Source organism: Anomaloglossus baeobatrachus, chromosome 4 (assembly GCF_048569485.1).
Source record: "Anomaloglossus baeobatrachus isolate aAnoBae1 chromosome 4, aAnoBae1.hap1, whole genome shotgun sequence".
NCBI lineage: Eukaryota > Metazoa > Chordata > Amphibia > Anura > Aromobatidae > Anomaloglossus > Anomaloglossus baeobatrachus.
In genome coordinates, this window is record NC_134356.1 from 218952420 (window position 1) to 219024508 (window position 72089).

Sequence of the window (72089 nt, forward strand, 5' to 3'; positions counted from 1 at the left end):
CTGCTGCCGCTCTCTCCCACCCAAGTAACCTGGCCCTGATGCTGCCCCTAAGAAACAGGCAGCACCCCTTGACCCCAGTCCTGAACCAATTACCCGAGTGGGATCTGTCCTTCCCCTCCAGAAGGTAGCCACCGGTTCCTGTGGTGGCTGGGCCCCAGCCTGCTCCACTGCGGGCCCTCCCTCCAATCTGCCTCTCCGGAGGCGGTACGGTGGCAGCGGTAACAAACATTTTATTTACAAGCCACTAACGTTTGTGGTTGCCCTGCAAGTTCACGGGCTTGTCCATAAGGAGTCCCTTACGCAACTTTGAGCGGTCCCCACGGGGACAACGGTGCCGGCAACGGCCGGTTGCAAATCACGGATGCAGACAATCCGGTTACTGTTCGGTAATCATTTTCATTTTCTCATAAACTTTTAAACTTTTAAACAAACACAGTGCTGGTCCCAACGGGGACTGTGACAACGGTGCTCCGCTGCCCTACTCAGAGTCCTCGGCATTACTTTGGGGAAGGGGTGCAGCGCTCACACAGGCCTCCTGGCTGCCCCTCAGCTTTGCATCCAGCGCAAACCACCCCCTCTCCCCACAGTGCCGGGTGTACTGCACCAAGTCGCCCGGCATCAGGTTACGACCTGGGTGCTCCTCCGGGAGATGGGCATTCACATCCCGCCGGGCTATGAACACTTCGGCTTCCAGGCCCGGTTCGTAAATGAATCCATAGCCCCGGCGGACATCAAACCGCCTCACCTGCCCTTCATACAACGGGCCCCGGACACGGAAAGTTGCTTGACGGAGATTCTCTTTTTCACGGATTGCACGGGCCACCAACTCCGCCTTCTTCCTCTCCCTGTCCTCAATTTCCAGGCCCAACGGTACCGGCTCCCTGTCCAAGTACGGCGCTGCTGCGAGCTCCGGCGCACGGGTCGGGCCCCACGGGACATTTTGGACGCTGCCCACTGTCAGGGATCTGGGCGGCAGGTCCCGCGGCGTCTTGGCCTTGGACGCCGCCTTGCAGCAGCAACCCGGCGCAACCTCAGCCGAGGTGTGGGGGATGGGCACAGGGGCTTTCCTTTGCTGGGCCTTCGGCACGGAGCGGGCTATCGGCTCCGGCTCGGGGGACTTCTCGGGGGGCGCCTCCAGTTCGGGCTTCGGGGCTTTCCACGGCAGCACCTCCGGGCGGCTACTGGCTCCGGCTGCAGGTCGGCCCGCCGGGGCGGGCATGCTGGGTATTGCTACCGGTTGCGGTGGCAGCGGGCCTAGTGGCGGGGTCACAGCTTCCGGGACGGGTGGCGAGGGAGGCAGCAGGGTGAGAGGGTTTAGACCGGGTCCCGCAGCCGCGATGACCAGCCCTTCAAGGGCATCGGGGCGTGGGTCACTCACCCTCCCTTCTGCAGCTTCCTCCTCACGTCTCCGCACGGTCGCTATGACGTCCGCCATGTCGGTCTCCCACTCCTCCATGAGGAGTTGCATCTTGACCTGCAGCCTCTGGTAGAGCTGCGCGGTCCGGATTTCCACCCACGCCGCGGTTCCCGGCGCGGGGGCTACGGTGCTTCGGGACGGCATCCACATGCTGCTGGCGGCTTCTCCCAGGAACAAGATGGCTGCAGAGTCCTGGCGTCCCTGCTTTTATAGCCGCGGCTACATGCGTCCAGCCGCCATTTCGTCCCCCTTAGCCTTTTTCCGGCTCCTCCTCTATCGGGGCAGGGTTTTGGCCTTCGCGCCTCCACTACTCGAGGAGACACTCGAGCGGGAACTTTTCGCGCCAAAGATGGCGGCTTCTGAAATTTTCTGGCCGGACACCTCCGGCGGTAACAAGACGCACCTCTACCAGACGGCAGAGCGGTAAGATCCTGTTCGTGACGCCAAGTTGTCGCGGGCGGAGGAGGGGACGCCGCGCTCTCCCACTGCTCGGGGTCCGGCTTCCGCTGCTGCCGCGGCCGCTGCTGCTCTGTGGCTCGAGCGATGGGCCGGATCCCAGGGACTCGAGCGGCGCTCCTCGCCCATGAGTGAAAAGGGGATGTTTGGTTTTGGGGATTTATTGTCCGTGACGCCACCCACGGTTGTGGTGATTGTGTGGACACCACCGCTGCTCTGTATGGGGATCCCGGGAGTGGTGGTATGGAGCAGCTAGATGTTGGCCCTCCCCTCCGTGGGTAGGGGGGTTGGTGGTCCCGGGGCCCGATGATGGGGAGTTAGGATGGTTGACAGGCGGGTTATGGGGCAGGGACGCAGGGGCAGCGCTGTGCCGCATGGCACGGAGGTACTCACTCAGCCCAAGGATGAAGACACAGTTCACGGTAAACAAACGGCTGGTTGGACGGGTCCCTCGGACGGCTGCGGTGTAATGTTCCCTGCAAGTTAGCGGTGACTGTCTCTTCCCTGCACCTAGATACAGTTGTTGGTAGCGATGGATTCCCACCGGTAACCCGCTCCCCAGCTTGGATATGAGCCGGAGGAGCCCCTCCTTTGCCCGCAGGCGCTTGCCCTGAGAAACTGGTGCCTTGGCGGTGGCGGTGTCTCTCCAATATGGTTGGACGGTTGCCTTCAATCGGGACTTTGGCTGTTGGGAGACCCGGAGGACCCCTTCACTGACGGATTTGGCAAATTGTACAGCGACTCCAAGCCTTGCCGGGATCCGAAAGGCCCCTGCCAATGGTGCTGGCTTCTTTGTGTACCGGTCCGGTACCGCCGGGCCACCACCCGTCCACGGTCCTTACGGTAGACTCCAATAGGCCACTGCTGCAGACGGTCATCACAGTCTGCCAACCTTGCTGTCTCAGTCCGGGGCACACACCCGGACCAACTTCAGGCTCTGTTGCTGTCACTTTCTCCTTCACTTTACTCCTTTCACTTGCTCCTCTACCACTTCCTTCAACTCTCAAACTAAACTGCCTGGTTTTCCCGCCTCCAGGGCTGTGAACTCCTCGGTGGGCGGAGCCAACCACCTGGCCCACCCCCTGGTGTGGACATCAGCCCCTGGAGGAAGGCAACAAGGATTTGTGTTCTGACCTTGGTGTGCCTGCAGGGAATGTGGGGTGTGTGGTGGTGTCTTGACCTGTGACCCCTGGCTTGCCCAGGGCATCACATACGCTTCCCGGCTTTATTAGGCGCACTGTGCATAACTGGAAGTTTAGAAGAAATTTACCTGCGCAGTCTTCTGAACCTCCCTTCATGTGCAGTGCGCCTAATGAAACCAGGGAGCATACACTCAGCTTCAAAGGTGCACTAATGCGGCCAAAATGAGCTGCGCGCATGCGCAAGATTTCCCGGAACTGGCAGTGACTGGCCCAATACATTGGAAAAAGGGACAACTAATCTGGGGGACTAACGCCCCTGCGACAAGTCAAAGCCCTGATTTAGCATAGTAGTTTTTGTTTTTTGGGGTTTTTTTTGTTTGTTTTTTGTTTTATTAGAAAAATGAAACCTATAATTAAACATATATAATTAAACATTTATATTAGTGAATATCATTATACAGGACTGGTTAGGGAGCAAATTTGGGCATAAAGTGTTGTAGGGGACGTGACAGGTTCCCTTTAACTTGGGAAGCTGCATTTTGCCCTTTTATTAAATTAATCATGTAAAAACAACATGTTATCAGGATGTAAAAAAACTGAAATAGGAATGGTAACTGACAAAATGGATGAAATTTTTTTTTTTTTTTTCCTGCATGAAAACAGACTTGCAGACATCCGACTGAATCAGGCCTTAATCTGAGGTACAATGGTAAGAAAAGGTATATTCTGAATGAGATGTAAAAAGAGAACTGTGATGTTGAATAAAAAGCATGTCAGGGCCGTAACAATCGCGATCGGGGATGTAGGGGGCTGGCCGACCCCAGTACCTATTTCAGCTGGATGTGCGTCCGAGGGCACGCATCCAGCTGAAATATATTGTAGCACAGAGACCTGTCGGGTCCCAACACTAAGATGTGCCAGCCGCCATTTAAGGCTATGAATATTTTCTGCTCCCCATGCCCATAAACCTGGGCATGGGGAGCAGTGACTATTCTGACACAGCTGACAGCGCTGTAAGTGGGCGTGCATGACAATGATGTCATGCACTGCGCTGCTTAAATACTGGTTATTTGCCAGCATGCTAGTGCCAGAGGATGACACCGGGTTAATGGCAGGAAGGTGAGTATAATCATTTCGTTTTTTTCTTTGTGTGCGGTGCGCTGGAAGATCATAGTTGCCAGGAAGTAGACATTTACCAGGATGGGGGCATGATTGGGATATACAGTATATAGGATGGGCCATGATGGGGACATATATACCAGCATATAGTCAAGATGGGGGACATATTTACCAGGAAGTGACCCAGGATAGGGGCAGATTGCTAAACAATTATGGGGATGGGGGGGGCAGAATGCTGGAACGGCCCTAGGAGGGGCCCCTGGATCAAACTTTGCACTGACGCCCATCAGACTCTAGTTATGCCACTGATGATAGTCCTTGTAAAAATGGACGACCTCAAGACTTACTATCTAGATAATACAATGGAGCTCATTAGAGTAATCTATGTCATTATTTTTTGGTAAAGACTTCTGCTGAACTTATTGGTGGTCCTTACAAAGTAGATCAGTATATGTGTGGAAAGTGAGCCCTGGCAGGTCGCAGTCATGTAGATGATGATAGATTTTTTTCATTATTGAAAAAAAAATTGAAAAATAGATCAAAATATAATTTCTTTTTCGGCGCTGACAAGTTTAGCGGGCAAGAATGGACAAGGATCAAAATGCATGTGACGTGTTCTCCTGATTCACTGAACTTTTGTCCTCATGACTTGTAGAATTTACTCATTTGTAGTGTTCTCATTAAAACAACAAGATGTCTAGTTTCATTTCATTTCGCCATGTGAATTACAGAGCTTGCTAGAGCAAGTACCCACTTGTCACCAGCAGCTGCACACGGATGAAGATCTGAGACAGTAGATCACAGTGGGTGTCTACAAAACTTGGCAGGATGAGCAGAAACCAGGCTTAGCTATATCTGTATCCTACTGAAAAAAAACACCGGAACTATTTCATCACATGCCCAAAAATATTATCGATTGTCAGATCTTAACTACAGTTTTCCGTTTTTAGGTTAGATGTCAGATGTTTAATCTCGTAGAGTCCTACATGATATTTAAACCCATGATACAAGATCAGAGGCTGCAAGTGACTTTGATCTGTACATAGACGTCTACAATTAAAGCATGCCTTAATGCAATGCTTTCTCTTTATTCTAGACACGTCTTGTTAAAGTGAGTCTATTTTATTACATTAAAAAGGGAAGATTTTATGTAGACCCAAAGTTATTCACATAAATCAGTTCTGACAGGTTATTGAGCAGGCTTGAGCTTAGTACATGACCAACTGCTAGGTAGAAGATGCATTGAGGATTAGTGATGGACAAGCACTAAAAGGCTCGGTCTTCGAGTCGAGTACGTCAGACTCTGTGAAAGTGCTCACCTCGAGTAAGGAGTATAATGGAAGTCAATTATTGGGCAATTCATCTCTTTGCCCACATACAGTCAGCCATAAACAGCATTTCCGGGAGAAGGGAGGACTAGTTTGTTTTTTTGTGGCAGTTTTTTTAGACACCCTACATCTGAAAATGTTGCTTTAACCCCAGTGAGAGTCATTCAGAGACTGTGAATGGCTCTCCTTGGGGTGCCTGCACTCATCATTCAGTGAAGCACGCCTGTACAATGTGGTTGTTGTTTCATGGATGAAACATCCGAGCACCCGTGATACTCGGCTCCACAAGTACAAGAGTACCCTGATGCTCAATCAAGTAACGAGCAGTGCCAAGCATGTTCACTCTTCACTACTGAGGATTAAAGGGGTTTGTCAAGGCTTGGGATAAAAATCTGCAGTTGCACTATATGACTGAAAATTGCTGAATCATGATAATGTCCGGTCAAGTTACCATGAGTATGCGACATGTACACATGCGGTCATGTTCCAACTAGTCTGGTTTGACTTTTCTCAATAGACATTAATTGAAAATAATCACGGGAGTCTAGTTGTCATGTAACCACAAGTATGTATATGACATACAGGCGGTAACGTAACCGCAGACCAGCACGAGCATTGCAAGAGAATATAGACTGACTGTAGACTTTTTTTTCAGAGACTTTTGAACCAAGTTCAGTCAACAACATCAACTTGGTTTAGAGAAACATTTTTGTTTTCTTCTTACTAAGATTAAAAATACATTTAAAACTTTTTTACTAATACAACATATTTGTGATGTGTAAAGTTTAATTGGCAGTAATAAGAATTTGCTGTTAGAGTCATGCTACCCTAACCATGGGCAACAAGAAAGTTAGATTCCCTTGATAAATAGAAATAAAAGGCTGTAGTTTTTTTTAGAAATAAAAAAAACTACAGCGAAGGCCAATTTTCCGACAAAATTGAAAGGAAACAACCACCTTGGGAAGATAGGAGAGGACCACACGCAAGACAAGTTGTCCAGATGAAGGACAAGATATGGAGGGTACCAGCCAAGAGCTGTCAGCTCTAAGTCTTGAATGATGGAAGATATCAAGAAAGCAGGAGTGGAGAAATGTTCCTGAGCTGTTCGAAAAGAGTGGATTGAAGGTCAATTAAAACCTAGTTGAGGTACTGTGGATCCCGAGGAATGATACAATGGCATCACGTTTGCCACACTCTGGAGGGCGTCTTGACTTGAAACTTGGAAACCAGTTTCCTCTGGAAAAGGATGATCAAGGCAGAGACCTGGCTTAAAAGGGACCTAACAGCCAAACCTGGCTCAAGACCAGACTGCAAAGAGAGACGAAAACCAGAAAGGAGAGAAACCTTGCAGTGACCTTGTCGGATTCTTAACCACAAAAAAAGCCTTCCAAGTGCAATGGAAGTTTCACAAAATTGAACGCTTTTGTGCCCTAAACGTAGAATAACATGAAAAGGGCTGAAGCCTTAGGAAATGTGACCTCCACAGCCCTAGCATTAAATTGAGTGACTGTGAATTCAGATGGAAGGGGGGCCCTGTAATTAAAGCGTATACGTGCGCTATTGGAGGGGGAAACAGAGTCCATCTACAACTAAGAACGCTAGTCTTGGGCTCAAACTATAGAATCCTGTGATTAGCAGACATTCTAAGTACTTTAGCCAAAATGGGGCAAAAGAGAGTGACATCCCACTAGTGCTAATATTCTCTGACTTAGACATACAGGATTTTAGGGAGACATGAGATAGCATGAAGGTTTGAACAAATTTAATGGAGTCAGCCATTACAAGGGGAGACCTCATCAGGAAATCAAGATTTTTATTAGTTGCGTCTTAAGAAGGAACATTGCATCCGCAAGGGAAGAAAGTCTGGAGATCCACTGAAACCAGCCCACCAGATGTTGGGAAAAAAATGTGTAGATCAAAAAAACTCAAACATCTATATATTAGTGCCACTATAGATTACCATGAAAAAAATCCCAGTATCTCTAAGGACTATAAGGTGAACCATGCCAAGTAGATAGTGACAACAGGCCATATTAATAATTAACAATCTTTATTGCAAATTTAAAAATAAAATATTAACAATAAAAAGGTGCCTCCAAGTGTGAGGGACAGATCTCCCTACCTAGCCTGTCCTAATTCTCCACCATGTTGCTTCTCAAGCTGCCACTGCACATCCACACATCTCATGGCTGCCACTGTGATACACTTACTGTTAATGCGAAATGCACTCTTGAGTGTACAGAAACATCAAACTGTTCACAAAATAGGGCTAATTTATTGAAAGGCTTGTTGACAACAAGCCAATGCTTCACTTTGAAAACAGCTAGCCTATTTCTGCACCCTAAAAAAGGGATAATTTTTGACCAGCTTGATAAAAAGCCTTTGTAAATGCTTAATCATTTTGCGAATAGCAAACTTATTGCAGATCCCTAAATAGAGAAATAATTTTTGGATGGCTTGTGAAAAAACTATCACTGCTTCATTTAACAAGAGCAAAGTTCTTGATACTCCCAAGGCAGGATTCATTTTTACAGTCCCTGTATGAAACTAAGGCTAAGTTCACACTTCCGTTGTTTTGCATCAGTCACATGCGTTGCTTGACGCATGTGACTGATGCGTTGTACAACGGATGACAACGGATGACAAAGAAAGAATTTCATTGTCGGACTCCGTTGTGTGCTGGGGGCGGAGTTCGGGGGGCGGAGCTGAGGATGTCAGTGCCGCGGTCTGCATGGCTAGGGACAGGAGAGTGAGTGTCTGTGTGTGTGTGTCTACATGCATGTGTACATGCGGAGTGCGCGAGGGGGTGGAGCGCGAGGGGGCGGAGCCAAGCGGGGCCGTGGAGCTGAGGACTTCAGTGCCGCGGGGACTGCAGGGCTGGGGACAAGTGAGTGTGTGAGTGAGTGTGTGAGTGTGTGTGAGTGTCTGTACACATGCGGAGTGCGGGAGGGGGCAGATCCGAGTGGTGAAGTGTCGGCCTCCTTGCACACTGTATCCAGGGTAAATATCGGGTATAAGCAAAGCACTTTTTGCTTGGTTACCCGATATTTATCTTGGATACCAGCTTAACGCGGGCTCCCTGCACCCGTAACCACTGTAAATATCGGGTAACTAACCAAAGCGCATTGCTTGGTTACCCGATGTTTATCCTGGTTACGGGGGCAGGGAGCCAGAGCGAGCATGCGCAGAAAAATCCTACGGATCGCGCTGCTCAAAAAACGTTACAGGCTGCGTTGCTCCCGCCCGGCGGTCAGTTAAAAAACGACTGACCGCGACGCAGCGGATGCAACGCAGCATCATCAGTCGCAATCCGTCACTAATAGAAGTCTATGGGGAAAAACAGGATTCCTGCAAAATATTTTGCAGGATACCGTAATTCCTCAAGGCTACGGATTGTGACTGATGCAAAACAACGGAAGTGTGAACTTAGCCTTAGGCTTGTTCCTTATGTGTATGAACACCAGCGAGGCAGGCATCTGGCCCAATGGGATAATTTTTGTATCATTTATATAATTTAAGTAGCTTAAATGTCTGAAACTGCAAGTATGTGCTTAATAGGCTGCTGGTTACCACCGCTCTCCTTCCATTCACACCTTGCCAGATAGATTGAGGTCACTTGGACATTAAAAAAGTGGTGTTTACATAACAGAGCTCAAAAGGGGTTCTATGCATCCCTCATAATGTTATACATATATTGTTCTGGCAATTAAAGGCTTTGCAGTATAGTGATTTGCCGCAAATCGAAGCCTTTTAGAAAATTCGGCAAAGCCTATGAATTCAATTTTCAACCAATACACGTAGAACACTCTTCAAAAAATTATAAGGTCCATGTGGCTGCTCTAAATCATTTCTCTAAATCCTGTTAAAAAGGTTGGCCAAGACTAGGCTATGTGCCCACAGCACTTTTTTTCCAGCACAAAAAAAGCTGTTTTTGTGCCTCTTTTCTTGCTTTTTTCATGCTTTATTTCGTGCTTCTTTTCATGCTTTTGTAGCGCCCCAAGGGGAAGGTGGTTAACCTACTCGTTGCCGGGCCATTTCATGTCGGGTCAGGCGATGTCACAGGTGGTCCTGCCCGGTTCCGTTGCCCCGAGGTGTACAGTAAATAGTGGGGGAAGCAGGGTATTTGGGAAAGCGTGTTGTGACGCCATCTGTGGTATGAGGCCAGGAGTAGCCGCCACTGCAGGATTCCTCTCCAGGGCGGGTGTTAAGGCAGACGGAATGGTATCGCTCCCCACAGGTGGAGCAGGCCCCGGGTGGATGAAGAGGGAAGGAAATAGCGGTTGGCGCCTAAGCAATGGACGGCGGCGCCGGTAAGGACGAGCTAACACAGTCTCCACGGGTTCAGGGTGTAGTTTACTCACAACTTCACTTGCCAGCCCGGTCACACTGGTCACTGCCGTGATGGGCTCTGGTCAATCCCAGATCCGGTAAGAAGTGGTCTTTCTCAAAATGCTGGTTGTGTTTTGAGAAAGAAGGAGAGATGTCTTGCCAGAACTATGGTCCTGGCGGGTCTGTTTTTGATGTGTGTGTTGCGCCTATTTCTACCCCCAGGTGGAACCTGCCCCCCAGGTGGCTGGCTTCAGTGACCAGGAAAGTCCCATGATCGTGATGGCCACCCCCCTGCCTACCCTGAGCCATCCCACCCTGTGTGAAGGCTCCTAAGCTGTATGTAGTGTGTGAATGTGGAACACCGGTGATTAACCCACCCTTACCTGAGATAGATACCGCACCTTAATTGAGGTTCAGTACCCTGTGGGGACCAGAGCCTCAGGGGCGCCACACTTTCATGGTTTTTTTCATGCTTTTTTTCACGCTTCTTTTTATGCTTCTTCTTATGTATTGAGATAGGGAAAAAAGCAGAAACAATTGACATGTCGCTTCTTTTTTCAGCAACAAAAAAAGCAAGGAGAAAAGAAGCACTGTGGGCACAACACGTCACGATGCTCATAGACTTTGCTGGGATGCATTTTCCTTGCTTTTTATCGGCTAAAAAAAGCAAGGAAAAAAACATGAAAAAAGTCCCGTGGGTAGAAGGCCTTATATTATATTTTGCTCTGAATGATGTGCTAGGGCTTATTTTTAGGGGATGTCTTATATTTTTCCCATGGAACTACAATCCACATTTATTCTTAAACAAAAAAAAATCAACATTTATTAAAATACTAGAAGGTGGCCCGATTCTACGCATCGGGTATTCTAGAATTTACGTATTGTGTAGTTTATGTATGATTTTTGTTATATATATATAGATGTTGTTGTGTGTAGTTACCAAGTGTTTGTGTAGGGCGCTGTACATGTTCTGGGTGTTGTCTGGGTGTGGCGGGGGGTGAGAGCGGTGTTGTATGTGTGTTGCGCGTGTTGCGTTGTTTGTGGTGCGCTGTGTGTCTCTAGCGTTGTGTCTGTGTGTGTTGCGCGGTTTGTGTGGGTGTGGTATGTTTTGGGGGGAGGTATGTTTTGTGCAATGTGTTTCGTGCGGTATGTGCGTATATTTATGTATGCCGCGGTGTTTGTGTGTTGGGTGTTGTGTGTGTGCGGCGTTGTCTGTGTGTGTGGGTGTCTGTGTATGGCGGTGTTTGTGGTTCCCAGTGTGTGTGTGGTGTGTTGTGTGTGTGTGTGTTGGGGGGAGGTGTGCACCTCCCATCGTGCTCCATCCCCCATGCTGCGCACCCCCCATCGTGCCCCATCCCCCATGCTGCCCACCCCCCATCGTGCTCCATCCCCTATGCTGCGCATTCCCCATCGTGCTCCATCCCCTATGCTGCCCACCCCCCATCGTGCTCTATCCCCCATGCTGCGCACCCCCCATCGTGCTCCATCCCACATGCTGCACACTCCCCATCGTGCTCCATCCCCCATGCTGCGCACTCCCCATCGTGCTCCATCCTCCATGCTGCGCACTCCCCATCGTGCTCCATCCCCCATGCTACGCACTCCCCATCGTGCTACATCCCCCATGCTGCGCACTCTCCATCGTGCTATATCCCCCATGCTGCGTACCCCCCATCGTGCTCCATCCGCCATGCTGCGCACTCCCCATCGTGCTACATCCCCCATGCTGCGCACTCCCCATCGTGCTACATCCCCCATGCTGTGCACTCCCCATCGTGCTACATCCCCCATGCTGCGCACCCCCCATCGTGCTACATCCCCCATCGTGCTACATCCCCCATGCTATAATAGTTCTCCTATTATACTCAGAGAGGAGTATAATAGGAGGACTATAATAGGAGGAGTAGTCCTGGGGGGAGAGGAGTATAATGCCGGCTCCCTGCACATGTGTACCTGGAGCCGGTGTATGCTGGTAACTATGATACACATCGGGTAACTAAGGGACCTTAGTTACCCGATGTGTATAATGGTTATCAGCGTTCACGGGCTCCGTCACGATCCCAGCATCGCAAGGTTATGTCTGGCGCTGCTGGGATCCTGACGGAGCCGGTGTACACTGGTAACTATGATACACATCGGGTAACTAAGGGACCTTAGTTACCCGATGTGTATAATGGTTACCAGCGTTCACCGGCTCCGTCAAGATCCCAGCATCGCAAGGTTATGTCTGGCGCTGCTGGGATCGTGACAGAGCCGGTGTACACTGGTAACTATGATACACATCAGGTAACTAAGGGACCTTAGTTACCCGATGTGTATAATGGTTACCAGCGTTCACCGGCTCCGTCACGATCCCAGCATCGCAAGGTTATGTCTGGCGATGCGTGCGGAGGGCCGAGGCGAACGGGCAATCCATGCGGAGGGCGGGGCCAGGCCGAGGCGAGCGACCAATCCGTGGGGGGGCGGAGCCAAGGCGAGGCGAGCGGCCAATCCGTGCGGGGGGCGGGGCCATGGCGAGCCCAGCGGCCAATCAGCTTTGTGTCACCGTAAGGACACAATTTTGGAGCAAGACAGACAGACAGACAGAGTAAGGCAATTATATATATAGATAATAGTCATCATATTCTGATGCATCAACATTTTGTGTTAACCCTATTACTGGTTCAGATGCACATTTTCTTATCTGACCTGCTATTCTCATGGTGCAGAACCAACCCTATAGTGGTGGGTATGGTGGGTACATACCATATTTACAAAGGTTTAAATTACCTGCTTATATTTATTATTCTCTATGTATGGCTAAGTGTACCCCCAAAAGAAAGCAGACACCCCCTAAAAGATTCGCAGTTACCACATCCCAAGAAATTAAGAGTTGGCAAGTGAATGGGCTCTCACATACAAATCTGCATCCCTGTCAGGTCCTACAGTGGTTTAGCTCCACCTGGTGACTTAAAGCACTCGTGCGGAGTGATACTGGTACCCGATCTGTTTGTAAAAGCTGCAATTCAATGCACCTAGACCGGCAAGGGACCTTACAGCGATACAGATCTCTGTGTGAGAGCCATTCCACCATCAGCACTTGCAAACTGTAATTACTTGGGGTCTGGTGAGTGCAATATTTTTTTTGAGGGGGGGGTCTGCTTTCTTTGATGAAGAGTCCTGCTGTGTTTTTTTTTTCTAAACTTTGGACACTTGCTGAATGAACCGTAACTAGGGATTATTTTTGGAGTAAGGCTTGTATTTTAAGCATACTCAAAAAAGCCCAAAAAAATCCTACTAGGGCTTATTTTTGGGGTAGGTCTTAGTTTTTGGGAAGCGGTATTAATGCGAGCAACCATATTGATCAGCTGTTACAGCTCCGTGCATTGAGCAGTGGCATTTTGCTTGAATACACTGGGCACCCATATTGATCAGCTGTTACAGCACTATACACTGTGCAATTGTGTAGACTGCAGTTTGAATTCACCATATGATGTGAGTAAACTTTGTATTTAGTAACCTGAGATTGATCTCTTCTGCTTTACATTAGTAAAGTGACTTATAGCATCCTCCTTTAATGACTTTTATCTTGGCTTGCAGCTGACAACATATATTTAGTAGGCAGCTGTTCAAGGATTAATGCACAGTACAACCACCACCTGGTGAAGAAATGCACCAAATGATTAACAACGTGACTATAAATGGCTGTGCCTTGGCAAAGGGTTAAATAATTAATGAAAGGTCACAGCTTTAACGAACATGTTGCAGATATTAAATCCGCAGCATCAATTTACACTGTAGATTTTATCATCCATGAATTTATAACATTGTTTAAAATTTAGTGTAAAACATCAGTATTTGCAAACTAAAACCAGGAATGGAACACACAGAAAAAACTAGAGCGGGAAGACTTGCAGGGACACGCTCCTGGTTTAAAATGACTAATTTGGTAGCTTTCCTGCTTTTTCTGAAATCACTACTAGTGATGAGTGAGCACTACCATGTTCAGTACTCGAAATGAGCAGGGGGCGCTGGGACAGGCTCGGCTCAGGTATCAAGTACAGGGTGGGCCATAAGTATGGATACAACCTGATAATGGAAGTGATTGCTGATATCACTTTACAGTTTGTGGCATGTTAGTACATGGGAGGGGCAAAACATTTGAGGCCAGGTGACGTCCATGGCAGCCATCTGCAAAGCTGTCATTTTGAATTCAACTTTATTCTTTTTTTTATCAGGGTGTATCCATACTTATGGTCCACCCAGGGTGTATCCATACTTATGACCCGCCCTGTATAATGGAAGTCAATAGCAAACTCGAGCATTTCTCTGGAAAAATCGGGATCAACATGAGTAACGTGTATAATGGAAGTCAATGGGAAACTCAAGCATTGTCCATAACATCTTTCAGAAAAATGCTCGCATTTCCCATTGACTTTCATTATACTCGGAGCATACAATCTAGTTTGTACAACTACCAAGCATGGTAGTGCTCACTCATCACTAGAAGGTACGAGTACTGAGTACCCGAGCATGGTAGTGCTCGCTCATCACTAGAAATTATGAGTAATGAGCACCCGAACATGGTAGTGCTCACTCATCACTAGAAGTTCCGAGTACTGAGCACCCGAGCATGGTAGTGCTCGCTCATCACTAGTTACGAGAACTGAGCACCCGCGCATGGTAGTGCTCGCTCATCACTAGAAGTTCCGAGTACTGAGCACCATAGCATGGTAGTGCTCGCTCATTAGTGATGAGCGAGTACTAAAATGCTCGGGAGCTCGAGGCTCGGGCCGAGCATCTCAAAATACTCGTGTACTCGGCCCGAGCACCGAGCCCAATGTTATCCTATGGGAGACCCGAGTATTTTTCTGAAATGACCCCCGGCAGCATGTAGAAACCATAAAACTGTAAATTAAAAAAAAAAACGTGCGTGTGTGTGTAAGCGTGCATATATATATACACGCGGTGTGGAGTGCGGGAGGGGCCGTAGCCGAGCGGGGAAGTGTCGGGCTAAAGGCACGGTCACGCTGTGCGGGCTGGCCAATCACTGCAATTCCACAACAGGGCTGTGGCATTGCAGTGGTCTGCCAGCCAATCCCTGCATAAGGGATGGCTGTAAAAAGAGCGCCAACATGAAGACTACGAGTACAGCACGAGTATCGCGAGATTACTCGGTCCCCGCCGAGTAGTCCGAGTACATTGATACTCGTGCGAGTACCGAGTAGTAACAAGCATACTTGCTCATCACTATCGCTCATCACTAGTTACAAGTACTGAGCACCAGAGCATTGTAGTGCTCGCTCATCACTAGAAGTCACGAGTACTGAGCACCCGAGCATAGTAGTGCTTGCTCATCACTAGAAGTTATGAGTACCGAGCACCAGAGCATGGTAGTGCTCACTGATCACTAGTCGTTAAGAGTACCTGCGATGTCCCAGGGATGCTGATCCTCTTCAGGAACGCCACAGTGCTTATTCAATATGGCAAACAGGTAATGTCAGTTTTGTATGTGTCGTGACGCCACTCACGGCTTGCGGTCAGGGATGTGAATGACCGCCACTGCAGATTTTACGAGCGTCTGGGACTGATGGGGTCTGCAGCCAGATGATGTAGCCTCCTGTGAGTGAGGCAGGCCCCAGGGGCTCGGGTGAGCAGGGTAGCAGGTACCGGAACAACACAGGCTGAGTCCAAAAGTCTTTTAACTGGTTTTTACTCACTTCAGATGTTGCGGTGAGCTGACCCGGGCGTTGCTGTGATGAACCAGGTAGGACCAGGGGCTCCTTCGGGTCAGTCTGAGGGTAACCTGTTAGCTCGTCTTCCTAGCACTCTATGGTCGGATAACCCCCTGACGTGGAGTACCATGGGGGTCTATCCAGGGAGTCGCTACTGCCTTTTCTCCCCTGTGTTTGGCCCGTTTGCCGTCAGCGTAGACCAAGTGAGATGGCTCCAGGCTCTGTCCCCTTATGGGTCCCTGCGTTGCTGCTGAGGCTCGGACTCTGTGAGGTTGGTGAGGTACATGTAGTTCCCCTCACCGGCAGGTTTAGCAGATAGTTAAACTGGAGTCTGCTCTGGGGACCTGTACCCCGTGCGGGCCTAGTCACCAGGCACACCTCTCTCTGTCTTGACCAGGTGACCCTTCTCCCCCGCAGACGGCTACTACCCCGTGCAGGGACTGACTAGTGTGAGCGCGCGTATCCACCTTGCGACCGCCGCTCACCACCACCACACTGGCTCTCCTCCTTTCCTGACAACCTCTGCACTTTAGCTCCCAGCCCCTCCGCTCCACCTCTTGACAAGATTTGAAGGCTAGCCCGCTCCGGAGACTACCCAAGGGTTCCATCTACTGGTGTGGGAGAACTGGTTGCTATGTGTCTGTGCGTACACACCTCATTCTGGCCCTTAGGATTACCTGGAAGTACTGTCCCAGCATGGGTGCAGTACTCAGTGGCGCCTAACCGGTCTGGTCCGCCGCAGACCATTCTGGTCGACAGTCCTCTTTGTCCTGGTGGCGTAGGGTAGGCCCCGTAAACATTCCTACCTGCTTCGTTTCTTTGTGCTGGAGAGCAGGCCTCATAAACAGGCCTGTCCCCTTGGTAGTGCAGAGCCATGCCCCATCAACAGGCACACTCTGAGGTTGGTACCACTGGGGTAGCTATGTACACTGCGAGAGTTTGTGGTTATAGCCAGTTCATAACCTGTGGTCCATGTAAAGTGCACATAACCTGGTGCTAAAAATATTTGAAGAGTTCACGCAAAAGTGATCCAACAACAGGAAGATGAAAAATCGACCGCAAACAGCTGCTATGCCAAACAATTTCTTTTTTATTCAAGCGTTCTTTTCATCGGTGCAGATAAAAATGCGGGAGGTGACTAGGATGCGAGTCCCTCCAAAGGACGACGGCCGTTTCGTCTGTAAGCCAGACTTCTACGGGTCCACTGGTGGACAACTTCCTGTTGTTGGATCTCCTAGCTGCTCAATACCGACCAGCACGCTGCGCCTGCAAACCAGCGCTACATGGCAGTCATCAGCACGTGAGCCACTGAACTTGGAGGTAATCTGAGGGCAGGCGGTGCAGGACTTGTTCACTTGTTGCTACAGTTCACGCAAAAGTCCTTGCGGGCACATTTTACTTAAACGTTACTTTACCTTTCATAAAACATTTTAAACTATACTTTTTTTATACCGTAGTGGGAGCTGACCAAGGTTGCTGCGGTTTGACCTACGCGGTACTATGCTGTCACCTATCTGAGGTCGTGCCCTCCCGCCCGGTGTATGTGTCTCAATGTGAATGATGGGTGTACTGGGTGCTGATACCTGTGTATGGTCTTCTGGTTCGGCTACACCCGGCTCTTTTAGGCTCTGAACAGGTTCTTCTGGTCCTCTAACTTCTTCTCTGGGTTGAGGGAAGGTGATCACTGGGATTACAATGGCTCCATTGTATTGAGGCCAACTTGCAGGGAAATCACCAAGTACAGTGTGGATCATCTTCTCCCTTTGTTCTTCGACTGGCGAAGAGTTGGGGACTTCCTCAGGGATTCTTAGCTGTTCAGGGCACCTCTTAAGGTGGTCTCTGGAAACCACAGCTGTCGTCTTTCCTCCATCTTTGCTTATGAGGCATGTCTTCTCATGGCTAAGTGTTGACGGTAACACGGTGTAACACGGTGTAGGGTTCTGCTTCCCAGTGGTTATCGAGTTTGTGATTTCTCCTCTTTCTCTTGAGTACCACTTCTCCAGGTGTCAAAGGAGCAGCAGGTGCATTTTGATTGTAGGGTTTTTCTTGTCTCTCTTGCTGCTGGGTCAAGCTTCGCTCCTCACACTCTTGTACTCTCTTGTACTGGGCCTAGCGGGTGGAATCCCAGTCGGCACCTTGTAGAGGGTCTTCGAGGGTCTCAATTCCCATTTCCAGATCCACTGGCAGTGATTACAGGTCTGGCCCTCATCAGATATGCCGGTGTGCAGTTCGTGGAACTCACAGGGATATATGTTATACATGTCCACCAGGTCAGGCAGCTTCTCTGGCCACTGACACCTTTATTCTAGTGGTAGAGTCTTCAGGAGGTCGAGAACAATGTGATTCATCTTCTCGCACATGCCATTGGTCTGAGGATGGTAGGGTGTGGTATGGATCTTCTTGCAGCCATAAAAGTTACAAAACTCCTGGAACACCTCAGCTTCAAAGGCCGAGCCCTGGTCAGTGAGCACTTGGTCTAGGTAGCCATGTGGTCTGCAGAAATGGGCTTGGAAAGCTCTGGCTGCAGTCTGGCCTGTCAAGTCCTTGACTGGTACTACCACCAGGAACCTGGAGTAATGATCAACCATGGTGAGGGCATAGGTGTAGCCCTGTCTGCTGGGCGCCAACTTTACATGGTCCAGGGCCACTAATTCCATGGGTTGTTAGGTTTGGATTGGCTGGAGCGGTGCTCTCTGACTGTGATTGTCTTTTCTTCTGAGGTTGCAGGGGCCGCAGTCTCTACACCACTTCTCCAGGGCAGCTCTCATGCCCACCCAGTAGAATCTCTCCTTGAGGAGTGCCTCCAACTTCTTCCAACCAAAGTGGCCTGCGCCATTGTAATAGGCTTCTAGCACCATCCGAGCATACTTCTGTGGCACAACCACCTGCCACACCTTCTCATGCGTTTTCGGGTTGGTGATGCTCCTGTAGAGTTTGTCTTGGTGGATAAACAATCGACCCCTCTCTCTCCACAGGTGATGTGCCTCAGGCGAGGCTTCTGAATCAAGGCTGGCGCCAGGTTGAGTGATCAGCATCTTCACCAAACCAACCGCTGGATCATTCTCTTGAGTCTCTCCCCAGTTGTAGTGAGGTAGCGGATTCAGGATCGCTTCTTGGTGGCTGGTGTGTGACTGCTGGCATTGGTTGGCTCCACGGCGATGGAACGCTGGCAGTTCGATCCCTTCAAGGTCATCCACATCTTCACCCTCGTCTGCTAGGTGAGGCATCCTTGACAGAGCATCTGCGTTGCCATTCTTGCGGCCGGCCCGGTACTTGACAGTGAAATCATAGTTTGCTAGCCGGACTACCCAACGTTGCTCCATGGCACCCAATTTAGCAGTGTCCAAGTGGGTTAGGGGGTTGTTGTCTGTGAAGACGGTGAATTTGATGGCTGCCAGGTAGTGCTTGAATCGCTCTGTGATAGCCCAGACCATGGCCAGGAACTCTAACTTAAATGAGCTATAGTTTTCTGGGTTTCTTTCAGTAGGCCGGAGCTTCCTGCTGGCATAAGCGATCACACGTTCCTTGCCTTTCTGCACCTGTAAAAGCACTGCTGCTAGCCCTACATTACTGGCATCGGTGTACAGCACAAATGGTAGATTGTAGTCAGGGTAGGCTAGAATCTCTTCACCCGTCAAGGCCCCTTTCATTTGTCTGAAGGAGTGTTCTTCTGCTTCTCCCCAGTTGAACGGTGGGCCGGAGGTTTTCCTCTTCTTTGCTTGGCCTACCAGGAGCTCTCGCAAACGCGCCGCCATCTTCGTATAACCCTTGATGAACCTCCTGTAGTAGCCTACCAGGCCAAGGAACTGACGCATCTCCCGGACGGTGGTGGGTCTGGGCCAGTTCTGGATGACTGTGACCTTCTCTGGGTCCGGTGGTACTCCTTCCGCACTGACCATATGACCTAGGTATTGGACCTTCGGCTTTAGTAAATGGCACTTGGATGGCTTCAGCTGCATCCCATATCGGGAGAGTGCTTCAAAGACTTCAGCTAGGTGTTTCAAGTTGTCCTCATAGGTCTTGGAGTACACGATGACATCATCCAGATAGAGCAGGACAGTCTCAAAGTTGAGGTGTCCCAGGCAGCACTCTATCATCCTCTGGAAGGTCCCGGGAGCGTTACAAAGTCCAAATGGCATGCTGTTGAACTCACAGAGGCCCATGGGGGTGGTGAAGGCCGTCTTCTCCCGATCTTCTTCTGCTACAGAAACTTGCCAGTAGCCACTAGTGAGATCTAGGGTAGAAAAGTAGTTAGAGGCCTTTAGAGCAGCGAGGGATTCTTCTATCCGTGGCAAGGGGTAGGCATCCTTGTGTGTTATCTGGGTTATCAGTCTATAGTCCACACACATCCTCATTGTGCCATCCTTCTTTTTCACCAGGACTAGGGGAGCTGCCCAAGGACTGCAATTGTCCCTAATGACTCTTGCCTCTTTCATGTCCTTCAGCATGTCTTTGGCGCGCTGGTAATGGGCTGGTGGTACAGGCCTATGGCTTTCCTTAATGGGAGGATGGCTGCCTGTGGGTATGTGATGTTGCACCCCATTGATTCTCCCAAAGTCTAGTGGGTTTTTACTGAAAACCTGGTCGTACTCCTGTATGACCCGGTGAACCCCTTGTTTTTGGTAGATGGGGGTAGAGTCAGTCCCCACATGATGTTTTTGACACCAGTCCTCTAATTGTTCTTGGGAAGTCTCGTCCCCTTTTGAGTCAGCTTGCGTCAGGGGGCCCACAGGCTGTATAGCGTTGTTTGGGCAGGTAAACAGTTTGGCAATGGTAGCGTATATTGGTAGTCTAGCTTCCTCCTCCCCACAGTTCAGCACTCATACGGGTACCCTTCCCTTGTGTACGTCAACTACCCCTCTGGCTGTCAGGATCGTGGGCCAGTGTTCTGAATGAGAGGGTTCTACTACAGCCTGGTAATCCCGTCCCCCGAGACCTACCGCTGTCCTGCACCACATCATCATTTGGCTCCGTGGGGGTATCACAATGGGGTTGGCATCTATCACCCATACACTACCGATTTCTCCGCCAGTCTGGTGTACTTGTTGCTTCCGCAAGATGACTTGGATCTCTCTTTGCAAGGCTCTCCATTGTCCGCCCTCAAAAACCTCAGCAATCTGTTGAAGCAACAACAACACTTCTCCTAGGCAATTCTCAATGACATTAGTGCCTAAAATGATTTGTGGGTTCCTTTCCTTAGCATCATTATCTACAACAATTAGTCCTTGTCCCTTCAATTCCTGCCTCCCCACCTTTATGGTCACTTCCTATAGGTTGTCCATTAGCTGCATAGATGGTAAGGTCAGGGTCCGGTCGTCGGAGATCGTTGTCCGACCAAAACCTGCGATAAAGGACATACGGGATTGTCGTTACCTGAGAGCCGGTGTCCAATAATGCTGGGGTTGGGATCCGGTCCAGGGTGATGAACAGGACTGGTCGTCCACCCACATACTGGTCACGGCAGACAGCTGTGCCAGGTTTTCTTAATCCTGAGGATTGGCCCTTGGCCCCAGGTTTAGCCCATTTAAAGGACAGACTCTCGCATAGTGGCCTGCTTCCTTGCAACAGCGGCAGATGGGTTGTCCGGATGAGTCATAGCGATCGTTGCTCCTCCCTCGGGATGAGGGACCTTTTCTCCCTCGCATCCAAGGGACGTCTTCTGGACTGTCAGCTAGCAGGATTCTGTGAGGGGTTTTGGATTCTGGTGGGAGTTGCATTGCTTTCAGGATCCGGGCAACGTCCTTGCTGAGCTGTTGCACCTGGGAGGACAGGGTATCTGAGGTTTCAGCTGAGGTTACGAGTCCTTTTGCTGCTACCAGAGCCTGCGAGGAGGATTCTGCTCCCGCAGTTGGGGTGCTGGCGGACTATGCTGGTTGGATGGGGTCCGTGTCAATGGGGGGCTGGAGTGCTTTCACGGCCCTGTCTTTCAGAATGGCAAAGTCCACATCACTGTGTTCCAGGGACCACAGCCTCATCTGCTTTCTATCCTCAGAGGAGTGCAGGCCCTGCAAGAACTGTTCTGTCATCATCCTGTTCCTCTCCCGATCACTGACAGGGTCCATGAGCTTGAGGGCCCGCAGTGTGGCTTGCAACCTGAGGGCATAGTCTATAATACTATCTTGGGGCCTCTGGCAGCAGTTATAGAAGCCCATTCCCAGCTCTGCCTCAGTGCGATTTTCAAAGGCAGCTTTCATCTTGGTAAAAATGGTGTCTACAGAGCCCCTATCATGACTGGTCCAGGCCTCAGCCTCTAGTCCTGCTGCTCCAGTCAGTTGCTCCAGCACCACTGCGGCCCTCTGCTTGCCGATCATTGCGTACATGTCCAGCAGGGTGCCAATCTTCTTATTGAATCCAGTCAGGGTGGGTATCCGCCTTGCCAGCGTATTGGGGCAGCCAGGTCGCCCCTGGGACGTACGTTAAGTAGACCGGCATGATTGGGGAGATTTCGGCTGGCGCGGCTGCCGCACTGGAGCTAGGCGCCGCTGCGCTCACCGCGCTGGGACCAGGCGTCGCTTGGGCTGCGGCACCCTGGCTGGGGGCAGTAGTACTCACGGTGTCCATCTTCCCTCAGAGTTCCGCTTCCTTCCTCCAATCGGGGCACTTCCTGTCTTCCTTTGCAGGTCACCTCCTCCTCTCGCGGGGTCAGAGCGCTCTGGGGATTCTGGGATGGTCACTCCTCTCTGTGGGCAGTTACTTCGTCTTCGCGGGGTGCAGCCTTTTCGATGGCGCACTTTCAACGGTGGCAAAGAAAAATGGCAGCGGTTCAAATTTTTTGATTGGACCGCAGAGGCACACTGTCACCCGTCTGAACGGGTCTAGTCCAGGATCCTCTTCGTGACGCCAAATAAGAGATGTGACACCCCAGGAATGCTGATCCTCTTCAGGGACGCCACAGGGCTTCTTCAATATGGCACACAGGTAATGTCAGTTTTGTATGAGTCGTGACGCCACTCACGGCTTGCGGTCAGGGATGTGAATGACCGCCACTGCAGATTTTACGAGCGTCTGGGGCTGATGGGGTCTGCAGCCAGATAATGTAGCCTCCCGTGAGTGAGGCAGACCCCAGGGGCTCGGGTGAGCAGGGTAGCAGGTCCCGGAATAACACAGGCCGAGTCCAAAAGTCTTAACTGGTTTTTACTCCCTTCAGATGTTTCGGTGAGCTGACCCGGGCGTTGCTGTGATGAACCAGGCAGGACCAGGAGCTCCTTCGGGTTAGTCTGAGGTTAACCTGTTAGCTCGCCTTCCTAGCACTCTGTATTCGGATAACCCCCTGACGTGGAGTACCATGGGGGTCTATCCAAGGAGTCGCTACTGCCTTTTCTCCCCTGTGTTTGGCCCGTTTGCCGGCTGCATAGATCAAGTGAGATGGCTCCAGGCTCTGTCCCCTTATGGGTCCCTGCGTTGCTGCTGAGGCTCGGACTCTGTGAGGTACATGTAGTTCCCCTCACGAGCAGGTTTAGCAGATAGTTAAACTGTAGTCTGTTCTAGGGACCTGTACCCCGTACGTGCCTAGTCACCAGGCACACCTCTGTCTTGACCAGGTGACAGTTCTCTCCCGCTAACGGCTACTACCCCGTGCAGGGTCTGACTAGTGTGAGCGCACGTATCCACCTCGCGACCGCTGATCACCACCACCAGACTGGCTCTCCTCCTTTCCTGACAACCTCTGCACTTTAGCTCCCAGCCCCTCCGCTCCACCCCTTGACAAGATTTGAAGGCTAGCCTCCTCCGGAGACTACCCAAGGGTCCCATCTACTGGTGTGGGAGAACTGGTTGCTATGTGTCTGTGCGTACACACCTCAATCTGGCCCTTAGGATTACCTGGAAGTACTGTCCCAGCATGGGTCCAGTACTCAGTGGTGCCTGACCGGGTCAGGGGCGCCACATACCAATAGGCTTATATGTTAAATGTGGACCACAGACAGTGTGCACTTGGCTTTAGAGTCATCTTGACACAAACTATTAACCTTCCTGCCCCTTCTAATGACTTGTTGGTGCAGCAGCCATGTTCTAATATAATTATAGATGACTGCAATGAAAGTCATAGCAATAACACCAAGTAATCATATCTCACAGAATCAGTCTGGAGGTTTTGCTAGGACTGTTTAAGGTGTAGTTGTAGGATGCTCCTGCAGAGGGAGCACAGAATCCTTGCTTCTCCATATTCCTTTATATGCACTTTTTTTTTATTATTATTATTCAGCCTACACACTTGCACAAAACCTAGATATTAATGATTTTTGTACAGGCTTTATTAGTCTCAGTTTAATACGACACATTTGTACATATGTTTTTCAAGGTCTATAAAGAAGCCAATGGAAATGTCAGGAAAAAAAAACAAAACACCGTAGCTAGAGAATGATGTGCTCGGAGACTGGAAAAAAAAAATTTGACTACAGAAAAAAAGCAAATGACAAAAAGAAAAACGGCCATTACAAACACAAGGTCAATGCAGCAGGCCCCCATGGCAAAGGTGCAAACTGCTGATGAAACGACCACTGTCAACCCACCAATTCATGGAGGGGATGGTTGCCCAGTATTAGACATACCCAGACATGAGGCTTGCATAGGGCGCCGGTCACACAGGTACGTGTGATGCACAGTGTCTGGCTTTCCGCCTATTGACGAGGGCCATACTTTTAGATCAGGTGGGCTGCGCAGCACTATATAAGTGTAACACACAGGACAGACACCCCAGTTCTCCCAACCAACACTGAAGGGCCTGGCTGCATCCTGCATAAAAACTAAGAACACACATTTAGGTAAAAAAAATACCATCTGGTTGTAGCATTTTAGGAAAGGGAACCCCCCCCCAAACCACAAAAAAAATAATGTTTTTCAACTATAGACTGTGTGGTACCAGCCTTATGCTAGTATTCTATCCAGGGGCATACATCAAGGTCATGGGCCCCCAAAACAGAAGAGCTAATTGCACCTCCCCATATAAAATATTCAGCGGGGGTCACAAAAGAGCATGTCTCACAACGTTGCAGCTCTTACAAAGTTAGGCTATGTGCTGGTCCTGCGGAAATTTCTGACATGTCACTTCTTAGAACGTGCACTTTGGGCAGCAGCCGAAGCGCTGCGCTCTAATACGCGACGTGCGCACGGCTCCTGCACAATCTCCATAGATTGTGCTGGGGACGCAGGGCGCATGCAGTTACACTGCAGATCGCAGTGTAACTGCATGCAATTACGCAACATGCGCACATAGCCTTAGTTTGCTCCTACTGATGCCCCTTAGGGTTCCTATGTACTAAGATATCCCTTTCATAGCCCCCAAATACAGTATGATAGCCCTGCAATGAATCCCTTCACAAGCACTGTATGATGATCCCACAGAACATCAGAGGTCAGACTCACAGGGAAAATGAAGGAAGAGGCAGCTCCCTGGTCCATCATTGACTTCAACTGTATCTTCATCCAGGATGCAGATAGAGTAGAAAGTGTGATGCCAGGCTGGGAAGTGTCCAGTGGCAATACTGAGTATCCATGAGTCACACGGGCCCCATGGCTACCACTATTGGTGGTACACTACTGAGTCTACTCATTAGGACGCAGTCACATGGCCATAAAACTTGTATAAGGATAGCATCTCAATGCTCTGACTTGCCAGTGGCTCTCCTGACCTGGGCATGACTGCTGAATAGAAATACATGCTATCATGCTTGTGTCAGGAGAGCCGCCGGCAAGTCAGAGCATTGCTATGCGATCCTCGAACGAGTTATACGACCGTGTGACTGCTCCCTCAGACAAAGGGTGGTATAGTATAGCTCCTTATACTTAAAAGTTGAACAGCTTGTATCGTTGATGCTATGCAAATAACGTAGCATCTTACAGTACCAGCAAAGTGGAGGGGGATTTATAAAAATCTCAACCGGTTTTTTTTTTTTTTTCACTGTGTAAACTGACCTGCTGTGAGTTTTTATAAAGTCTACAACATGGCAATGTCTCTTGTGGGTTCAGAGTTTAACATGATGTTTTTTTCCCCCTATAAATGTATTCGATGCAGAAAATCCGCTAGTTTGATCAGCATGTCAGTTTTTATCAAATGTGGAGGAAAAATACCCACTTATGGAGGTTTTGTAAGTATCAATTAGTGAAAAACTGACAGCACACAGATGTCAGAGTCCTGTCCAAATTTTTTTTCCAGAGCCAGACTTTCATTATTGAGTTTGTTCTAGGACAGATCAAAGAAGGGAATTTTGTTTACTTACCGTAAATTCCTTTTCTTCTAGCTCCAATTGGGAGACCCAGACAATTGGGGTGTATAGCTACTGCCTCCGGAGGCCACACAAAGTACTACACTTAAAACTGTAAGGCCCCTCCCCTTCTGGCTATACACCCCCCCGTGGGATCACGGGCTCCTCAGTTTTAGTGCAAAAGCAAGAAGGAGGAAAGCCAATAACTGTTTTAAATACAAATTCAACCCGAGAAACAACCTCGGAGAACTGAACTGTTCAACATGAACAACATGTGCACCCGAAAAAAAAAAACAAATTTCCTAAGAAAACAGGGCGGGTGCTGGGTCTCCCAATTGGAGCTAGAAGAAAAGGAATTTACGGTAAGTAAACAAAATTCCCTTCTTCTTTGTCGCTCCTAATTGGGAGACCCAGACAATTGGGACGTCCAAAAGCAGTCCCTGGGTGGGTAAAAGAATACCTCGTGATAGGGCCGTCAAACAGCCCTTTCCTACAGGTGAGCCACCGCCGCCTGAAGGACTTGTCTACCTAGGCCGGCATCCGCCGAAGCGTAGGTATGCACCTGATAATGCTTGGTAAAAGTGTGCAGACTCGACCAGGTAGCCGCCTGGCACACCTGCTGAGACGTAGCCTGGTGCCGTAATGCCCAGGACGCACCCACGGCTCTGGTAGAATGGGCTTTCAGTCCTGATGGAATCGGAAGCCCAGCAGAACGGTAGGTGTGAAGAATTGGTTCCTTGATCCAACGCGCAAGGGTGGATTTGGAAGCTTGCGACCCTTTACGCTGACCAGCGACAAGGACAAAGAGTGCATCCGAGCGGCGCAGAGGCGCCGTGCGGGAAATGTAGATCCTGAGTGCTCTCACCAGATCCAATAAATGCAAACCTTTTTCAAATTGGTGAACTGGATGCGGACACAAAGACGGTAAAGTGATATCTTGATTGAGATGAAAGGAAGATACCACCTTGGGAAGAAATTCTGGAATTGGACGCAGAACTACCTTGTCTTGGTGAAACACCAGGAATGGAGATCTGCATGATAACGCCGCCAGCTCGGACACTCTCCGAAGAGACGTGACCGCCACTAGAAAGGCCACTTTCTGTGAAAGACGAGAAAGGGAAACCTCCTTCATAGGCTCGAAAGGCGGCTTTTGGAGAGCAATTAGAACCTTGTTCAGGTCCCAGGGCTCCAATGGCCGCTTGTAAGGGGGGACGATATGACCAACCCCTTGCAGGAACGTGCGTACCTGAGGAAGTCGCGCCAGGCGTTTCTGAAAAAATACGGATAGCGCGGAGACTTGACCCTTAAGGGAGCCAAGCGACAAACCTTTTTCCAACCCAGACTGCAGGAAGGAAAGAAAAGTAGGCAATGCAAAAGGCCAGGGAGAAACTCCCTGAGCAGAGCACCAAGATAGGAATATCCTCCACGTCCTGTGGTAGATCTTGGCGGAGGATGGTTTCCTAGCCTGTCTCATGGTGGCAACCACTTCATGAGATAAACCTGAGGCCGCTAGGATCCAGGACTCAATGGCCACACAGTCAGGTTCAGGGCCGCAGAATTCAGATGGAAAAACGGCCCTTGAGACAGCAAGTCTGGACGGTCTGGTAGTGCCCACGGATGGCTTACCGTGAGGTGCCACAGATCCGGGTACCACGACCTCCTTGGCCAGTCTGGAGCGACGAGAATGGCGCGGCGGCAGTCGGACCTGATTTTGCGGAGCACTCTGGGCAACAATGCCAGAGGTGGGAACACATACGGTAGCCGGAACTGCGACCAATCTTGAACTAAGGCGTCTGCCGCCAGAGCTCGGTGATCGTGAGACCGTGCCATGAAAACCGGGACCTTGTTGTTGTGCCGTGACGCCATCAGATCGACGTCCGGCATCCCCCAGCGGCGACAGATCTCCTGAAACACGTCCGGGTGAAGGGACCATTCCCCTGCGTCCATGCCCTGGCGACTGAGAAAGTCTGTTTCCCAGTTTTCTACGCCTGGGATGTGAACGGCGAATATGGTGGATGCCGTGTCTTCCACCCACGTCAGAATCCGCCGGACTTCCTGGAAGGCTTGCCGACTGCGTGTTCCCCCTTGGTGGTTGATGTATGCCACCGCTGTGGAATTGTCCGACTGAATTCGGATCTGCTTGCCTTCCAGCCACTGTTGGAAGGCTTGTAGGGCAAGGTAGACTGCTCTGATCTCCAGAACATTGATCTGAAGGGTGGACTCTTTCCGAGTCCACGTACCCTGAGCCCTGTGGTGGAGAAAAACTGCTCCCCACCCTGATAGACTCGCATCTGTCGTGACCACCGCCCAGGATGGGGGTAGGAACGACTTTCCTTTTGACAATGAGGTGGGAAGAAGCCACCACCGGAGAGATTCCTTGGCTGCCTGAGAGAGGGAGACCTCCCTGTCGAGGGACGTCGACTTCCCGTCCCATTGGCGGAGAATGTCCCATTGTAGTGGACGCAGATGAAACTGCGCAAAAGGAACTGCTTCCATTGCTGCTACCATCTTCCCTAGGAAGTGCATGAGGCGCCTCAAGGGGTGCGACTGGCCCTGAAGGAGAGATTGCACCCCTATCTGTAGCGAGCACTGTTTGTCCAGTGGAAGTCTCACTATCGCTGAGAGAGTATGAAACTCCATGCCAAGATATGTTAGTGATTGGGTCGGGGTTAGATTTGACTTTGAAAAGTTGATAATCCACCCGAAACTCTGGAGAGTCTTCAGTGCCACGTTCAGGCTGTGTTGGCATGCCTCTTGAGAGGGTGCCTTGATAAGTAGATCGTCCAAATACGGGATCACGGAGTGACCTTGCGAGTGCAGGACTGCTACTACTGCTGCCATGACCTTGGTGAAGACCCGAGGGGCTGTCGCCAGCCCGAAAGGTAGAGCTACGAACTGCAGGTGTTCGCTTCCTATAACGAAGCGTAGAAAACGCTGATGCTCTGGCGCAATTGGCACGTGGAGATAAGCATCCTTGATGTCTATTGATGCTAGGAAATCTCCTTGAGACATTGAGGCGATAACGGAGCGGAGAGATTCCATCCGGAACCTCCTGGTTTTTACGTGTTTGTTGAGCAGCTTTAGATCCAGGACGGGACGGAACGACCCGTCTTTCTTTGGCACCACAAACAAATTGGAGTAAAAACCGTGACCTTGTTCCTGAAGAGGAACAGAAGTCACCACTCCTTCCGCCTTTAGAGCGGACACCGCTTGCAGCAGAGCATCGGCTCGGTCGGGCGGTGGGGAAGTTCTGAAGAAGCGAGTTGGAGGACGAGAGCAGAACTCTATCCTGTACCCGTGAGACAGAATGTCTCTCACCCAACGGTCTTTGACCTGTGACAACCAAATGTCGCCAAAGCGGGAGAGCCTGCCACCGACCGAGGATGCGGAGAGAGGAGGCTGAGAGTCATGAGGAAGCCGTCTTGGTAACGGTTCTTCCGGCTGGCTTTTTTGGGCGTGATTGAGTCCGCCAAGAATCTGAGCCCCTCTGATCCTTTTGAGTCCTTTTGGACGAGTAGAATTGGGACCTGCCTGAGCCTCGAAAGGACCGAAAACCAGACTGTCCCCTCCTCTGTTGAGGTTTGTTTTGTCTGGGCTGAGGTAAGGATGAATCCTTACCCTTGGAGTGTTTAATGATTTCATCCAAACGCTCACCAAACAATCGGTCACGAGAAAAAGGCAAACTGGTTAAGCACTTCTTGGAAGAAGAATCTGCCTTCCATTCTCTCAACCACAGGGCTCTGCGTAAAACCACAGAGTTGGCTGACGCCACCGCCGTACGGCTCGTAGAGTCTAGGACAGCATTAATCGCGTAAGACGCGAATGCAGACATTTGAGAGGTCAAGGGTGCCACCTGCGGAGCAGATGTACGTGTGACCGTGTCGACCTGTGTAAGCCCAGCTGAAATAGCTTGGAGTGCCCATACGGCTGCGAATGCTGGCGCCAACGACGCTCCAATAGCTTCATAGATGGATTTTAACCAGAGCTCCATCTGTCTGACAGTGGCATCTTTAAGTGCCGCCCCATCTTCCACTGCAACTAGAGATCTGGCTGCAAGCCTGGAGATTGGAGGGTCCACCTTGGGACACTGTGTCCAGCCCTTGACCACGTCAGGGGGAAAAAGATAGCGTGTATCTTTAAGCCGTTTGGAAAAACGCTTATCTGGATAAGCGTGGTGTTTCTGGATTGCGTCTCTAAAGTCAGAGTGGTCCAGAAACGTGTTTAATTTACGCTTGGGATACCTGAAATGGAATTTCTCCTGCTGTGAAGCTGCCTCCTCCGCAAGAGGAGCTGGTGGAGAAATATCTAACATCCTATTGATGGACGCTATAAGATCATTCACTATGGCGTCACCATCCGGGGTATCTAGATTGAGAGCGGCCCCAGCATCAGACTCCTGATCAGTTACATCCGCCTCATCACACAGAGAGTCGTCCCGCTGGGACCCTGACCAGTGTGATGAAGTTGAGGGTCGCTCATAGCGAGCCCGCTTGGGTTGTCTGGGACTGTCGTCCGAGTCAGAGCCGTCACCCTGGGGTGCATGTGACACCCCCGGAGCTAGGAAGTGGTCCAGCTGAGGGGGACCAGGGGGCAATGGATCAACAGTGCCCATGGTCTGAGTTACTGGTCTAGACTGCAATGTTTCAAGAATTTTAGACATAGTCATAGACAATCTGTCAGCAAAAGCTGCAAACTCCGTCCCTGTCACCTGGACAGCATTTACAGGTGGTTCTCCCTGGGTCACCTCTAGCAGCGGCCCCGGCTGAGCAATTGCCACGGGGGCCGAGCACTGCACACAATGGGGGTCAGTGGAACCTGCCGGTAGAGTAGCCCCACATGCGGTACAAGCAGCATATAAAGTCCGTGCCTTGGCACTTTTGCTTTTTGCGGACGACATGCTGTTATCTCCTTGAGAAATCTAAGGAGGGTATATAGCAGAAAACTACCAGCGACTGTACAGTGCAAAGTATTGCCAGCACAAAATACAAAGTACACTATGGCACAAGTGGGGGAGAGCCCTTGAGGGCTGCTTACCGCCCGCTGAAAAGCGGGTGTGAGGTCGTAGAATCCCTTGTCTGGGTCTCCCAGCCTCCCCTCTGCAGCTCAGCGTGCAGGCAGGAATGGCTGCCGGCGTCCTGTGAAGAGGGGCGGACCGTGGGCGTCCCAAACAAAAGAGCGGGAAACTGCGTCCCCCTGTGCCTAGTGTGAGGGCTGGAGTATGTAAAACAGACTCCAGCTCTTAACGCTGCTGGACTGTACAGCGTCCCGCCCTCCTCCTGACTGGCAGGTCCGGGGGCGGGAACGATACGAACTAGGCCGCAAAAGCCGGGGACTGTAGTAATCTAGCGCGGCCGTCATATATGCACGGCCAGCGCGGAAGTCCCCGGCGCACCACAAATCCCAGCCGCGACCAGTAAACACTGACCCCAGCGGCCGGATCGGCCGATCGTACAAAGTCACCTCACTCAGCAGATGTCTTTCTAGAGAAGTTTCTATGCGCAGAGGAAGCAGCGCTGTTTACCCCGGCGCACTAACACACCCAGCAATGCTGCAGTGTGCGTGCGATAAGCACGGGGACACGGAGTACCTTGATGGAGCAGGGTCCTGTCCCTGAGAAAACTCCGCTCCGTATCCAGCAGATCCTCCAGGGGCTGTGGATGGAGCACGGCCTCAGTGCCCGGAGACCGGTAAAGTCCCACTTCGCCCAGAGCCCTAATGGGGATGGGGAAGGAATCAGCATGTGGGCTCCAGCCTCCGTACCCGCAATGGGTACCTCAACCTTAAACACCGCCGACAGAAAGTGGGGTGAGAAGGGAGCATGCTGGGGGCCCTAGTATGGGCCCTCTTTTCTTCCATCCGACATAGTCAGCAGCTGCTGCTGACTAAACAGTGCAGCTATGCGTGGATGTCTGGCCTCCTTCGCACAAAGCATAAAACTGAGGAGCCCGTGATCCCACGGGGGGGGGTGTATAGCCAGAAGGGGAGGGGCCTTACACTTTTAAGTGTAGTACTTTGTGTGGCCTCCGGAGGCAGTAGCTATACACCCCAATTGTCTGGGTCTCCCAATTAGGAGCGACAAAGAAATCTGATTTTATATGGAACGGCCAGTAATTTTGATTTCACACTACGGTTTTTTAACTGCGGCATGAATGGACTTTTTGGCGCAAAGCCAGAGCCATTACAAATGCGTTGTCATTTCAACGCATTAGCAACAGAATTGCGGCAAGATGCGGTCACATGCGGCACAGACTGCATTCGCTGCTTTGTGGCATCTTACCTTTTTTAAAAAACGCTACTTGCAACTCCTTTGTTTTTTCTCTCGTCAATTAATGTTTTTACGGCAATTTTAATGTTTATGATTGCAAAGCTTATTGGTGCATCCCGGATTCTTAACATGAACCTGACAGCTGATACATGCTGCCCACGGTATTGGCAGTAAGTACCAGCCATTGACTGTATGATCACAGCCAGGTATGATTCACTATCAAACTCTCCAGCACTTCAAAGAAGAACATACATTGATTGCCAGTCAGGGATCGAGCCGCATTGCAGACTAGCAGGACAGGCGGATCCCGGAGGCTTCTTCCCTACGCCTGATAGGTCTCTGCCTACATGTGCTGGAAAGTTTCGTAGCAGAATAACTGGCAGAGGTAATACATCAGGGGTTGATTTATGCAGCCCAAACTGTGCACAGCATTTATCTGCTATCAAGGTTCCTTCTAAATCTCAAGGTCCCCTTTATAATTAACACAATTAATACAGAGCTCCATCTAGACACATAAAAGTCAGTACCGTGTTTCCCCGAAAATAAGACATAGCAGGAGTTTTCAGGGATGCTTTAATATAAGACATCCCCTGAAAATAAGACATAGCTGCGGTCAATAATGAAGTGTCATGCAGCGGTGAAAGAGTTAAAGACACTGCAGGACACTTCATTATAGGCAGCAGGCACCCCCAGAAGAGAGAAGACAGAAGAAAGAAGACCCCCGATCATACTCACCAGAAGCCGACCGGGAGCAGGTGAGCGCATCAAGGTCCTGCAGCGGCGGAACACACACACACACACACACACATATATCAGATCACACTCACACACATCAGATCGCATCCACACACTCACAACATCCAGTGTTATTGCTTGCTTCTCGGCGGCGATACTGTGCGTGCAGTGACCTTCCAGGACCTACCGGAGGATCACATGGCCGGAAACATGTGGAATCTCCGGATGTTGTGAGTGCGTATGTGCGATATCGTGTGTGTGTGTGTATGCGATCGGATGTGTGCGTGTGTTCTGATGTGTATGTGTGTGTGTGTGTGTGTGTGTGTGTGAGTGTATGCGATCGGATCTGTGAGTGTCGGCAGAGGAGCACGGTGTGCAGCACAGCTGCTGGGACTGCCCACCGGAGGGCACAGGGAGAAGTGGGGTGTGTGAGTGTATGCGATCAGATCTGTGAGTGTCGGCAGGAGCACGGCGTGCAGCACAGCTGCTGGGATTGTGGGGTGTGTGTGAGTGAGAGAGTGTGGAGTATGGAGTATAATATATATATTATATACACACACACACATACACACACATATACATATATATATTGTGTGTGTGTGTGAGATCTGATGTCGGCCAGATGCAGGGAGGCATGCAGCGTACCTCATGGATCACAGAAGGATCTGTGAGCCATACAGACGCCCTGGGCTGGTAAGTATGACGATCCTGGGATGGGGGTGGGGGGGTTGTCTGCTTTTTGTGGGGGGTAAACTTACCCCCAACCATGTCTCCTCGAGAATAAGACACCCCCTGAAAATAAGACCTAGTGCTTTTTTCAGGGCAAAAAAAAAAAATATAAGACAGTGTCTTATTTTCGGGGAAACAGGGTACATCCCATGAAAATTATTGTCTGATGCAGCTAGCACTGCTTTGCATTAGAGATCTGCTCAACCTGTGTTTCTGTTGCCTCTCATTCAGGAGACTTCCTTGCTACAATATTCCATTTTTCTTCTACATTATGTCATTTGATGCAGAGAGGCTTGAAGACTTGAACATGTATACTTCAATAGCATAATATTGCAGTGTATGGAGAAAGTCACGGTCACCTATGAAGCCCAGCCATAGTCTAATCTTCATAAGCACCATCATTGGTCCGCCATCTACTCTATGCTGTCAGATGCAGATGCTGGCTGTGAAGTATGCCAGCATCTGCTGTGTACCATCATACAGGAGACTCAACATTGTGAACATTGTGTGTACCAGTACGGCCACTATCATGGAGAGGTTAAACATGATTACACATACTGGAATTCTAATTTAAAAAAATAAATCCATCAGATGTACATGAAAAAATAACTAACCATACAGATGGCATTTTAAAATGGATTCCCTTTACTGTTCATGTAGCAGAAAATACATTTTTAGTTGCATTATAGAATGAGCAACTTTTTTATGTTAAGGAAATGTTATATTGAAATTTTTTTACATTAAAAACCACCATATATCCATTACATAGAGGACCCAATCAAGAACTACTAAAATATACTCACAAAATATTATGGCAAACTGTATATCAAACAGTAAAAAATACAAAAATCTGCATCTTCTTCCAGGCAGAAACAAAAGTCAAAATTACAAAGAAACCTCTGCGATAATTACATTTGCAGTGGTACAAAGTCTTCAACATGCAAAGGACATTTGGAAACTTAAAGTCCAGCAAAGAAGAATCTTTGTGTAGGTCAGGGTGGTCTTCTCTCCAACAGGCCAATGTATGTAATAGAACCCCTCAGAAGGGGAGAGGAAGCGATTGCACCTCCTCTAAACAGTCATTGAATGCATCTTCATAGTCGTCGTTCGTTTTTATTAATATTACACAGGTTGGGCGCTTGGAGCCAGCAGCAGCACCTAAGGCCTAAGGGAAAGAAATAACATCAGTGTTACATTCTGGCTGGCAATTAACTAAACAAAACACTCAACAACGAGCAATATTATTCTTACATTTCCTACATTACACTTTTGTGACGAAAGCAGAAAAATAATAATAAATTCATCACAGCACTACCGAATAGTAGCACTACCCTTCACCCTGGCCAATTTTCGTTTCTTTTTTTTTTTTTTTGCTCCTCTTCTTCCGAAAGCTGTAGCTTTATTTTTCTGTCAATCTTGCCCTATGAGGGCTTGTTTTTTGTGGGACGAGCTGTACTTTTAAATAAAATCATACGTTTTACCGTATAGTGTACTCGAAAATGGCAAAAAAATAAAAGTGTGGAAAAAAATTGCAAAAAAAAAAAGTGCGATTGCATGATTGTTTTTGGGATATTTAAGTCAGTTTTCATTATATGGTAAAACTGATGTCAATGTGATGCCTCTGGCCAGTGCGAGTTCGTAGACACCAAACATGTATAGGTTTCCTTTTAAAAGGAGTTAAAAAATATATATCAGTTTGTCCAAAAAAAAAAAAAAAAAAAAAAGTGCCACTTTTTGTGCCATATTCTATGACCCGCAGCGTTCCCATTTTTCGGGATACGGGACTCAGTAATTGCTTACTTTTTGCATCTCGAGCTGACGTTTTTAACAGTACCATTTTTGTGCAGATGCTATGTTTTGATCGACTGTTATTGCACTTTACACAAAATTTGCAGCGACAAAAGAAACGTAAATTTGGCGTTTGGAATATTTTTCCCGCTACGCCATTTACCGATCAGATTAAATTATTTTATATTTTGATAGAGCGGGCATTTCTGAAAGTGGCAATACGAAATGTGTGTATTTTTTTTTAACCCTTTAATTTTCAATGTGGTCAAAGGAGGGCGATTTGAACTTTTAGATTTTTAAACTTTTAGTCCTAGAGGACTATAAGGATCATCAGTCTGATCATTTCTGTTTATCAGATCACCAGAAATGCTCGTGTCTTGTAACAGGCAGTACTCGGCCGGCTGAAACAAGGAGTCATGTGAGCTAAAGGAGTAATCACATGACCCTGTGCTACCATGGCAACCCATTGGCTGACAGTGATCTCGTCACTGTGTGAGTTAACATTTACCGCAACGGACAATTAAATCGTGCTGTAACATTTTGACAACGCAATTTAAGAGGTTAACAGGCATGGGCGGATCACGGATCCACCTGCTCCTGCGAGGCACATGTCAGCAGTACAACTTAGACATGGGTGCAGATCACCGCCGACTGCTGCTGATTACACTATGAAAGCTTAGGACGTACCAGTACGGTCCGCGGTCGTTAAGGTGTTAAATGATGAGTTGCAACATCCTATGTATGATTACAATAATGGCAGTTATATAATTTTTTTTCTATAACACTGTTTAATGTGCAAAGCCAGTAAAGCAAAAAAAAAAAAAAAAAAAAAATGCTTTGCTGGCTTTGCACATTACACAGTTTTATAATAAAAATAAAAAAAAAAATTGACCCTCCCTCTCAAAATCTTTTCAAATGCTGCAATCGCAATTGATTGCGGTATTTGAAGAGTTAGGCTATGTGCCACGGGACTCTGTATCTGCGGATTTTTCTGCATCAAAATCCGTAGCTTTCCCCCGGAATCCGCACCTTTTCATAGGTACGGATTTGATGCGGATTTTGCGATTTTCTTTTAATTCAATTGAAAAGGCAAAATCCGCACGAAAATCCGCAACAATTGACATGCTGCAGATTTTTCCGCACGAAAATCCGCACGATTTCCGCTGCGGAAAAATCCGCAGCGTGGGCACAGCATTTCCCAAATGCCATAGAAATGGCTGGGGAGTAGCTGTGCTGCAGATTTCTGGAAAATCCGCGGCTTTTCCGTGAGAAATCCGCGGCAAAATCCGCGCATTTTCCGCAGCGTGGGCACATAGCCTTAATGTCATGAGTGTCTCCAGCGCCTGAGGGGTTGACCTTGGGTGAGTCAGTTATCAGAAGGTCACAGCGCCTCCCTGCTGGTAGACCCACTGCTGTTACTTGAATAACATCTTTTTGCTAGTGGTGCTGTTAGGGTGAAGCACCCTTTCCTGCCTAGCTGCTAGCTGTAGTTTCAGGTGCAGCTCTTTGAGCCTTCTTCCCTTCACTATTTAAGATCATGTGCCTAAGCAGCTGATGCCTGTGATAGAAACTGTATCCTCATTTCTATGTGGTCCACTTTAGAAGGAGCCTGCTCTGGAAGAAGTCTGTTGTGTTGTATGCAGCAGTGTTTTGCTGTAATGAAGTTGCCTAGAGTGTTTTCCCTTTTCACGTCCATTTCCCCTGTCTGTTTTCCTACCTTGTGTTTTTGTATTGTAGAGGTGAGACTAGCAATTTCATTAGCCTGCTCACTAGCCAGGGTGAGTTTAGGGCAAGCGGGGGCTTAGGAACGTGGTCGGCCACAAGTTGAAAGAACCGGCATAGGGATGTCCGGGAGTGCAGGGTGAGTTCAGGTGGTGACCCCGCACCCTTCTTCTCCCTAGCTTCCCAGACCTCCATTGTATCGTGACCCCTGTATACAGGGTTTTTATGGGTATTTTGTTAAACCCAGTTAGTCACGTGTGTGACAATTAAAAAGCTAAGGACAGTAATGGCAACAGCCCCAGTGGTTAAGCAGGAGCACAGCTATGAGTTAACCCCTTCACTACTGTGCTATTTTCCATTTTTGTTTCCCCCTCCCCTTCTTCCAAGAGTTAACTTATTTTTAGTGAACTTATTTTTCAGTCAATATAGCTATATACGAGTGCTTATTTTTTTGTGGGCAGAGTTGTACTTTTGAGTGACACCATTCATTCTGCCCCAATATTGTACTTGAAAATGGAAAAAAAAAATTCCAAGTGCGGTGAAATTTCAAAAAAGTGCAATTCTACGTTTTTTGTTTTTTTTTTTTTATTTACCATGTTCAATATATTACCTGGTATTATGATTCCCCAGGTCAATACACGTTCGCAGATACTAACTAAACATGTATAGTTTTAAGTGGTGAAAGAAAAAAAATAAATTGCTCTTTTGTTGCCATTTTCTGAGTCCACTAGGGTTCTCATTTTTCAGGATCTTGGGCCTAGCGACTGCTTATTTTTTTGTATCTTGAGCTGGTGTTTTAATTATACCATTTATAGGTAGATGTGACGTTTTGATTGCCTCATTACATTTTTTTGCAATGTTGCAGCAACCCCAAAAAAAAAAATAAAAATGTAATTCTCTTATTTTGATTTTTTCTCGCTACATCCCTTACCAATCAGATTACTTTGATAGATTTGGTATCGCTGCTTTCAGAAATGCCCGATGTGTATTTTTTTATTGATTTGAACTTTTATTAGGTTTTTAAAAACTTTCTTTACTTTTTATTGATTTTATAGTCTTTTTCAACGACTTTACGTTCATATACTCTGATTGCTTCAGTATTGCTCTGAACAGCAGTAATGCTAATCTTCTGTGAATGCTAAATAGTGAAAAATAACCTCGGCACACCAATAAGAAAAAGGAAGTTGATCAAATCTCGCTATTTATCTTGTATTTACAGCATATATAGAAATGGAAAAAGTCCAACGCTTCGACCCTATTTGGATCTTTATCAAGGACTAAAATTAGTCTAGATGGGTAAATACTACTATGTAGTTTTCAGAAGAGGTATATCCCAGCGTCTTGGATACATGCCTTGAAGCTGGTTAGATTTAAACTCTAGTGTTAATGTAATTTAACATGAATGTCTCTTGTTGCAGGAAATCATCCAATAGAAGTGAAAGTAGGCCGGCGTTAAATATTGCTCAGCCTGGAACCATACCATGTGTTCAAATGGATGAGCGACATCAGCAAAGCCCATACAGCATAAGGGTGTCTGGTCGCAAATGGGAAATGCTATATCTACAATAGAGTGTACTTATTAAATGTTCAATGCTAATTTCCTGTTTAATTTGGTGTAAATCAGCACCAGTCTCGTATGTGGCCCATGGGTTAATATGACAAAGCCAAGTATGTTCTGGTGTATTGGTAGGTGCCCAGTTGAAATAAAGAAGGGAATTTTGTTTACTTACCGTAAATTCCTTTTCTTCTAGCTCCAATTGGGAGACCCAGACCATTGGTGTATAGCTATGCCTCCGGAGGCCACACAAAGTATTACACTAAAAGTGTAAAGCCCCTCCCCTTCTGCCTATACACCCCCCGTGCTCACGGGCTCCTCAGTTTTGGTGCAAAAGCAAGAAGGAAGAAAAAATTATAAATTGGTTTAAAGAAAATTCAATCCGAAGGAATATCGGAGAACTGAAACCATTCAACATGAACAACATGTGTACACAAAAAACAGGGGCGGGTGCTGGGTCTCCCAATTGGAGCTAGAAGAAAAGGAATTTACGGTAAGTAAACAAAATTCCCTTCTTCTTTGTCGCTCCATTGGGAGACCCAGACCATTGGGACGTCCAAAAGCAGTCCCTGGGTGGGTAAATAATACCTCATAATAGAGCCGTAAACGGCTCCGTCCTACGGGTGGGCAACCGCCGCCTGAAGGACTCGCCTACCTAGGCTGGCATCTGCCGAAGCATAGGTATGCACCTGATAGTGTTTCGTGAAAGTGTGCAGGCTCGACCAGGTAGCTGCCTGACACACCTGCTGAGCCGTAGCCTGGTGCCGCAATGCCCAGGACGCTCCCACGGCCCTGGTAGAATGGGCCTTCAGCCCTGAGGGAACCGGAAGCCCCGAGGAACGATAAGCCTCGAGAATTGGTTCTTTGATCCACCGAGCCAGGGTTGATCTGGAAGCTTGTGTCCCTTTACGCTGGCCAGCGACAAGGACAAAGAGTGCATCCGAGCGGCGCAGGGGCGCCGTACGAGAAATGTAGAATCTGAGTGCTCTCACCAGATCTAACAAGTGCAAATCCTTTTCACATTGGTGAACTGGATGAGGACAAAAAGAGGGTAAGGAGATATCCTGATTGAGATGAAAGGGGGATACCACCTTAGGGAGAAATTCCGGAACCGGACGCAGAACCACCTTGTCCTGGTGAAACACCAGGAAGGGGGCTTTGCACGACAACGCTGCTAGCTCAGACACTCTCCGAAGTGAAGTGACTGCTACTAGGAAAACCACCTTCTGCGAAAGGCGTGAGAGAGAGATATCCCTCATTGGCTCGAACGGTGGTTTCTGAAGAACCATCAGCACCCTGTTCAGATCCCAGGGTTCTAACGGACGCTTGTAAGGAGGGACGATGTGACAAACCCCCTGCAGGAACGTGCGTACCTGTGGAAGTCTGGCTAGGCGCTTCTGAAAAAAGACAGAGAGCGCAGAGACTTGTCCCTTAAGGGAGCCGAGCGACAAACCCTTTTCCAATCCGGATTGAAGGACAGAAAAGTTGGCAAGGTAAACGGCCAGGGAGAAAAACCCTGAGCAGAGCACCACGACAGGAATATTTTCCACGTCCTGTGGTAGATCTTGGCGGACGTTGGTTTCCTAGCCTGTCTCATAGTGGCAATGACCTCTTGAGATAATCCTGAAGACGCTAGGATCCAGGACTCAATGGCCACACAGTCAGGTTGAGGGCCGCAGAATTCAGATGGAAAAACGGCCCTTGAGACAGCAAGTCTGGTCGGTCTGGTAGTGCCCACGATTGGCCGACCGTGAGATGCCACAGATCCGGGTACCACGACCTCCTCGGCCAGTCTGGAGCGACGAGGATGGCGCGGCGGCAGTCGGCCCTGATCTTGCGTAACACTCTGGGCAACAGTGCCAGAGGAGGAAACACATAAGGGAGTTGAAACTGCGACCAATCCTGAACTAAGGCGTCTGCCGCCAGAGCTCTGTGATCTTGAGACCGTGCCATGAATGTCGGGACCTTGTTGTTGTGCCGGGACGCCATTAGGTCGACGTCCGGCGTGCCCCAGCGGCAACAGATCTCCTGAAACACGTCCGGGTGAAGGGACCATTCCCCTGCGTCCATGCCCTGGCGACTGAGAAAGTCTGCTTCCCAGTTTTCTACGCCCGGGATGTGAACTGCGGATATGGTGGAGGCTGTGACTTCCACCCACAGCAGAATCCGCCGGACTTCCTGGAAGGCTTGCCGACTGCGTGTCCCGCCTTGGTGGTTGATGTATGCCACCGCTGTGGAGTTGTCCGACTGAATTCGGATCTGTTTGCCTTCCAGCCACGGCTGGAACGCCTTTAGGGCAAGATACACTGCCCTTATCTCCAGAACATTGATCTGAAGGGAGGACTCTGTCTGAGTCCAAGTCCCCTGAGCCCTGTGGTGGAGAAAGACCGCTCCCCACCCTGACAGGCTCGCGTCCGTCGTGACCACCGCCCAGGATGGGGGCAGGAAGGATTTCCCCTTCGACAGAGAAGTGGGGAGGAGCCACCACTGAAGGGAAGCTTTGGCTGCCCGAGAAAGGGAGACGTTCCTGTCGAGGGACGTCGACTTCCTGTCCCATTTGCGGAGAATGTCCCATTGAAGTGGGCGCAGATGAAACTGCGCAAAAGGAACTGCCTCCATTGCTGCCACCATCTTCCCTAGGAAGTGCATGAGACGCCTCAGGGGGTGTGACTGACCTTGAAGGAGAGATTGCACCCCTGTCTGTAGTGAACGCTGTTTGTTCAGCGGAAGCTTCACTATCGCTGAGAGAGTATGAAACTCCATGCCAAGATATGTCAGTGATTGGGCCGGTGTCAGATTTGACTTTGGAAAATTGATGATCCACCCGAAACTCTGGAGAGTTTCCAGAGCAATGTTCAGGCTGTGTTGGCATGCCCCTTGAGAGGGTGCCTTGACAAGGAGATCGTCTAAGTAAGGGATCACCGAGTGTCCCTGAGAGTGTAGGATTGCCACCACTGTTGCCATGACCTTGGTGAAGACCCGTGGTGCTGTCGCCAGGCCGAAAGGCAGTGCCACGAACTGAAGGTGTTCGTCCCCTATGGCGAAACGCAGGAAGCGCTGATGCTCTGGTGCAATCGGTACGTGGAGATAAGCATCTTTGATGTCTATTGATGCCAGGAAATCTCCTTGGGACATTGAGGCGATGACGGAGCGGAGCGATTCCATCCGGAACCGCCTGGTTTTCACATGCTTGTTGAGCAGTTTTAGGTCCAGAACGGGACGGAAGGATCCGTCCTTTTTTGGCACCACGAACAAGTTGGAGTAAAAACCGTGACCCCGTTGCTGAAGAGGAACCGGGATCACCACTCCTTCCGCCTTCAGGGTGCCCACCGCCTGCAGAAGAGCCTCGGCTCTGTCGGGGGGCGGAGATGTTCTGAAGAAACGAGTCGGAGGACGAGAGCTGAACTCTATCCTGTAACCTTGAGATAGAATGTCTCTCACCCATCGGTCTTTTACTTGTGGCAGCCAGGCGTCGCAAAAGCGGGAGAGCCTGCCACCGACCGAGGATGCGGTTTGAGGAGGCCGAAAGTCATGAGGAGGCCGCTTTGGGAGCGGTTCCTCCGGCGGTCTTTTTAGGACGTGACTTAGACCGCCATGCATCGGAGTTCCTCTGATCTTTCTGAGGCCTTTTGGACAAGGAAAATTGAGACCTGCCCGCGGTCCGAAAGGACCGAAACCTCGATTGTACCTTCCGTGGTTGAGGTCTGTTTGGTTTGGACTGGGGTAAGGATGAATCCTTTCCCTTGGATTGTTTAATGATTTCATCCAATCGCTAACCAAACAAGCGGTCGCCAGACAATGGCAGACCGGTTAGGAACTTTTTGGAAGCAGAGTCTGCCTTCCATTCACGTAGCCACATGGCCCTGCGGAGTACCACCGAATTGGCGGATGCTACCGCCGTACGGCTCGCCGAGTCCAGGATCGCATTAATGGCGTAGGACGCAAACGCCGATGCCTGAGTGGTTAAGGACACCACTTGCGGGGCAGATGTACGAGTTACTGCATTAATCTGCGCCTGACAAGCTGAGATAGCTTGGAGTGCCCATACGGCTGCGAATGCTGGAGCAAAAGACGCGCCGATAGCTTCATAGATGGATTTCAACCATAGTTCCATCTGTCTGTCAGTGGCATCTTTGAGTGAAGCCCCATCTTCCACTGCAACTATGGATCTAGCCGCCAGTCTGGAGATTGGAGGATCCACCTTAGGACACTGAGTCCAGCCCTTGACAACCTCGGGGGGGGAAGGGATAACGTGTGTCCTTAAGGCGCTTGGAAAAACGCTTGTCTGGACAGTCTCGGTTTTTCTGGATTGCCTCTCTGAAGTCAGAGTGATCCAGAAACATATTTAATGTACGCTTGGGAAACCTGAAACGGAATTTCTCCTGAGAAGCAGACTCCTCAACTGGAGGAGCTGGGGGAGAAATATCCAACACCTGATTGATGGTCGCTATAAGGTCATTCACTACTGCGTCACCTTCAGGTGTATCTAGGTTGAGAGCGGCTTCAGGATCAGAATCCTGATCTGATACCTCCGCTTCATCCTCCAGAGAGTCCCCCTGCTGGGACCCTGAACAGTGTGATGAAGTGGAGGGAATTTCCCAGCGACCCCGCTTGGGCGGCCTGGGACTGCGGTCCGTGTCAGAGACCTCACCCTGGGACCTATGGGATAACCCAGGGGCACTTTGCTGTTCCAATTGAGGGGGACCAGGGGTCCCATGATTGGATAGTGCCCGGGGCCTGAATCACCGGTCTGGACTGCAATGCTTCCAGTATTTTAGCAGACCATTTATCCATACTCTCAGACAGTTTGTCAGCAAACTCCGTCCCTGTCACCTGGACAGTGGTAGCAGGTGGTTCCACCTGGGCCACCAGTCGCAGAGGCTCCGGCTGAGTAAGTGCCACAGGGGCCGAGCATTGCACACAATGAGGGTCAGTGGAACCTGCCAGGTACATGTTGCAAAGCACGCCTGTGCTTTGGCACCCTTGCTTTTTGCGGATGACATGTTGTCTCCTCTGAGAACAACCAGGAGGGTATATAGCCAAAAATCAACAGAGCGACCGTACAGTGCAAATGTATAGCCTATAAGCCTATATATTATATATATATATATATATATATATATATATATATATATATATATATATACACACACACACACACACTTCGGTACTCAGTGGGGCCAGCACCACAGGTGCTGCTTACCGACCGCTCAGAGCGGTTGTGTGATCACCAGATTCCCTGCCTGGGTCTCCCTGTGTTGTCTCTCCTCTCCAGCGTCTGAATCGCTGACAGGAATGGCTGCCGGCGTTCTGTGGGGAGGAGGAGACAGTGGGCGTGCCCAAGAAAAGTGCGGGAATCTAGTGCCCCAGTGTACTGAGTGAGGAGGGAGGAGGATACTAATGTATGCTCCAGCCCTCAGCGCTGACGATCTGTGCAGCGTCCCGCCCTTCCCCTGACTGGCAGGCCTGTGGGCGGGAATATACGACACTAGGCCGCAGAATTCGGGGACTAAAGTTATAAGCGCGGTCGGCAATAAGCGCGGCCGCGCGGTAGTTCCCGGCGCACTAACACACCCAGCAGTGCTGCAATGTGTATGTCACAAGCGCTCCATGCGCGGTAGTCCCCGGCGCACTAACACACCCAGCAGTGCTGCAATGTGTATGGCACAAGCGCTCCATGCGCGGTAGTCCCCGGCGCACTAACACACCCAGCAGTGCTGTAATGTGTATGGCACCAGCGCTCCATGCGCGGTCCCCACGGGGACACAGAGTACCTCATAGTAGCAGGGCCTTGTCCCTGACGATACCCAGCTCCTATCCTGCAGATTCCCAGGGGCTGCGGAGGGAGCACGGTCCCAGTGCCTGGAGACCGATCCAGATCCCACTTCACCCAGAGCCCATTAAGGGATTGGGGAAGGAAAACAGCATGTGGCTCCTGCCTGTGTACCCGCAATGGGTACCTCAACCTTAACAACACCGCCGACAAAGTGGGGTGAGAAGGGAGCATGCTGGGGGCCCTGTTATGGGCCCTCTTTTCTTCCATCCGACCTAGTCAGCAGCTGCTGCTGACTAAGTTGTGGAGCTTATGCGTGGATGTCAGCCTCCTTCGCACAAAGCATAAAAACTGAGGAGCCCGTGAGCACGGGGGGTGTATAGGCAGAAGGGGAGGGGCGTTACACTTTTAGTGTAATACTTTGTGTGGCCTCCGGAGGCATAGCTATACACCAATGGTCTGGGTCTCCCAATGGAGCGACAAAGAAACGGTAATTTGCACCAGTGGTGGTTCAGGTGAAGATGGAGGCCACATATGAGACTGGTGCTGATTTACACCAAATTGAATAGGGAATTAGCATTAAACATTTAATAAGTACCCTCTATCGTAGATATAGCAGCACAATTTCCCATTTGTGACCAACCTCCCTTATGCAGTAGTGGCTTTCCTGATGTTGCTCATCAATTTGTAGCATTGTATGGTTCCGTCCCACCACCGGCCCACTTTCACTCACTTCTATTGGATGATTTCCTGCAACAAGAGATATTCATGTTACAAGAAGTTCATCATGACAGTGGTCATCAGATGGTGGAGGAGAATTACACGCTCCCCACCGGTGTGTGTTAAATCCCGCTGTCAGACAGAAAAGAAAAAAAGATGACATTCCTTTTAAGATAAGCTCCCGTGGAAGCTGCTGCGTCTGCATAACTAGCATGATGTATTAGTACATCTACCTGCGGAAAGGATTGAAAAATTGGATGTACCAGTATGTCATGTCAGTCAAAAGTTAATTTCTCTCAGAGGGAGAGGAAAAAAAAAAATAAAAAAAAATAGTTATGATACCTTTTAAAGGGCTAACAAAAAATAAATGTTACAAAACAAGCTTTCAAGATTACTTAGGCCTCTTCCTCAAGCATGGTATACCATTACAGGGTACATGCACGTATTGAAAAAATAAAAAAAAAAAACCACAACCTTTTGGGGTTTTCTCTTTATAGCATTCATAATATTACATAAAAGAAATTAATTTATTCTGCGAGGCATTACAAAACTGCATTGCAATAGGTTCAAGTTACTAGCCATTGAAGTTGTGCATGTATTGTACTCACGGATTTAGAAGGAACATATGCATATGGTATACTGCGCTCTTCACACATGACAGGCACATGACAATAAACTTCAATGGGAAGCGTGTCACCAGCAAGCACAACGATGCTACAGGAGAGAAAAAACAAACAAGATATTTATGCATTGCATAGAAGCAACGGCTAACAAATCTTAAAAGGGAGCTTGTCACCAGGTTTTTCCCCTATAAGCTGCGGCCACCACCAGTGGGCTCTTATATACAACATTCTGGAATACCGTATATAAGAGCCCAGGCCGCTCTGTATAGCATAAAAAACACCTTTAGGCCATGTGCCCACGGGCGCTCGTACCTGCGGATATATTCGCAGGTACGGCCGCATGTTTCCCGCAGCTGCCCGCCGGCATCCGCAGCTATTTTTAGCTGTGAGTTTCAAGCGGAATAGCTGCGGGAAACATGCGGACTTTCACGCGATTTACCTGCGGACGTCCCGGCCTCCATCTCCATAGCGGAGGGCCGAAATCTCCGCAAGTAAATCCGCATGAATAATTGACACGCAGTTAGGTGCAGCTGAGGGATCTCCACAGGAGATTCCGCAGCGTGGACACAGACACTACCCATGTCCCTTAGGGTAACATGGGGAGTGCCTGTACATGCTAGAACCTGCGGATTTATCTGGAAAATCCAGAAAAATCCGCAGGTTTTCCGCGGCAAACTCCGCAGCAAAAAGCTCCCGTGGGCACATGGCCTTATAATACCCACATAGGGGGCGGGTTGGTCTGATGAAGGTCGTTACTCTCAGCCCAGTGCCTCCTCCATCTTGTGCAGTCGCCGTCTTCCTTCCCAGCCCCGGGTGGATGACGCGTCCTACGGCATCCACACAGAAGCCACCATTGCGCTTCTGCACACTTTGATCTGCCCTACTGAGGACAGCGCAAAGTACTGTAATGCGCAAGCAAGAGGAAATGTCAAAGACCGCCCGTGCATATGCACTACAATACTTTGATATGCCCTGAGCCGGGCAGAGAGAAGTGCACATGTGCAGGAGAATAATCGTGGCCTCTGTGTGAATGACGCAGGACGTGTCATGCTCCCGGGGTGGGCAGGAGGATGGCGATTGCACAAGATGGAGGAGGAGCTGGACCCGAGAGCAGTGACACCCATCAGACCACACAGTCCCCTAGGTGAGTACTATAAAAAGGTGTTTTTTTATGTTATACAGAGCAGTCTGGGATCTTTTATATACAGCATTCAGGAATGCTGTATATAAGCTATATAAGGGCTCACTAGTGGAAGGGATAAGGGCGTGTAATAAAGGATAAGGGATTACTGGTGTAAGGGATAAACCTGATGACAGGTTCTCTCTAACAGGAATGAGGTTATGGGGTTAATCTGCAAGTTAGTGTTCTGAAGCTGCCTGGTGCCCACACTCAATGCCTTGCTGCAGGGAGGAAGAAGGGAATTTTGTTACTTACCGTAAATTCCTTTTCTTCTAGCTCCTATTGGGAGACCCAGACGATTGGGGTGTATAGCACTGCCTCCGGAGGCCACACAAAGCAATTACACTAAAAAGTGTAAGGCCCCTCCCCTTCTGGCTATACACCCCCAGTGGGATCACTGGCTCACCAGTTTTAGTGCAAAAGCAAGAAGGAGGAAAGCCAATAACTGGTTTAAACAAATTCACTCCGACGTAACGTCGGAGAACTGAAAACCATTCAACATGAACAACATGTGTACCCGAAAAACAACCAAAAATCCCGAAGGACAACAGGGCGGGTGCTGGGTCTCCCAATAGGAGCTAGAAGAAAAGGAATTTACGGTAAGTAACAAAATTCCCTTCTTCTTCGGCGCTCCATTGGGAGACCCAGACGATTGGGACGTCCAAAAGCTGTCCCTGGGTGGGTAAAGAAATACCTCATGTTAGAGCTGCAAGACAGCCCTCCCCTACGGGGAGGCAACTGCCGCCTGCAGGACTCTTCTACCTAGGCTGGCGTCCGCCGAAGCATAGGTATGCACCTGATAATGTTTGGTGAAAGTGTGCAGACTCGACCAGGTAGCTGCCTGGCACACCTGTTGAGCCGTAGCCTGGTGTCGTAGTGCCCAGGACGCACCCACGGCTCTGGTAGAATGGGCCTTCAGCCCTGATGGAACCGGAAGCCCACCAGAACGGTAGGCTTCAAGAATTGGTTCTTTGATCCATCGAGCCAGGGTGGCCTTGGAAGCCTGCGACCCTTTGCGCTTACCAGCGACAAGGACAAAGAGTGCATCCGAACGGCGCAGGGGCGCCGTGCGGGAAATGTAGATTCTGAGTGCTCTCACCAGATCTAACAAATGTAAATCCTTCTCATAGCGATGAACTGCATGAGGACAAAAAGAAGGCAAAGAGATATCCTGATTAAGATGAAAAGAGGATACCACCTTCGGGAGAAACTCCTGAATGGGTCGCAGCACTACCTTGTCCTGGTGGAAGACCAGGAAGGGAGCCTTGGATGACAGCGCTGCTAGCTCAGACACTCTCCGAAGAGATGTGATCGCTACCAAAAAAGCCACTTTCTGTGATAGTCTAGAAAGTGAAACCTCCCTCAGAGGCTCGAAGGGCAGCTTCTGGAGGGCAACCAGTACCCTGTTCAGATCCCATGGATCTAACGGCCGCTTGTACGGGGGTACGATATGACAAACCCCCTGCAGGAACGTGCGTACCTTAGAAAGTCGTGCTAGACGCTTCTGAAAAAAGACAGATAGCGCCGAGACTTGCCCTTTAAGGGAGCCGAGCGACAAACCTTTTTCTAACCCAGATTGCAGGAAAGAAAGAAAAGTAGGCAATGCAAATGGCCAGGGAGACACTCCCTGAGCAGAGCACCAGGATAAGAATATCCTCCACGTTCTGTGGTAGATCTTAGCGGACGTGGGCTTCCTAGCCTGTCTCATGGTGGCAACGACCCCTTGGGATAATCCTGAAGACGCTAGGATCCAGGACTCAATGGCCACACAGTCAGGTTCAGGGCCGCAGAATTCCGATGGAAAAACGGCCCTTGGGACAGCAAGTCTGGTCGGTCTGGTAGTGCCCACGGTTGGCCGACCGTGAGATGCCACAGATCCGGATACCACGCCCTCCGTGGCCAGTCTGGGGCGACGAGTATGACGCGGCTGCAGTCGGATCTGATCTTGCGTAGCACCCTGGGCAAGAGTGCCAGAGGTGGAAACACATAAGGGAGCCGGAACTGCGACCAATCTTGCACTAAGGCGTCTGCCGCCAGAGCTCTGTGATCGCGAGACCGTGCCATGAAGGTTGGGACCTTGTTGTTGTGCCGGGACGCCATTAAGTCGACGTCCGGCCTTCCCCAGCGGCGACAGATTTCCTGAAACACGTCCGGGTGAAGGGACCATTCCCCTGCGTCCATGCCCTGGCGACTGAGGAAGTCTGCTTCCCAGTTTTCTACGCCGGGGATGTGAACTGCGGATATGGTGGAGGCCGTGGCTTCCACCCACATCAGAATCCGCCGGACTTCCTGGAAGGCTTGCCGACTGCGTGTCCCCCCTTGGTGGTTGATGTATGCCACCGCTGTGGAGTTGTCCGACTGAATTCGGATCTGCCTTCCTTCCAGCCACTGCTGGAAGGCTAGTAGGGCAAGATACACTGCTCTGATTTCCAGAACATTGATCTGAAGGGTGGACTCCTGCTGGGTCCACGTACCCTGAGCCCTGTGATGGAGAAAAACTGCTCCCCACCCTGACAGACTCGCGTCTGTCGTGACCACCGCCCAGGACGGTGGTAGGAAGGATCTTCCCTGTGATAATGAGGTGGGAAGAAGCCACCACTGTAGAGAGTCCTTGGCCGTCTGGGAAAGGGAGACTTTCCTGTCCAGGGATGTTGACTTCCCGTCCCATTGGCGGAGAATGTCCCATTGAAGTGGGCGCAGATGAAACTGCGCAAACGGAACCGCCTCCATTGCCGCCACCATCTTCCCGAGGAAGTGCATGAGGCGTCTTAAGGAGTGCGACTGACTTTGAAGGAGAGCCTGCACCCCCGTCTGTAGTGACCGCTGCTTGTCCAGCGGAAGCTTCACTATCGCTGAGAGAGTATGAAACTCCATGCCAAGATACGTCAGTGATTGGGTCGGTAACAGATTTGACTTTGAAAAGTTGATGATCCACCCGAACGTCTGGAGAGTCTCCAGTGCAACGTTCAGGCTGAGTTGGCATGCCTCCTGAGAGGGTGCCTTGACAAGTAGATCGTCCAAGTAAGGGATCACAGAATGTCCCTGAGAGTGCAAGACTGCTACCACTGCCGCCATGACCTTGGTGAACACCCGTGGGGCTGTCGCCAGACCAAATGGCAGAGCTACGAACTGAAGATGGTCGTCTCCTATCACGAAGCGTAGAAAGCGTTGGTGCTCTGTAGCAATCGGCACGTGGAGATAAGCATCTTTGATGTCTATTGATGCTAGGAAATCTCCTTGAGACATTGAGGCAATGACTGAGCGGAGGGATTCCATCCGGAACCGCCTGGCGTTCACATGCTTGTTGAGCAGTTTTAGGTCCAGAACAGGACGGAATGAGCCGTCCTTTTTTGGCACCACAAAGAGATTGGAGTAAAAACCTTGTCCTTGTTCCCGAAGAGGAACAGGGACCACCACTCCTTCTGCTCTTAGAGAATGCACCGCCTGCAGAAGGGCATCTGCTCGGTCGGGATGTGGGGAAGTTCTGAAGAACCGAGGCGGAGGACGAGAACTGAACTCTATCCTGTACCCGTGAGACAAAATGTCTGTTACCCACTGGTCTTTGACCTGTGGCAGCCAAATGTCGCAAAAGCGGGAGAGCCTGCCACCGACCGAGGATGCGGAGGGAGGCGGCCGAAAGTCATGAGGCAGCCGCCTTGGAAGCAGTACCTCCGGCTGCTTTCTTGGGGCGTGAGTGAGACCGCCAGGAATCAGAGCTCCTTTGCTCTTTCTGAGTCCCTTTGGACGAGGAGAATTGGGACTTGCCCGAGCCTCGAAAGGACCGAAACTTTGACTGCCACTTCCTCTGTTGAGGTTTGCTTGATCTGGGCTGGGGTAAGGAAGAGTCCTTACCTTTGGACTGTTTAATGATTTCCGCCAATTGCTCACCAAACAGTCTGTCTCCAGATAGTGGCAAGCTGGTTAAACATTTTTTAGAAGCAGAATCTGCTTTCCATTCTTTTAACCACAAGGCTCTGCGCAAAACTACAGAGTTGGCGGATGCCATTGAGGTACGGCTCGTAGATTCTAGTACCGCATTGATAGCGTAGGTCGCAAACGCAGTCATTTGCGTAGTTAAGGACGCCACTTGCGGCACTGCTGGACTTAAGAAAGAGTCCACCTGTGCCAGACCAGCTGAAATAGCCTGGAGCGCCCACACGGCCGCGAATGCTGGAGCAAACGACGCGCCAATAGCTTCATAGACAGATTTCAACCAAAGGTCCATCTGTCTGTCATTGGCATCTTTAAGTGAAGCCCCATCCTCCATTGCAACTATGGATCTAGCTGCAAGCCTGGATATTGGAGGGTCCACTTTTGGACACTGGGTCCAGCGCTTGACCACGTCAGGGGGAAAGGGATAACGTGTATCCTTAAGACGTTTGGAAAAACGCTTGTCCGGATAAGCATGGTGTTTCTGGATTGATTCTCTGAAGTCAGAGTGGTCCAGAAAAGTACTCAATTTACGCTTGGGATACAGGAAATGGAATTTCTCCTGCTGGGCAGCTGCCTCCTCTGCTGAAGGGGCTGGTGGAGAAATATCCAACAGCCTATTGATGGCCGCTATAAGGTCGTTTACCATGGCGTCACCATCTGGCGCATCCAAATTGAGTGCGGTGTCAGGACCAGACTCCTGATCACCCACCTCTGTCTCATCATATAGAGACCCTTCTCGCTGAGACCCTGACCCGCGTGACGACGTGGAGGGTCTCTCCCAGCGAGCTCTCTTAGGCGGCCTGGGACTGTCATCAGAATCAGAGCCCTCAGCCTGTGATGCCTGGGACCCCCTCGAAGTACGGATTAGTTCCAACTGAGGGGGACCTGGGAACATAGCCACAGCAGTGTCCATGGTCTGAGCCACTGGCCTGGACTGCAAGGTCTCCAGGATTTTTGTCATAGTCAGACATTTTATCAGCAAAGACTGCAAATTCTGTCCCCGTCACCGGGGCAGGGTTCACAGGCGCCTCTGCCTGGGCTACCACCACCATATGCTCTGGCTGACGAAGTGCCACTGGGACTGAACATTGCACACAATGAGGGTCGTTGGAGCCTGCTGGTAGATTAGCCCCACATGCTGTACAAGCAGTGTATACAGCCCGTGCCTTGGCACCCTTGCGTTTTGTGGATGACATGTTGCTGTCTCCTCAGAGCAATATAGGGGTATACAGCCAAGAAGCGACCGTACAGTGCAGTATATATATTATATATATATATATATATATATATATATATATATATATATATATATATATATATATATATATATATATATATATATATATATATATATATATATATCTGGTACAGGAAAAAGTACACCAATACACACTGTGGCACTAGTGGGGCCAGCACTAATGTGCTGCTTACCGCCCGCTAAACGCGGGTGTGTGGTCGCCAGAAATCCCTAGTCTGGGTCTCCCAGAGCCTGTGTCCGTCCTCCAGCCAGACTGCATGCAGGAATGGCTGCCGGCGTCCTGTGGAGGGGGGGGCGGGCCCTGGGCGTGCTCAGACCAAAAGCGGGAAACCTGCGTCCCACTGTGCCTAGTGAGAGGGCTGGAGCATGTAAATAAGGCTCCAGCCCTCGGCGCTGACGATTGCACAGCGTCTGTCCCATTCCCTGATTGACAGGGAGGGGGCGGGAACGAAGCGGAGCTAGGCCGCAAAAGCCGGGGACTAAATTTATAAGCGCCGCCGCCGTAAAAGCGCGGTCGGCGCTAAGTCCCCGGCGCACTACAAGTCCCAGCCGCGCCGCCGCTCCGAGAGTGGCCGGCGCGGTAGTTCCCAGCACATGAATCCACACAGCTAAGCTGCTGTGATCCAAGCCCAGCGTGGAGCGCTACTGTCCCCGGCGCACTAACACACCCAGCAAGTCTGGCGTGTGCGTGCCTGTTTGTACGGGGACACAGAGTACCTGAAAGTTGCAGGGCCTTGTCCCTGAACGGTACCCCGGCTCCTTATCCAGCAGGTTCAATGGGTCTGTGGACGGAGCCCGGCCTCAGGGCTTGGAGGCCGGTAAGATCCCACTTCCTCAGAGCCCCTCAGGGGGATGGGGAAGGAAAGCAGCATGTGGGCTCCAGCCTCTGTACCCGCAATGGGTACCTCAACCTTACAAACCACAAGTGGGGTAAGAAGGGAGCATGCTGGGGGCCCTAGTATGGGCCCTCTTTTCTTCCATCCGATATAGTCAGCAGCTACTGCTGACTAAACAGTGGAGCTATGCGTGGATGTCTGACCTCCTTCGCACAAAGCAGAAAACTGGTGAGCCAGTGATCCCACTGGGGGTGTATAGCCAGAAGGGGAGGGGCCTTACACTTTTTAGTGTAATTGCTTTGTGTGGCCTCCGGAGGCAGTGCTATACACCCCAATCGTCTGGGTCTCCCAATGGAGCGCCGAAGAAATTAATTTTATTCCTCCCAGCAGCCTCAGGCTCTCAGTCATGGGGTTACAGCTGCTGCTTACTATACAATGAGCAGTGACTAAAGCTGCACCTGCCCACCCCCATGACTGAAAGCCAGGATAAAGCACACTGTTTGCCAGCAGCAGGGCTCTCAGTGTCAGTGGAAGCACCAGGGAGCTTCAAAATGCTATTAAGGTGCAAATTAACCTGGTATCTGCAGATTAATAGCATTTTTTACATGACAGGTTCCCTTTAAATATATATTTAGTTCCTCTACACATACACCACAGGACACACTTGGCCACATGGGTTGCTTCTTTAGTCAGTGTCTAATATGGCTTTTGTTCAAACATTTAGTGCTTCCAACTTGTCCGCAATGCAAGAGACTAGATATTGTCACATACAGTGGTACCTCACTTAACGAGTAACACGCTTAACGAGAATTTTGCTTAACAAGCAAAGCTTTCTGTAAATTTGTAACTCGCTTTACGAGAAAGCTTTGCACTGACCCGCACTTGCAGTCCACACAAACACGCACGCACATATGGTATTATGCTCACCTTACCTTCCGTTCCACCGCCGGGCTCATGGTTCTTGTAGTTCCCGGGTACATAGCGACGTCCTTGCGGCGAACTACAAGACCCAGGAGGCCAGTGATGGAACGGAAGGTAAGGTGAGCATACAATATAACATAACATGTGTACCTTTCGTTTCATCGCCGGCCTCCTGGGTCCTATAGTTCGCCGCTCCGCTCCACTCCAGGCTGTGTATCAGCATCCATAGCAACGAGGCAGGAACTTCCTGTCACCGCTACTGAAAGGCAGTGCGCTGGCCAATCAGAGGCAAGCGGCTCTGCCTTTGACGTCAGCGTTCTGGCCAGGAAGTTCCTCCCTCGTCGTTATCGTAACGCGATACACAGCCCGGCCCCGTACCAGAGAACAGCAAGTCCCAGGAGACCGGCGATGGAACGAAAGGTAAGGTGAGCATATAATATGTGCGTGCGTGCTTGTACGTGTGTGGAATGACAGAATAGGGGACCAAAATGGGACATTTAACACGTTGTGGAACGAATTGTCTGCATTGCAATGATTTCCTATGGGAAATTTTTCTTTGCTGAACGAGTAACTTTGTTAACAAGCACACTCCCAGAACGGTTTGTTCTCGTTAAGCAAGGTACCACTGTATAGGGCAGCACGGTGGCTGGGCGCTTAGCACTGGAGCCTTGCAATGCTGGATTCCATGGAGTTTGTATGTTCTCCCTGTATTTGATTGGGTTTCCACTCATTTAGCCAGGTGCTAGGGAATTTAAGATCATGAGAATTGTATAGTGCTGTGTTACTAATGGTGTTACCGCTAAACTACATACAGCAAGCTGTTTCCATGTAGCATCTGGTAAAGCAAATAAACCATAGCCAGAGCACATCTATAGTGGGCACACAGGGTGCTGGATGAGGCCTGGCTGAGACTACACAGAGGTTGGGTAGTGTGGACATTACTATGGTACTAAGCGTTAGAATAGTCATTAGACATCCAGCTGTTGTGACTACAGCTCATATTCAGGCCCATGTGTCCACCATTCCAGATCTGCCAGGGTGCCAGCTGAGGGCGACGTCTGCTGTCACAATCTATAGTAGGTGTATGCAGCAGTATACACATCCACTTACCCCTTCTCGCCTTTATTTAAGAATTTTTGCACTTCCTTTACGCCTCTCCGGATATTCCGGTGTTTGGTAGCTATAAGAGAATAAGAAGTAAAGATAAGTCAACAGCAAAGGAGGCAAATGCTGAAAATACAAGCTAGAGTCACTTTAAAGGGGCGGTTCACCCATATTTTTGTCTACATTGATATTATATTGAGAAACAATGTTTCTCTCAAATACCTTGTGTTGTCAATAGTGCCTGTGAGAGCCGTTATTGCAGACCGCTGTTCCCTGCTCCGTGACGTCATGTCAAGTTCCTGACATCGCGGCCGGCCGCAGTCTCCGTGAGTGATGGGCTGTGCGCGATGTTTCACTGCTCGTCACAGCCCATCAGCTCCCTCACAGCAGAGCACTGCAAGCAGGAGACGTGCTGTGCTGTGACAGCGGTGAAACACCGCCTACAGCCCAGTGACTCAGGAAGACTGCGGCCAGCTGCAGGGATGTGACGTGTCCGGAACTTGACGTGACGTCACCAGAGCCCAGGGGTCACGAAGCGGGGAACAGCGGTCTGCAATAGCGCCTCTCACAGGCACAATTGCCAACATAAGGTATTTGAGAGAAACATTGTTTCTCAATATAATATCGATCTAGACAATAAAAAATATGGGTGAACCACCCCTTTAAGGAATCCCTGAAGGATCAGAAATGAGAGGTAAACTGAACGGTAGAGAAAAAAAAAAAAAAAAAAGGAATATTTGAGAATTACAAACACTGACCGCAGGATAGAAAATATAAAGCCAGCAGGCCAACCGTTCAGGGGCATTTCTAACCATGTCTAGGAGTTATTTTATTTATAAAGGAATTTTTTGGTTTGTTTGTTTTTTTAAATCTGCTCCCTAATTAAGTTAAAGCCGGAGTACAAAGTGCTAGCAAAACTGCAATGATATAATTTTTGCCTAATGCATGCACGGCAGAGGGCGGCGGCAGGAGCAGGGCAAGGCGCGGCGGCACGGGTAGGGCAAGGCACGGAGGCAGGGCAAGGCACGGAGGCACGGGTAGGGCAAGGCACGGAGGCAGGGCAAGGCACGGAGGCACGGGTAGGGCAAGGCACGGAGGCAGGGGCAGGGCAAGGCACGGAGGCAGGGGCAGGGCAAGGCACGGAAGCAGGGCAAGGCACGGAGGCAGGGGCAGGGCAAGGCACGGAGGCAGGGGCAGGGCAAGGCACGGAAGCAGGGCAAGGCACGGAGGCAGGGGCAGGGCAAGGCACGGAGGCAGGGGCAGGGCAAGGCACGGAGGCAGGGGCAGGGCAAGGCGCGGCGGCAGGAGCAGGGCAAGGCGCGGCGGCACGGGTAGGGCAAGGCACGGAGGCAGGGCAAGGCACGGAGGCAGGGGCAGGGCAAGGCAAGGAGGCAGGGCAAGGCACGGAGGCAGGGCAAGGGGCAGGGCACGGAGGCAGGGGCAGGGCACGGAGGCAGGGGCAGGGCAAGGCACGGAGGCAGGGGCAGGGCACGGAGGCAGGGGCAGGGCAAGGCACGGAGGCAGGGGCAGGGCACGGAGGCAGGGGCAGGGCAAGGCACGGAGGCAGGGGCAGGGCACGGAGGCAGGGGCAGGGCAAGGCACGGAGGCAGGGGCAGGGCAAGGCACGGAGGCAGGGGCAGGGCAAGGCACGGAGGCAGGGGCAGGGCAAGGCACGGAGGCAGGGGCAGGGCAAGGCACGGAGGCAGGGGCAGGGCACGGAGGCAGGGCACGGCAGTCGCACACTCACCTTTCTTGATGCACTTGTACAGCCTCTTGGTGAGCTTCCTCCCCGCCAGCGGCTGAGCGATGGGGTTCAGGTTCTCCAGCTGCTCCTCGTACGTGCGCTCTGGGACCTCCGCAGCAGCTGCAGTCACCTCGGTCTCCTCCTCTTCCTCTCGCCGCTCCTTCTCCTTCTTCACCTTTACCTTCATGGTGGCTCCGTACACTCCGGCACACGTGTCTCGCACTACAGCCTCTCACGCTGCTTCCGGCTCTGCAGGAAATGTGGGGGAGGAGCTTGGACTAAACCATTCGCCTGTCTGGGGCTTTCACACCGGAGGGGGTGGTAAAGCGAAAACAAATAGAACAATTTGCACAAACTAGAGGCAAAACCGTATTGTATTGAGAGGTGCAGCGAAAACGCCGCCTATATCCGCTTATTACTGGAGCATGGAGGCCCCGGCACAGCGGGTTGGTCGCTTCCTTCACCACAAGCCGCGGCTGAACTGTGGGCCTGCAACGACAGCCTGCGGGGGAGAATGCGGGAGCCAGAGGGGGAGACACGGGAGAGACACACTGGAGCAGAGGGGGAGACACACTGGAGCAGAGGGGGATACACACTGGAGCAGAGGGGGATACACACTGGAGCAGAGGGGGAGACACAAGGGAGCAGAGGGGGAGACACAAGGGAGCAGAGGGGGAGACACAAGGGAGCATTAGAGACACACTGGAGCAGAGGGGGAGACACAAGGGAGCAGTAGAGACACACTGGAGCAGAGGGGGAGACACAAGGGAGCAGTAGAGACACACTGGAGCAGAGGGGGAGACACAAGGGAGCAGTAGAGACACACTGGAGCAGAGGGGGAGACACAAGGGAGCAGTAGAGACACACTGGAGCAGAGGGGGAGACACAAGGGAGCATTAGACACACACTGGAGCAGAGGGGGAGACACAAGGGAGCAGTAGAGACACACTGGAGCAGAGGGGGAGACACAAGGGAGCATTAGAGACACACTGGAGCAGAGGGGGAGACACAAGGGAGCAGTAGAGACACACTGGAGCAGAGGGGGAGACACAAGGGAGCAGTAGAGACACACTGGAGCAGAGGGGCAGACACACTGGAGCAGAGGGGGAGACACAAGGGAGCATTAGAGACACACTGGAGCAGAGGGGGAGACACAAGGGAGCATTAGAGACACACTGGAGCAGAGGGGGAGACACAAGGGAGCATTAGAGACACACTGGAGCAGAGGGGGAGACACACTGGAGCAGAGGGGGAGACACAAGGGAGCATTAGAGACACACTGGAGCAGAGGGGGAGACACAAGGGAGCAGTAGAGACACACTGGAGCAGAGGGGGAGACACAAGGGAGCAGAGGGGGAGACACAAGGGAGCATTAGAGACACTATATAAAAGGGGTTATTTACAGGGGAGAGTTTGTCAGTGATGCCACCCGTGGGTTGCGGTGATGATTGGTGGCACCGCTGCTGCCTTGGTATGGGACGCCCGGGCTGATAGAGCAGGGCAGCAGGATGGTATCCCCTCCACAGGTAGGGGAGGTGTTGTCCCGGGGCCCAGATGTATGGGAAAGGATGCTGCGGAGCCTATTCTGCAGGGTTGGACCGGGTGGTATTGGTATACTCACAGTTCTCGAAGAATTCACACAGAGTCCAAATGATAAACCAAATTGCCAGTGATCCTCCGGCGGGTGTATTCGGGTCCCACTCCCTGGTACAGCAAACAGGGGTCCCTTCCTCCTGCACTTTGTGTTTGTGTCGTTAGTTTGACTACTCAGCTTGAAGCCTCAAACATCCGTGAAACACGTGCGTGTTTGGTCCGTTTCCTTATATACCGGAGACACGGACAAACGTGCACCAATGTTATGCTATGTTTGAGGTTACACATGCGTTATTCCATACGGTCCGTGTGTCCGTGATACGTATGTGTATCCGTTTTGTACGGAAGCATGTCCGTTTTCTGCACGGAACACGTACACACGGACCCAATGGAAGTCTATGGGTCCTTGAGCACACGTACGTGACACGGATGCATCTCTATATGGTCTGTGTACGTTTTGTGCTTTTTTGAAGCGATGTCGGTCATTCTTTTTCTGTGTATGTCGGTCAATCTCCCTCAGTCCGTCGGTCTCTCTCTCTGTTTTGTCTGTCCCTCTCTGTCTGTCGGTCAGTCTCCCCCCTCTCTCATACCGTTCCCCGATCACCGGTGCGGCGCTGAACAGCTGTTAAAGAAACTCCGGCGGCTTTTACTATTTTGAAAAAGCCGGCCGCTCATTAATCAATCTCGTACTCCCTGCTTTCCACACCCACCGGCGCCTATGATTGGTTGCAGTGAGACACGCCCCCACGCTGAGTGACAGCTGTCTCACTGCAACCAATCACAGACGCCGGTGGGCGTGTCAATATCGAGCAGTAAAATAAATAATTTAAAAAAAACGACGTGCGGTTCCCCTCATTTTGATACCAGCCAGGGTAAAGTCAAACGGCTGAAGGCTGGTATTCTCAGGATGGGGAGCCCCACATTATGGGGAGCCCCCCAGCCTAACAATATCAGCCAGCAGCCGCCCAGAATAGCCGCATCAATTAGATGCGACAGTTCTGGGACTCTACCCGGCTCTTCCCGATTTGCCCTGGTGCGTTGGCAATCGAGGTAATAAGGACTTAATGGCAGCAGCCCATAGCTGCCACTAAGTCCAAGATTAATCATGTCAGGCGTCTCCCCGAGCTGCCTTCCATTATTAATCTGTAAGTTACAGTAAATAAACACATACACCCGAAGAAATCCTTTATTTGGAATAATAAACCCTAACAAATACCCTTGTTCACCACTTTATTAAGGCCGAAAAAGCCATCCATGTCCGGCATAATCCACGAAGGTCCCGTGTCGCTTCCAGGTCTGCAACATGAAAGTGACAAGAGCTGCAGAAGAACACCGCCGCTCCTGTCCACTCCACACAGCAACTGAGGTGAGAAGCGCAATCAGCGATGATGTCACTCAGGTTACTCGCGGCCACCGCTGGATCCTCCAACTGACTGCAAGTCACCCGTGTGACAGTGATGAAGTCACAGGTGAGTTGAGGTCACGGGTGGGGGATCCAGCTAGCCGCGGGTAACCTGAGTGACAGCAGCGCTAATCGCGCTGCTCATTTCAGTCACTCAGTGGATTAGCGGTCACCGGTGAGTCCTTCAGGGGTGACTGCTAATCAGTATGCGACACAGACAGAGCCGCAGTATGACAATGAAGTCGGGTGAAGTTCACCCGAGTTCATTCTCATCGCGCGTCGCTGTCTGCTGTCAGCCGACATGTATCAACGTCATTGTGCATCACACACGGAATATTTCACATGGGCAACACACGGACATGTCACTTACGTATCTCACGCACACACGGACATTCAACATGCACACACGGCTAGCATACGCAATTCACACGGCTGCCAAACGGACTTAAAAACGGACCAGAAAAACAGAAAGTAAATCACGTGCGTGTTTTTCACAGATGCGTGTTTTTCACGGATGTGTGTCGGAGGCCTGAAACGGGGAAGTCCACTCCCGGTGATTATTGTGTGTAGGGAGCTGTGGTCCGCGAAAACTGACCCGTGGGATCCTAGCAGGCAATTGCGGAGCCCTATCCCCCTCATTGGGCTTCTGTCTCGCTCTATCTGGGCCTCCTGTAGGACAAGACCTGTAATCTTGTCCCCGGCTGGTCAATTAGAAAGGTGCTTGAAGCTGTCCTTGCTCTAGGGTCCAGGTACCCCGACTGTGCACGGCCTCCGGACCGGATTCCCGCTGTCAGTACCAGCGGGCTACAACCCTGCCCCGGTCCACTTACGGTCTCCCGCGACCGGATCTCCGTCGCCTGTGGCCCTGTCTGCCGACTGCCACTTAGTCAGTAGTCCGGTAGTCCATGGACTCCAACCCCTGACTCTGCTGTCACTTCCTCTCCTTGACTGGAACTTCTTCTGCTCTCTCTGTTTTGTCTTGTTCCCTCGCATCACACCTCAGGACCCCTAGGTGGGCGTCACCATCTGCTTGGCCCCGCCCACTGGTGTGTCCCTATTGTCATGGGGGGTGACTAGGCTTTGCTGGCTGATGTTGTGTACCTGGGTGTGTGTTTGGTGTTGTGATGCCAAGGAGGAGAGATTCCTGCACCTTGAGGAGGGGTGCAGTCATCTGTGACACCCTGATTTTGTCAGAGCGTCACACATGTATGTGGGGGTGGGAGCAAGGGGGACTAACTGAGCTGGTGACATCTCGGATCAGCGTTGCGTTTTACATTTATGCTTTTCCCTTCCTTCTTCACTTTACTATTCAGTGTAATGGAATATTGGGGGGGAAATCCAAGTGTGGAGAAATTGTGGAAAAACAGATGCAATGTCAGTACGATACTCCATAGCAGTATGATTCACCATATACGATTCTCCATGGCAGCACGATTCTCCATGGCAGCACGATTCTCCATGGCAACACGATTCTCCATGGCAGCACGATTCTCCATGGCAGCACGATTCCCCATGGCAGCACGATTCCCCATGGCAGCACGATTCCCCATGGCAGCACGATTCCCCATGGCAGCACGATTCCCCATGGCAGCACGATTCCCCATGGCAGCACGATTCCCCATGGCAGCACGATTCCCCATGGCAGCACGATTCTCCATGGCAGCGTGATTCTCTATGGCAGTGCGATTCTCCGTGGCAGTATGATTCTTCATGTCAATACGATTCTCCATGACAGCACGATTCTCCATGGCAGCACGATTCTCCATGGCAGCACGATTCCCCATGGCAGCACGATTCTCCATGGCAGCGTGATTCTCTATGGCAGTGCGATTCTCCGTGGCAGTATGATTCTCCATGTCAATACGATTCTCCATGGCAGTACGATTCTCCATGGTAGCACGATTCTCCATGGTAGCACGATTCTCCATGGTAGCACGATTCTCCATTGCAGTGCAATTCTCCATGGCAATACAATTCTCCGTGTCAGTATGATTCTCTGTGGCAGTACGATTCTCCATGGCAGTACGATTCTCCATGGCAGTACGATTCACCATATACGATTCTCCATGGCAGTACGATTCATAATATACGATTCTCCATTGCACTACGATACTCCATGGCAGTACGATTCTCCATGGCAGTACGATTCTCTATGGCAGCACGATTCTCCATGGCAGCACGATTCCCCATGGCAGCACGATTCTCCATGGCAGCGTGATTCTCTATGGCAGTGCGATTCTCCGTGGCAGTATGATTCTCCATGTCAATACGATTCTCCATGGCAGTACGATTCTCCATGGTAGCACGATTCTCCATGGTAGCACGATTCTCCATTGCAGTGCAATTCTCCATGGCAATACAATTCTCCGTGTCAGTATGATTCTCTGTGGCAGTACAACTCTCCATGGCAGTACGATTCTCCATGGCAGTACGATTCTCCATGGCAGCACGATTCTCCATGGCAGCACGATTCTCCTTGGCAGTACGATTCTCCGTGGCAGTACGATTCTCCATGGCAGTACGATACTCCATGGCAGCATGATTCTCCATGGCAGTACGATTCTCCATGGCAGCACGATTCTCCATGGCAGCACGATTCCCCATGGCAGCACGATTCTCCATGGCAGTGCGATTCTCCATGGCAGTGCGATTCTCCGTGGCAGTGCGATTCTCCGTGGCAGTACGATTCTCCATGTCAGTACGATTCTCCATGGTAGCACGATTCTCCATGGCAGCGCGATTCTCTCCATGGCAATACAATTATCCGTGTCAGTATGATTGTCTGTGGAAGTACAACTCTCCATGGCAGTACGATTCTCCATGGCAGTACGATTCTCCATGGCAGTACGATTCTCCATGGTAGCACGATTCTCCATGGTAGCACGATTCTCCATTGCAGTGCAATTCTCCATGGCAATACAATTCTCCGTGTCAGTATGATTCTCTGTGGCAGTACAACTCTCCATGGCAGTACGATTCTCCATGGCAGTACGATTCTCCATGGCAGCACGATTCTCCATGGCAGCACGATTCTCCTTGGCAGTACGATTCTCCGTGGCAGTACGATTCTCCATGGCAGTACGATACTCCATGGCAGCATGATTCTCCATGGCAGTACGATTCTCCATGGCAGCACGATTCTCCATGGCAGCACGATTCCCCATGGCAGCACGATTCTCCATGGCAGTGCGATTCTCCATGGCAGTGCGATTCTCCGTGGCAGTGCGATTCTCCGTGGCAGTACGATTCTCCATGTCAGTACGATTCTCCATGGTAGCACGATTCTCCATGGCAGCGCGATTCTCTCCATGGCAATACAATTATCCGTGTCAGTATGATTGTCTGTGGAAGTACAACTCTCCATGGCAGTACGATTCTCCATAGCAGTACGATTCACCATATACGATTCTCCATGGCAGTACGATACTCCATGGCAGCATGATTCTCCATGGCAGTACGATTCTCCAGGGCAGCACGATTCTCCATGGCATCACGATTCTCCTTGGCATTGCGATTCTCCTTGGCATTGCGATTCTCCTTGGCGTTGCGATTCTCCTTGGCGTTGCGATTCTCCGTGGCAGTACGATTCTCCATGGCAGTACGATTCTCCATGGCAGCACGATTCCTCATGGCAGCACGATTCCCCATGGCAGCACGATGCTCCATGGCAGCGTGATTCTCTATGGCAGTGCGATTCTCCGTGGCAGTGCGATTCTCCGTGGCAGTACGATTCTCCATGTCAGTACGATTCTCCATGGTAGCACGATTCTCCATGGCAGCGCGATTCTCTCCATGGCAGTGCAATTCTCCATGGCAATACAATTATCCGTGTCAGTATGATTCTCTGTGGAAGTACAACTCTCCATGGCAGTACGATTCTCCATAGCAGTACGATTCACCATATACGATTCTCCATGGCAGTACGATACTCCATGGCAGCATGATTCTCCAGGGCAGCACGATTCTCCAGGGCAGCACGATTCTCCATGGCAGCACGATTCTCCATGGCAGCACGATTCTCCTTGGCATTGCGATTCTCCGTGGCAGTACGGTTCTCCGTGGCAGTATGATTGTCCATGGCAGTACGATTCTCCATGACAGTATGATTCTCCATGGCAGTACGATACTCCATGGCAGCATGATTCTCCATGGCAGTACGATTCTCCATGGCAGCACGATTCCCCATGGCAGCACGATTCTCCATGGCAGCGTAATTCTCTACGGCAGTGCGATTCTCCGTGGCAGTACGATTCTCCATGTCAGTACGATTCTCCATGGTAGCACGATTCTCCATGGCAGCGCGATTCTCTCCATGGCAGTGCAATTCTCCATGGCAATACAATTATCCGTGTCAGTGTGATTCTCTGTGGAAGTACAACTCTCCATGGCAGTACGATTCACCATATACGATTCTCCATGGCAGTACGATACTCCATGGCAGCATGATTCTCCAGGGCAGCACGATTCTCCAGGGCAGCACGATTCTCCATGGCAGCACGATTCTCCATGGCAGCACGATTCTCCTTGGCATTGCGATTCTCCGTGGCAGTACGGTTCTCCGTGGCAGTATGATTGTCCATGGCAGTACGATTCTCCATGGCAGTATGATTCTCCATGGCAGTACGATACTCCATGGCAGCATGATTCTCCATGGCAGTACGATTCTCCATGGCAGCACGATTCCCCATGGCAGCACGATTCTCCATGGCAGCGTGATTCTCTATGGCAGTGCGATTCTCCGTGGCAGTACGATTCTCCATGTCAGTACGATTCTCCATGGTAGCACGATTCTCCATGGCAGCGCGATTCTCTCCATGGCAGTGCAATTCTCCATGGAAATAGAATTATCCGTGTCAGTGTGATTCTCTGTGGAAGTACAACTCTCCATGGCAGTACGATTCACCATATACGATTCTCCATGGCTGTACGATACTCCATGGCAGCAAGATTCTCCATGGCAGTACGATTCTCCATGGCAGCACGATTCTCCATGGCAGCACGATTCTCCATGGCAGCACGATTCTCCATGGCAGCACGATTCTCCATGGCAGCACGATTCTCTATGGCAGTGCGATTCTCCGTGGTAGTGCGATTCTCCATGGCAGTATGATTCTCCGTGGCAGTACGATTCTCCGTGGCAGTACGATTCTCCTTGGCAGTACGATTCTCCATGGCAGTATGATTCCCCATGGCAGCACGATTCCCCATGGCAGCACGATTCTCCATGGCAGCGTGATTCTCTATGGCAGTGCGATTCTCCGTGGTAGTGCGATTCTCCATGTCAATACGATTCTCCATGGCAGCGCGATTCTCTCCATGGCAGTGCAATTCTCCATGGCAATACAAGTATCCGTGTCAGTATGATTCTCTGTGGAAGTACAACTCTCCATGGCAGTACGATTCTCCATGGCAGTACGATTCACCATATACGATTCTCCATGGCAGTACGATTCTCCAGGGTAGCACGATTCTCCATGGCAGTGCGATTCTCCTTGGTGTTGCGATTCTCCTTGGCGTTGCGATTCTCCGTGGCAGTATGATTCTCCGTGGCAGTACGATTCTCCATGTCAATACGATTGTGCATGGCAGTACGATTCTCTATGGCAGTACGATACTCCATGACAGCATGATTCCCCATGGCAGTGCGATTCTCTCCATGGCAGTGCAATTCTCTATGGCAATACAATTCTCCGTGTCAGTATGATTCTCTGTGGCAGTACAACTCTTCATGGCAGTACGATTCACCATATACGATACTTCATGGCAGTGCGATACTCCATGGCAGTGCGATTCTCCATGGCAATACGATTCTCCATGGCAGCACGATTCTCCATGGTAGCACGATTCTCCATGGCAGCGCGATTCACTCCATGGCAGTGCAATTCTCCATGGCAATACAATTCTCCGTGTCAGTATGATTCTCTGTGGCAGTACAACTTTCCATGGCAGTTTGATTCACCATATACGATTCTCCATGGCAGTACGATACTCCATGGCAGTATGATTCACCATATAGGATTCTCCATGGCACTACGATACTCCATGGCTGCATGATTCTCCAGGGCAGTACGATTCTCCAGGGCAGCACGATTCTCCATGGCAACATGATTCTCCATGGCAGCACAATTCTCCTTGGCGTTACGATTCTCCGTGGCAGTACGATTCTCCGTGGCAGTACGATTCTCCGTGGCAGTACGATTCTCCATGTCAATACGATTCTCCATGGCAGTACGATTCTCCATGGCAGTATGATTCTCCATGGCAGTACGATTCTCTATGGCAGCACGATTCCCCATGGCAGCACGATTCCCCATGGCAGCACGATTTTCCATGGCAGTGCGATTCTCCGTGGCAGTGTGATTCTCCATGGCAGTGCGATTCTCCTTGGCAGTACGATTCTCCATGTCAATACGATTCTCCATGTCAATATGATTCTCCATGGTAGCACGATTCTCCATGGCAGCGCGATTCTCTCCATGGCAGTGCAATTCTCCATGGCAATACAAGTATCCGTGTCAGTATGATTCTCTGTGGAAGTACAACTCTCCATGGCAGTACTATTCTCCATGGCAGTACGATTCACCATATACGATTCTCCAGGGCAGCACGATTCTCCATGGCAGCACGATTCTCCATGGCAGTGCGATTCTCCTTGGTGTTGCGATTCTCCTTGGCGTTGCGATTCTCTGTGGCAGTATGATTCTCCGTGGCAGTACGATTCTCCACGTCAATACGATTGTCCATGGCAGTACGATTCTCTATGGCAGTACGATTCTCTATGGCAGCATGATTCTCCATGGCAGTACGATTCTCCATGGCAACATGATTCTCCGTGTCAGTATGATTCTCTGTGGCAGTACAACTCTCCATGGCAGTATGATTCACCATATACGATTCTCCATGGCAGTACGATACTCCATGGCAGCATGATTCTCCATGGCAGTACGATTCTCCATGGCAACATGATTCTCCATGGCAGCACGATTCTCCTTGGCGTTACGATTCTGCGTGGCAGTACGATTCTCCATGGCAGTACGATTCTCCATTGCAGTACGATTCTCCATGGCAGTACGATTCACCATATACGATTCTCCATGGCAGTGCAATTCTCCATGGCAGTGCGATTCTCCATGGCAGTACGATTCTCCATATACGATTCTCCATGGCAGTGCGATTCTCCATGGCAGTACGATTCACCATATACGATTCTCCATGGCATTGCGATTCTCCATGGCAGCACGATTCTCCATATACGATTCTCCATGGCAGTGCGATTCACCATATACGATTCTCCATGGCAGTGCGATTCTCCATGGCAGTGCTATTCTCTATGGCAGCACGATTCTCCATGGCAGTGCGATTCTCCGTGGCAGTGTGATTCTCCATGGCAGCACGATTCTCCATATACGATTCTCCATGGCAGTGCGATTCACCATATACGATTCTCCATGGCAGTATGATTCTCCATGGCAGCACGATTCCCCATGGCAGCACGATTCCCCATGGCAGCATGATTCTCTATGGCAGTGCGATTCTCCGTGGCAGTACGATTCTCCATGGTAGCACGATTCTCCATGGCAGCGCGATTCTCTCCATGGCAATACAATTCTCCGTGTCAGTATGATTCTCTGTGGCAGTACGATTCTCCATGGCAGTACGATTCACCATATACGATTCTCCATGGCAACACGATTCTCCATGGCAGCATGATTCTCTATGGCAGCATGATTCTCCATGGCAGCATGATTCTCCATGGCAGTACGATTCTCCATGGCAGCACGATTCTCTATGGCCGCACGATTCTCCATGGCAGCATGATTCTCCATGGCAGCATGATTCTCTATGGCAGTGCGATTCTCCATGTTAATATGATTCTCCATGGCAGTACGATTCTCCATGGCAGCACGATTCTCTATGGCCGCACGATTTTCCATGGCAGCATGATTCTCCATGGCAGCATGATTCTCATGGCAGTGCGATTCTCCATGGCAGCACGATTCTCCATGGCAGCGTGATTCTCTATGGCAGTGCGATTTTCCATGGCAGTACGATACTCCATGGCAGCATGATTCTCCATGGCAGTGCGATTCTCCATGGCAGTACGATTCTCCATGGCAGTACGATTCTCCATGGCAGTACGATTCTCCATGGCAGCACGATTCTCCATGGCAGTACGATACTCCATGGCAGCATGATTCTCCATGGCAGCATGATTCTCCATGGCAGCACGATTCTCCATGGCAGTACGATTTTCCATGGCAGTGCGATTCTCCATGGCAGTGCGATTCTCCATGGCAGTGCGATTCTCCATGGCAGTACGATTCTCCATGGCAGTACGATTCACCATATACGATTCTCCATGGCAGTGCAATTCTCCATGGCAGTACGATTCTCCATTGCAGTACGATTCTCCATGGCAGTACGATTCACCATATACGATTCTCCATGGCAGTACGATTCTCCATGGCAGTACGATTCACCATATACGATTCTCCATGGCAGTACGATACTCCATGGCAGCAAGATTCTCCATGGCAGTACGATTCTCCAGGGCAGCACGATTCTCCATGGCAGTGCGATTCTCCTTGGTGTTGCGATTCTCCTTGGCGTTGCGATTCTCCGTGGCAGTATGATTCTCTGTGGCAGTACGATTCTCCATGTCAATACGATTGTCCATGGCAGTACGATTCTCTATGGCAGTACGATACTCCATGACAGCATGATTCTCCATGGCAGTACGATTCCCCATGGCAGTACGATTCCCCATGGCAGTACGATTCCCCATGGCAGTGCGATTCTCTCCATGGCAGTGCAATTCTCTATGGCAATACAATTCTCCGTGTCAGTATGATTCTCTGTGGCAGTACAACTCTCCATGGCAGTACGATTCACCATATACGATACTTCATGGCAGTGCGATACTCCATGGCAGTGCGATTCTCCATGGCAATACGATTCTCCATGGTAGCACGATTCTCCATGGCAGCGCGATTCACTCCATGGCAGTGCAATTCTCCATGGCAATACAATTCTCCATGTCAGTATGATTCTCTGTGGCAGTACAACTTTCCATGGCAGGACGATTCTCCATGGCAGTATGATTCACCATATACGATTCTCCATGGCAGTACGATACTCCATGGCAGTATGATTCACCATATACGATTCTCCATGGCAGTACGATACTCCATGGCAGCATGATTCTCCATGGCAGTGCGATTCTCCATGGCAGTACGATTCTCCATGGCAGTACGATTCTCCATGGCAGTACGATTCTCCATGGCAGCACGATTCTCCATGGCAGTACGATACTCCATGGCAGCATGATTCTCCATGGCAGCATGATTCTCCATGGCAGCACGATTCTCCATGGCAGTACGATTTTCCATGGCAGTGCGATTCTCCATGGCAGTGCGATTCTCCATGGCAGTACGATTCTCCATGGCAGTACGATTCACCATATACGATTCTCCATGGCAGTGCAATTCTCCATGGCAGTACGATTCTCCATTGCAGTACGATTCTCCATGGCAGTACGATTCACCATATACGATTCTCCATGGCAGTACGATTCTCCATGGCAGTACGATTCACCATATACGATTCTCCATGGCAGTACGATACTCCATGGCAGCAAGATTCTCCATGGCAGTACGATTCTCCAGGGCAGCACGATTCTCCATGGCAGTGCGATTCTCCATGGCAGTGCGATTCTCCTTGGTGTTGCGATTCTCCTTGGCGTTGCGATTCTCCGTGGCAGTATGATTCTCTGTGGCAGTACGATTCTCCATGTCAATACGATTGTCCATGGCAGTACGATTCTCTATGGCAGTACGATACTCCATGACAGCATGATTCTCCATGGCAGTACGATTCCCCATGGCAGTGCGATTCTCTCCATGGCAGTGCAATTCTCTATGGCAATACAATTCTCCGTGTCAGTATGATTCTCTGTGGCAGTACAACTCTCCATGGCAGTACGATTCACCATATACGATTCTTCATGGCAGTGCGATACTCCATGGCAGTGCGATTCTCCATGGCAATACGATTCTCCATGGTAGCACGATTCTCCATGGCAGCGCGATTCACTCCATGGCAGTGCAATTCTGCATGGCAATACAATTCTCCGTGTCAGTATGATTCTCTGTGGCAGTACAACTTTCCATGGCAGGACGATTCTCCATGGCAGTATGATTCACCATATACGATTCTCCATGGCAGTACGATACTCCATGGCAGTATGATTCACCATATACGATTCTCCATGGCACTACGATACTCCATGGCAGCATGATTCTCCATGGCAGTACGATTCTCCAGGGCAGCACGATTCTCCATGGCAACATGATTCTCCATGGCAGCACGATTCTCCTTGGCGTTACGATTCTCCGTGGCAGTACGATTCTCCGTGGCAGTACGATTCTCCATGTCAATACGATTCTCCATGGCAGTACGATTCTCCATGGCAGTACGATTCTCCATGGAAGTATGATTCTCCATGGCAGTACGATTCTCTATGGCAGCACGATTCCCCATGGCAGCACGATTCTCCATGGCAGTGCGATTATCCGTGGCAGTGTGATTCTCCATGGCAGTGCGATTCTCCTTGGCAGTACGATTCTCCATGTCAATACGATTCTCCATGTCAATATGATTCTCCATGGTAGCACGATTCTCTCCATGGCAGTGCAGTTCTCCATGGCAATACAAGTATCCGTGTCAGTATGATTCTCTGTGGAAGTACAACTCTCCATGGCAGTACTATTCTCCATGGCAGTACGATTCACCATATACGATTCTCCATGGCAGTACGATACTCCATGGCAGCAAGATTCTCCATGGCAGTACGATTCTCCAGGGCAGCACGATTCTCCATGGTAGTGCGATTCTCCTTGGTGTTGCGATTCTCCTTGGCGTTACGATTCTCCGTGGCAGTATGATTCTCCGTGGCAGTACGATTCTCCATGTCAATACGATTGTCCATGGCAGTACGATTCTCTATGGCAGTACGATACTCCATGGCAGTGCGATTCTCTCCATGGCAGTGCAATTCTCTATGGCAATACAATTCTCCGTGTCAGTATGATTCTCTGTGGCAGTACAACTCTCCATGGCAGTACGATTCACCATATACGATACTTCATGGCAGTGCGATCCTCCATGGAAGTGCGATTCTCCATGGCAGTACGATTCTCCAGGGCAGCACGATTCTCTATGGCAGCACGATTCTCCATGGCAGTGCGATTCTCCTTGGTGTTGCGATTCTCCTTGGTGTTGCGATTCTCCTTGGCGTTGCGATTCTTCGTGGCAGTATGATTCTCCGTGGCAGTACGATTCTCCATGTCAATACGATTGTCCATGGCAGTACGATTCTCTATGGCAGTACGATACTCCATGACAGCATGATTCTCCATGGCAGTACGATTCCCCATGGCAGTACGATTCCCCATGGCAGTGCGATTCTCTCCATGGCAGTGCAATTCTCTATGGCAATACAATTCTCCGTGTCAGTATGATTCTCTGTGGCAGTACAACTCTCCATGGCAGTACGATTCACCATATACGATACTTCATGGCAGTGCGATACTCCATGGCAGTGCGATTCTTCATGGCAATACGATTCTCCATGGTAGCACGATTCTCCATGGCAGCGCGATTCACTCCATGGCAGTGCAATTCTCCATGGCAATACAATTCTCCGTGTCAGTATGATTCTCTGTGGCAGTACAACTTTCCATGGCAGGACGATTCTCCATGGCAGTATGATTCACCATATACGATTCTCCATGGCAGTACGATACTCCATGGCAGTATGATTCACCATATACGATTCTCCATGGCACTACGATACTCCATGGCAGCATGATTCTCCATGGCAGTACGATTCTCCAGGGCAGCACGATTCTCCATGGCAACATGATTCTCCATGGCAGCACGATTCTCCTTGGCGTTACGATTCTCCATGTCAATACGATTCTCCATGGCAGTACGATTCTCCATGGCAGTACGATTCTCCATGGCAGTATGATTCTCCATGGCAGTACGATTCTCTATGGCAGCACGATTCCCCATGGCAGCACGATTCTCCATGGCAGTGCGATTATCCGTGGCAGTGTGATTCTCCATGGCAGTGCGATTCTCCTTGGCAGTACGATTCTCCATGTCAATACGATTCTCCATGGTAGCACGATTCTCCATGGCAGCGCGATTCTCTCCATGGCAGTGCAATTCTCCATGGCAATACAAGTATCCGTGTCAGTATGATTCTCTGTGGAAGTACAACTCTCCATGGCAGTACGATTCTCCATGGCAGTACGATACTCCATGGCAGCAAGATTCTCCATGGCAGTACGATTCTCCAGGGCAGCACGATTCTCCATGGTAGTGCGATTCTCCTTGGTGTTGCGATTCTCCTTGGCGTTGCGATTCTCCGTGGCAGTATGATTCTCCGTGGCAGTATGATTCTCCGTGGCAGTACGATTCTACATGTCAATACGA

At 50.2% G+C, this 72089-nt stretch overlaps 1 protein-coding gene across 1 annotated transcript; it reads right to left on the reverse strand.

Annotated features, from left to right (window-relative positions):
- Positions 1-34058: 34058 nt before the first annotated feature.
- NHP2 (NHP2 ribonucleoprotein) lies at positions 34059-56864 on the reverse strand. The gene is made up of 4 exons (XM_075342377.1): positions 56597-56864; positions 54856-54925; positions 45603-45708; positions 34059-34601 (listed from the first exon to the last, which is right to left on the reverse strand). Exons 1-4 carry the CDS (start codon positions 56778-56780, stop codon positions 34476-34478), a joined length of 486 nt encoding a protein of 161 aa, XP_075198492.1. The 5' UTR covers positions 56781-56864; the 3' UTR covers positions 34059-34475.
- Between the last annotated feature and the right edge of the window lie 15225 nt (positions 56865-72089).

What these genes read in the sequence shown, in the direction of transcription:
- NHP2 (XM_075342377.1), bottom strand. Translation starts at nt 56,780, where the DNA reads ATGAAGGTAAAGGTGAAGAAGGAGAAGGAGCGGCGAGAGGAAGAGGAG. An exon ending in GTACAAGTGCATCAAGAAAG is followed by an intron (nt 54,926 to 56,596) that starts GTGAGTGTGCGA and finishes ATTCTCTTATAG; the next exon opens with CTACCAAACACCGGAATATC. An exon ending in CATATGTTCCTTCTAAATCC is followed by an intron (nt 34,602 to 45,602) that starts GTGAGTACAATA and finishes TCTTTCCCTTAG; the next exon opens with GCCTTAGGTGCTGCTGCTGG.